At 42.9% G+C, this 72089-nt stretch overlaps 1 protein-coding gene across 5 annotated transcripts; it reads left to right on the top strand.

Moving 5' to 3' along the window:
• Positions 1 to 24201: 24201 nt before the first annotated feature.
• On the top strand, positions 24202 to 59652 carry SOCS6 (suppressor of cytokine signaling 6). Of its 5 annotated transcripts, XM_059881011.1 has the most exons (5): positions 24202 to 24426; positions 29918 to 30108; positions 39857 to 40200; positions 51882 to 52048; positions 54021 to 59652. In XM_059881011.1, exon 5 carries the CDS (start codon positions 54150 to 54152, stop codon positions 55725 to 55727), a length of 1578 nt encoding a protein of 525 aa, XP_059736994.1. In that variant the 5' UTR covers positions 24202 to 24426; positions 29918 to 30108; positions 39857 to 40200; positions 51882 to 52048; positions 54021 to 54149; the 3' UTR covers positions 55728 to 59652. The 5 variants fall into 5 exon arrangements, with proteins under 5 accessions (XP_059736994.1, XP_024840189.1, XP_059736995.1 ...); XM_024984421.2 differs by lacking the exon at positions 39857 to 40200; XM_059881012.1 differs by lacking the exon at positions 51882 to 52048.
• The last annotated feature ends 12437 nt before the right edge of the window (positions 59653 to 72089 follow it).

Genomic DNA, 72089 nt, shown 5'->3' with positions numbered 1-72089 from the left:
GCAAAAAAGTCATCTCCAAGATGTATGCAAGCACCAAGATGTGAAATGTACCAGTCCTCTTGGCTTCTTGATGTTGTCTCCAAATCCTCTTTCTTTTCTCTAGCACCCTGGTGTCAGACGCAGCAGCACAGAGAGCCCTTACCTGGAGCGGCCATTGTGAACCCAGGCTCACTTCCCCCACTTTCTGTCTCATTCACGACCCACAGGATTCAGAACCTAGATCCAGTTCCCATTTTCTCAGTATTCTTCTCCATAAGAATTAATTTTGCTTTACCCTGTGACTCTATGAGACAGAGGTCAAGCCTATTATATGAAAATTTTGTTCTAAATAAAAAACTGGAAGGTAACAATTTGTCTTATAATTTTGACATGGTGGTGGTTCAGTCACTAAGTCGTGTCTGACTCTTGCAACCCCATGGGCTGTAGCCCACCAGGTTTCTCTGTCCATGGGATTTTCCAGGTAAGAATACTGGAGTGGGTTGCCATTTCCTCCTCCAGGGGATCTTCCTGATCTGTACTCAGGTATCGAACCCATGTCACCTGCATTGCAGGCAGATTCTTTAGCTTGCAGGCAGATTCTTTACCATCTGAGCCACCAGGGAAGCCCCAATTTTTATACATGTGTGTGTTAGTCTCTCAGTCATGTCCGACTCTTTGTGACCCCATGAACTGTGGCCCACCAGGCTCCTCTGTCTGGGATTTTCCAGGCAAGAAAACTGGAGTGGGTTGCCATTCCCTTCTCCAGGGGCTCTTGTGGACCCCAGGGATCAAACGCAGGTCTCCCACATTGTGGGCAGATTCTTAACCGTCTGAGCCACCGGGGAATCCCAGAAGTCGTAATAAGGATTAAGAATTGAGAGAGTAGCATCTTCCCAACCTGGATCTTCCTGACCCAGAGATTGAACCTGGCTCTCCCACACTGCAGGCAGATTCTTTACCTTGCAGGCAGATTCTTTACTGTCTGAGCCACCAGGGAAGCCCCACTTTTGATATACTGATCCCCAATTTTCGGGTTTGGGAAATAAGCTGATATTTAAACAGTTTTAGATTTATGTAAATAAAATTACCTTCCTTCCCGTCGGTAGAGAAAATGTAAAAAGAACAATTCAAAGAAAAGCCAAAGTCTAAAAAAAGCAAAGCTCTGGCAGTGCTGAAGAGCTGTAATAAATCACAGGTGACTACAGTGGGATCACAGTTTATCACACTTGGTTCTAAAACTTAAAGAGTAAAATCAGATTTATATAACATAGGCCACGTAACTGACATTTTTCCCTAATGAGTTTATCTTTTTTACTAGTTGAAAAAGAATCTGTCTTATTAAAAACTTGAGATAGCTTTTACCTGAGATGAGCTTCTATGACCGTAGCTTCTCTGACATAGTCTTCTCTAAGCAGTAGGGCAGACTGATGCATTATGGCCGAGACAAGCCTTGCAGGCACAGAGACCTCGCAATGATTCTTTTAGCGTCAAGAGTTTGTGCCAACATATTAGTAGATTTTGCTTTTGTCTTACTTTAACAAATGGTGCCTAAAAGTCTTTGCTTATTTTTTCACACCAATGCTATTGTTCCTCAGAATACCCTTCTTGCCTTATCATCATAGAAAATGTTAGTCGCTCAGTCATGTCTGACTTTCTGTAACCCCACGAACTGTAGCCCACCAGTCTCCTCTGTCCAGGAATACTCCAGGCAAGAATACTGGAGTTGGTAGCCATTCCCTTCTCTGAGGGATCTTCCCAACCCAAGGATCAAACTCACATCCCCTGTGTTGCAGGAGAATTCTTTACTGCCTGAGCCACCAGGGAAGGCTTATCATCATAGGTTTCTCACAAATGAACCATTTCTTTATTTCATGGCCTTCCAATATAATTCCCTGAAACCCATGATTCAATGAAGGGGGCTGTATTTTTGAATATCAGGCACTATAATATTGACTGGACAGCAATTACTTTCATTTTTTTCTAGTAAACAAATTTGAATGTATGTATATATGTCAATAGGGCTTCCCTTGTAGCTCAGTTGGTAAGGAATCTGCCTGCACTGCAGGAGACCCGGGTCAATGCCACTCTCTCTTTTTTTTTTTCTCTCTTTTTTATTTTATTTTATTTTTTTTAACTTTACAATATTGTATTGGTTTTGCCATATATCAACATGAGTCTGTCACAGGTATACATGTGTTCCCCATCCTGAACCCTCCTCCCTCCTCCCTCCCCTTACCATTCCTCTGGGTCGTCCCAGTGCACCAGCCCCAAGCATCCAGTATCGTCCATCGAACCTGGACTGGTGACTCATTTCATATATGATATTATCCTGAAGGAGATCAGCCCTGGCATTTCTTTGGAAGGAATGATGCTAAAGCTGAAACTCCAGTACTTTGGCCACCTCATGCGAAGAGTTGACTCATTGGAAAAGACTCTGATGCTGGGAGGGATTGGGGGCAGGAGGAGAAGGGGACGACAGAGGATGAGATGGCTGGATGGCATCACTGACTCGATGGACGTGAGTCTGAGTGAACTCTGGGAGTTGGTGATGGACAGGGAGGCCTGGCGTGCTGCGATTCATGGGGTCGCAAAGAATTGGACACGACTGAGCGACTGATCTAATCTGATCTGATCTGATACATGTTTCAATGCCATTCTCCCAAATCATCCCACCCTCTCCCTCTCCCAGAGTCCAAAAGACTGTTCTATACATCAGTGTTTCTTTTGCTGTCTCATATACAGGGTTATTGTTACCATTTTTCTAAATTCCATATATATGCGTTAGTATACTGTATAGGTGTTTTTCTTTCTGGCTTACTTCACTCTGTATAATAGGCTCCAGTTTCATCCACCTCATTAGAACGGATTCAAATGTATTCTTTTTAATGGCTGAGTAATACTCCACTATGTAATGCCACTCTCTCAATTCGTCCTGCCCTCTCCTTACTCTGCGGTGTCCACAAGTACATTCTCTGCTGCTGCTGCTGCTGCTAAGTCATTTCAGTCGTGTCCGACTCTGTGCGACCCCATAGATGGCAGCCCACCAGGCTCCCCCGTCCCTGGGATTCTCCAGGCAAGAGTACTGGAGTGGGTTGCCATTGCCTTCTCCGAATACGTTCTCTATGCCTGCACAAAATGTGGTTTTAAAATATGGAGAACAGTGTGGAGATTCCTTAAAAAACTGGAAATAGAACTGCCTTATGATCCAGCAATCCCACTGCTGGGCATTCACACTGAGGAAACCAGAAGGGAAAGAGACACATGTACCCCAATGTTCATCGCAGCACTGTTTATAATAGCCAGGAGATGGAAGCAACCTAGATGTCCATCAGCAGATGAATGGATAAGAAAGCTATGGTACATATACACAATGGAGTATTACTCAGCCATTAAAAAGAATACAATTGAATCAGTTCTAATGAGGTGGATGAAACTGGAGCCTATTATACAGAGTGAAGTAAGCCAGAAGGAAAAACACCAATACAGTATACTAACGCACATATATGGAATTTAGAAAGAGGGTAACAATAACCCTGTGTACGAGACAGCAAAAGAGACACTGATGTATAGAACAGTCTTATGGACTCTGTGGGAGAGGGAGAGGGTGGGAAGATTTGGGAGAATGGCATTGAAACATGTAAAATATCATGTATGAAACGAGATGCCAGTCCAGGTTCGATGCACGATACTGGATGCTTAGGGCTAGTGCACTGGGACGACCCAGAGGGATGGTATGGGGAGGGAGGAGGGAGGAGGGTTCAGGATGGGGAACACATGTATACCTGTGGTGGATTCATTTTGATATTTGGCAAAACTAATACAATTATGTAAAGTTTAAAAATAGAATAAAATTTAAAAAAAATAAAATAAAATAAGTGTGATAGCAGAAAGTAACCTTTTGACACCGTATGAATACCCTATTTCTCACCAACCTTTCTCTTCCTAGTTTTAGTGTCCATTGATTATCCTGGATTGAGGCAGTGATTTCAATCACAGTTGGTGAAGTGCTGACTTGCTAATTCCATCAATCCTTTTACATTTATGGGTTTCCCTGGGTGGCTCAGACTGTAAAGAATCTGCCTGCAATGCGGGAGACCTGGGTTTGATACCTGAGTCCGTGGGTCGGGAAGATCCCCAGGAGAAGGGAACGGCTACCCATTCCAGTATTTCTTGCCTGGAGAATTCCACGGACAGAAGAGCCTGGCGGGTTACAGTCCATGGGATCGCAAAGAGTCGGATATGACTGAGCAACTAACACTTCTTCATGTGTAAGCTAACGTTGATCTTCAGGAAGAGCTTCTCCTCTTCTGTAAGGAGAATCATCCGTGTTTTCCCTTTGGATGAGACAGGAGTCTAATCCTCGTTTTCCTGGCCATCCTTCAAATGCTGTAAAGCCACGATTTTATATTCTCTAGTCTTCTTGTCTCCCAATTCAATGCCCCCATTTCTTTAGCTGTTTCCCAGATCATATGCTTTTGGAATTCCTTTACCATTTTGGTTGCTTTCTTTTGAAGAGGCTCCAATTTGCACACAGAAATTGTAATTCCCAAGTGGGGTCTGATTGAGTGGATTGAAGCAATTGTCTTCTTCACTCTGGATATTACAGTGTCAGTAATATAGCCCAAGGTCAGGGTAGCTTTGCCGACATCCTATCATATGGCTGATTTATATATTCACTAAAATTGCTGAGCTAAATTTCCTCCAACCACACTTGTTCGAAAAAATTTTTTAAAGACCAAGGATTATGAACTTATTGAATTAAATTCCACTTTTGTAAATTCAACCCAATTTTCCAGGTCATTCTATTCAGTTTTTCATACAAGCTGTAAATCTAAAGGGCTCTTTAGCTAAATCACTAATAAACTTGATCAGCAAAGGGCCAAAGACCAAGTTTGCCCTTGATGATGATCATTAATCTAGAGCTCCTTCCAGCAATGTGTCTTTGCCTCCCAGCTAGCATTTCTCTGTTGATCCTAAAAGACGTTATGTGAGAGAACTTGTCAAATGCTTTGCTCAAGTCCAGAAACCCTGGGTCTATAGCATGCCCTTTAATTTCCCCTTTAGTCACGCTGCCTAAAAAAGAAATAAGGTTAGTGCAGCATGACTTGATTTTAGTGAAACCATGCCATAGCCTTATGATCCTGTCTTTTTTCCCGAAGAGTTCACAAACTGCTGGATATCAACAACTCATTCATCAATGTAACAAAAGATCCTTTTAAAAACTAAACACACTTAGAATTATTTTGAAATTCAGATAAAATATTAAGTTGTAATGCTTGATTATTTAGAATTTTATAAATTTCCACTGCACTCTGACCACAGAAGAAATTTGCAAAAGCATCAAAATATAAAAATGGCAAGAAGTATATGATTAATATCAAAAGAAAGCTTTGCATGTATATTTTGATGCACTATATTGTTTAAGTTTAATTTATTTTTAAGAAGTTCTCATTATTTTCAAGGATTTGCGATTTTCTAGGAAAAATAAAAGTGTTAAAGGTGGTCCTACACTCTAAACCTGCTTTTAAATTTTTCACATCATACTTTCTAACACAGTCTGTGCAGCCTCGTTGAGGAACATTTCTACATTACTAGCTTTATGTGATGTCTAATAGGTCTATAAATCTATCTAAAAGAAAGAGAAGTAATCAGTTAACAGGGTCCAACCAAAGGGATCAATCAGTAATTTCATGACAGACAATTCTGCAAATCGATTGGCCTCTACTAAAGGTTTAGCACTGCAGTTATATTCTGGAGTAGAAACCCGTGCAGGAGAGTTGAGGTAACTTATTTCCTAACATTAAAATATGGGTGGGAAAAAGTCCAGTGACTCTTTTTGTATAGACTTAGAACACTAAAGATGTGTTTCTGGCAATAAAATTTCCTAGACTGAAACCTCCATCTTTGTCTTTGAATTCATGTAGGAAAATCAATCCAAATGGCATCATCCAAAATTTCTCTTATAACTTGGTGCTGCTGAAGCCAACAGAGTGAGGGGATCTGGTCAAAATTCCAGACATGTAAACATGCTCATACTGATGCACTTAGATGGTTTTCTGTTCATTTTAATATATTAAGAAAGTTAAAGAGCTACCATTCATGAGTAAGGTACTGGGGATTGAAAGTGAATATATAACGTTAATATGAACTAGAATGCTAGGCATCTAATCCAAGAAAAATAATATGCTTAATAATTATCACACTATGTGAAAGGATCATTTCAATGTTGCAAATTAGAAAATATTGAAATCACCTTAGATCAATGCAAAAGGAATTTTTAAAAAATCAGTCTTATTTAAAAGAAGATAATTTAGTTACTCTGTTTTCCTAAAAAGGAAAGCAGCTCTTTAATTTATCTGTTGGAATTCCACCAGGAATTCTGGATCTAAGATTATGTGGTCATTTTCTTTTGTTGAAATATTAATCTTTTCTTTTTCTTCAAAATGTCCAATAATTGTTCCATTAAGCAAGGAATAAAATGCATAGGGTAAATGTCCCTTCCTTTCTCTCCACATTGAAAACAGAAATTGTCTGCTTCTTTTCCAATGATTTTTTAAAATCTAGGTAATGACTGTTTTTGGTATCATTGTTGATCATACTAGTCTATATTTTAAAGAATTATGGGATATATATCACACAAATAAAATCAATTTGCTAGTGGTAAATTATACAAAATATATTTTACTATGGAAAGTTTAATATTAATTTCAGATGCCATTATTGTGAATTTACTTCTCTGTCCTTCCTTCAGCCCATCAAAACAAACTCTGTGTTAATTACAAACTTAGCTCTCGCTCAGAACTGACCATGCTTCTCATCTCTTTGAAGTGAATATTCCAGGAGTATAAAATTAGTGAGATAGAACACTGGCCAGGTTCTGTGCCAGTCACTTTTAAAATAAACATCTTTTAACTAAAATGAACACTATGCCAATATATCTATTGGATTTAGAAAATGATTTTTAAAATTAGAAGGAAGTCTTGGCTTAGTTTCTGCAATGGTCTACCATTACCAAGCGCAGTATCCTCTTCAGATTGATGAGTTCCACTGTGGATGGCATTTAATTAAATAAGATAATGCATGTCCTTATTAATATGAATGTTCTTACTTGTCTCTTAAGATAGAGTTCACATAGTAAAAAAAAAAGTGGTTACATTAAATAATATTTTTCAGACTGGTGCATATAAAAAGATATTTAAATTATAACTTTTTCCAAATAATGATTGTGCTATACTTAGCTAACCTCACAAATTAACAAGTTAAGATTCAGGTTTTGCTCACTCACTTTCCTTTATGAAATAAAAGATCTTATGATTCTTAGGTATGCTGATCATGTTTATTACACTTATCTTTGAAAAAGTAAAATTTTCCCTTTTCTAATACAATAATATTTGGGTGCAATCCACAACATCACATAATCCATAAAAGCAAAGATGTTCATAAAAAAGTCCCAACTTAATTTGTTCTGAATATTATTACCTAACATTATATCACCTTTTTTTTTTAATCAGATGTGGATATCAGACAATGAATAAACTACGCATCTGAGTCCTAACTTTGAAGGATAAATTCCAAAGTAAGAAAAAAAAATAGGAATGTAGCACATCTAGAATTTATTTTTACGTACGCTAATTAGCATCCTTTGTTTCTTATGCCCACAAAGGGCATGGGTGACATAATAAGGAGTTTCAAATATGTGGAATATGAAAGATGTTTCTGTGATTGCAAAGGATGTCACAATCAGGAACGTGTTTACATGGGTGGATTTGTACTGGTCCAATAACAGAAGGTCTTTACCTTCCACTGGTGAAATACGAATGGAAGGATGCTGCTTACTAGTTTAATAAAAGAATAAATAACACCCCATTTTCTGCCCAAATTAGACATCCATGTGGTGCTAGTGGTAAAGAATTCGTCTGCCAATGCAGGAGACACAAGAGATGCGGATTCAATCCCTGGGTGGGGAAGATCTCCTGGAGGAGGAAACCAGTATTCTTGCCTGGAAAATTCCATGAACAGAGGAGCCTTGCGGGCTGCAGCCATGGTGTCGAAAGAATCAGACAACGCTGAGCGACTAAACCACCATTATGGTGTAATACACTAGTACTTCTGACCGATTTAGGCACCCATAAACAAAAGAGAGACAAGATGAGAAAGAATGGGATTAACACAGCTAAGTGAAATGCACAGAACATTTCAAATTTATATGCCAATGATTTTTAAAATATTTTTTAAAAACCTAATAACTATCATACAACAGTTTGAGAAAAATGAAAAATAGCTAATTTGAATTTTAATGTCCAAATCTTAGCTTCTGTGAGGATGCTAATGGCCTCAAATCAGGCATCCAGACTGATGCTAATTACTTAATTATGTTCTCAGAGAGAATACAGTCTCACAGCGCTATTTCTAAGATATTTTAGAAGGTAATGAGTCTCTGAAATGAGGTGAAATGGCATTAATGAAGAAGAGAGATAAAAATATAACAAAAGGATTTGAACATCTAACGTACATATGGGAAGATAAGAGAATAGTAGTGTCATTGTGTGAGGGATTTAGCAGAGACATAGAACCACTATATATATATTTTCTTTATCATTCATATATGGTTATGTTATGAAGATTGACCTCCCACAATCCTAGCAACTGGTTAGGCAGTGCTTGACCTTCTGCCCACAGGGCCAGGGGCAGAAAGGGAAGAAGGTGAAGGGTTGGAGGACAGGAAAGGGAACTAACTGGGTGCATGAACTTGAAATGGAGCCCACAGAGACACGCGGGGACCTGGCACTTTTCACCTTAGAGCTAAACACACACCCCTGGTCCAGGTATCACAAAAGTGAAAAGCAGGATGTGCGGGTGATGGAGCAGCTGCAGACACCCACGAGGTGGGCTGGAAGGTACACGACACTAGGAATGAACTGCCCCGTAGGCCTCTCCACCGATCTCCCAGGCGTAAGAGTAATATAACTGCAACTTCACTTCCCCTTTTCAAATGTCTTTGTGGCCAGCCCTAACCAGAAATACACAGGGACGAGAATTCCGGGAACTGCTGGTTAGCCTTAGCCAAGTCAGCATATTGCCAGGCCACCAGAGGATGCTTAGAGATTATCCAGAAAATGAAATGACAGAATTTCTAAGATGTATGCTCCAGGAAAACCCCTCCAAACTAGATAGCTGAACTGCAGCCATTTGGACACTGTGTCAATAAGAGGTGCCGTATCACTCAGAGCACTGGCAAAACATAAAGGGCTTCACCAAAGAAAGCTTAAGGAAGGAAGAGTAGCTCCAATACCGTGGCCACCTGATGCCAAGAGCTGACTCTTCCAATGAGAAGAGTCTGATGCTGAGAAAGATCGAAGGCAAGAGGAGAAGGGGGCAACAGAGGATGAGATGGTTGGATGGTATCACTTAATGAACAGACTTGAGTTTGAGCAAACTCCAGGAGATGGTGAAGGACAGGGAAGCCTGGTGTGCTGCAGTCCATGGGGTCACAAAGAGTTGGACATGACTGAGCAACTTGAACAACATCACCAAGGAAGAGTACACAGCGTGGTGAGCACGGTTAAGGACTAACACAGGACAATGACACCAGGAATTGGCAACAGTCGGAAGTCCATTACCACCCAAAATGGCGAGAAGAGGGAACAACCCCCGTGAACCAGGGAGCGGTGGCCAAGAGGCATGTCTAGAAGACCTAAAACCGAGGAAGGCAGCCTCTGCAAGGACCAACCAGGGGAACAAGCTCCCAAATTCTCTCTGTTGCATGTCTCTACTCACATCCTCTTTCCTAACGTTGCTGGACCTACTTGGACACCAGTGGGCAAGGAAGCCCAGAGGAGGGGACCCCAAGAGGACAGCCTCCTGAACACAGCACAGACAGGAGTAGCGTCAGCGTGGATTTGAGCCCAAAACAACTTATACCAAAATGGCCCCCTGACATAAGCAAATGTGTGTGTGCTAAGTCGCTTCACTCATGTCTGACTCTGTGAGACTCTACGGACTGTAGCCTGCCAGGCTCTTCTGTCCATGGGATTCTCCAGGCAAGAATACTGGAGGGGGTTGCTATTTCCTACTCCAGGGGATCTTCCCAATGCAAGAATCGAACCCATGTCTCTCACATCTACCTGCATTGGCAGGCGGGTTCTTTACTACTAGCACCACCTGGGCAGCCCCTCATAAGCAACACCTATACCTACATAGATAGTTGTTTATCCCTGGTGGCTCAGATGGTAAAGCATCGGCCCTCAATGCGGGAGACCCAGGTTCCATCCCTGGGTTGGGAAGATCCCCTGGAGAAGGAAATGGCAACTCACTCCAGTATTCTCGCCTGGAAAGTTCCATGAACAGATGAGCCTGGTAGGCTACCGTCCATGGGGTTGCAAAGAGTCAGACACGACTGAGCGACTTTATTCTTATCCCACTGAAGTTACAAATCAGTAACAGAATTGTGTAAATTTTACTAACGTTGACAAATGTCTCAGAAATACCATTTAGAAGATATTTGTTCCTAAGGGTCTCTCTGCCATATTGGTGTGTTTTAATTTGCTGTTTGATGCCATGCTCCCTTGGGCCCCAGGACACTTGCAGAACTAGTGCAGAACCTCACAGATGCCCCTACCCCAGACTTGGTGTGGGTGCAGGTCATCAACGGTTGGGTCCCCGCTCCCTCTCTGAGCCTCCTGCCCCCTGGCATCAAACCATTACGCCTTGCCTTCATTGCTTGGAAGCAGAGGCGACATCTCTCCTGCCCCTGGGCCAGCTGCCCCCCGCCCAAGGCCAAGGGTGTTGTAACTTCCTCTGAGGGATGCTCTAGGGACCTGGAAGGAAGAGGGCAAGACCCTAGTACTGCACATCATCCGTGAAGAACCAAGGTGCGTCCAGCCCTGGGTGAGTCACGGCCCCCGCCGGGATGTGCTGCGCATGCGCTTCTGGCCCCAGTTCCCACCTGCATCACCGGCCAGGTGGACCTCGGGCAGAGACTAGGCCGGGTGAACAGCAGGGCCTGGGGCCAGGCTCATGGAGCAAGTGACTTAGAACCTGACTAGGAGACAGTGGAAGCTGGAATACGTATGAGCTGAGGCTCCAAGCCCCTAGAGCACGCTTCACTTAAAAAACTCAAATGCTAAAAGAAAGCCATTCTGAATTCCACAGCAGAGCATTAACCGACAGTTGTGGGACCTTCTGACTTGGATGCCAAGCAGCAGAACTGGTCCTAAGACCATGAAATGAGCCCAGAATGGCCTGTACAGTAATTTTTTTTTTTTTCTTTAAGAAATTCTCTCAAGGACTTTAACCATGGTTCAAATGAAGCCAGTTTCCTGAAGCGATCCCTAGTGGCTGGAACATCTCACAGATATTCTTGAAATGAGGCATCTTAGTTGAGCGTTTCAGACCTTGAGATAAAGTTTTTTTTGTTCTTTTTTTTTCTTCTTAATTTAGTGATGGGGTTTTCTATTTGTTAATTATTCATTGATTGATGCTTTCTTAGAATGTGGCTATGTTTTCAGTAACAAGAAATGTTTAATACTGACATAGGATGAGGAAAATTTTATCTTGAGAGACACCCAGGCTTCAAGTTAGCTTTGATAAACAGCTAAAGGTATTTTTACAGAGTTACAGTTTCAATTTTCAGTTAAAAAAAAGCAACAACATTATTCTGCTTCTTTCTGGATGTTAAAAATTTGAATTTTTATTCTGACATTGATAAGAGCATTACTACTCTTGGACAAACATTTGACTCTTTTTTACAGACAAACACTAAAAATAGAAAATCCTATGCAAACATTTCTGAAACCTGAGTTTTAGTTTTAGTTTGAGTTTCTCAAAACTAAGCTACTGGTATCAATTAGTTTAATTAGAACTGAATATCCATTTCAATGTGTCTATTTCCACTGATTTGATGATCTGAAAGGAATTGTCAAATCTTTTCTTTCTGTTCTTTGATATGATATTAGTTTGAGAAATTAACAAGAAAGCTCTGGTCTTGCTTTATAAAGTATGAATTAGAGTAAAATAATTTTAGTTTTTTCCTTCCTTTCTTGTAGTAATTACTTAGGAAACACTTCATTCTTGTAACGTCTTGAATTACAAGATGGAATTAAATATATATATATATATATCATATATATATTAGGTAATTGATTTTAAAGCCTCTGATGCAGGAAAATAAAAGGTATAAATAAGATTAGAGAGGAAATTGCCTTTTAGATTCTTCTATTCACTAGTTTAAAATAAACCAAAATTAATATTCAACCAAAATATTTTGAAACAATGAGTCATTCTAAACGGGAAGCATTCATGTTAAAATATTTAACCAGAGTATTTCTGAAATTTAGGTGTTATTTAAACCTGCATGGGTATTTCTTCATTTTCACTATATGGATTCTCAACTCCTGTTTCAAAATAAGAAGGGACACACAAGGATGTAGTCAACCAGAAGCTTAGGAAATACAAAGAGAATTTATGTCATCCCACAGAAAATGTCTGAGTTTTGTGTTGCTTTATACACGTTTTAGTTGGTAAAAGTTTTTGCTGTGTTAAAGCACGACTTTGAACTCTGGGACTTCATTGCCTGTCAGAATGACGGAGCAGGGGTAAAATTAAAGGGTGTTTTCGGCCAGCCCTCAGGAAGGCCCTGGAACAACCTGGGGGCCAATGTACGAAGAATCTTAAATTCAGATCTATCATTGTGTGCTTTCTCAACCTTCCCTGTGTGTGTCTGGCCTACCCTCAACCTGTCCCAAATTTAAGCCGACTTCTCTGCACTGGCCGGAAATAAAGACTTAAATACTCTCCAGCCATTTGTCGGGAATAAAGTGTTTATACTTCTGCCTCTCAAGCTTAGCAGTGACTGAGCTGAGGCATGTTTCTGTGGTGGTGACCTGTCAGGGCTCCAGCGAGTCCTCTGAAAAGGAACGGCTAAGTGCTGGGACGGCTATTGTTTGCTCCCCATCCCAGGAGAATTGTTTTCAAACAAAACTCAACCTGAAAATAGTCAGTGACAGAAGGAAGTCTGAATCACACTGATGTTTCCTTAATAGCTCCCCAGGTCTTTTGCTGCTTTCTCTTTTCAAGTTAAATCCTGGAGGTGCCAGATTTTTCCTGAGTTTACGCACACTCAGCAGTTATTTTAAAGGGCGAATCTGTGAGAAGACTATTTCTGAAGATCTGGGTCCAAATTATTCATCGACTATTTTTAACTGGCATTAGTTTGCTACCGTACTAAAGTACGCACTGTGTGCTAATGAAAATGTAATAGTCAAATAGGTATTTATTGCTAGACATTTCCTTAGTTCCTTGCATAATGAAGAATTCTTTGCAAAGTGTTATTCTTAAGTGACTGTAAGGCCTTTTCTACTTCTGAGTTTCATTTGAAGTCATACTTTTTCATGAGGACCACCACGGGATGAGAAAAGGAGAGAGGAAAGAGGTGCCTAGGTGGCTGACTCAGCATTTACCGAGTTGTGATCATTATTAAAATACAACCAAAAGTTAACTCTACTTTCGAGTTACTCCCAATGCCGCCGGAGCAAAAGTTTTAGCAATAAGATGATGCTGAAAACTGGTTTGCCCCCCCCCTTTTCATATAATTATTGCATCATTTCTTCCCTGCAAAACATGATTACCATGGGCACAGCAGGGGGTTAATCTTGACGTCAAGAGTAAAGAGAAACTAGGGAGAGAGATTAAAAAAGAATGAGGTGAGGGTGTGGGGGGGTTTTTGGTGGTGGTAGGGGTGTTGGTTGGTTTTTTAACGAGAACATGGAGTTAAGAAAGTAAGCAATTTCTATATTTTGAACTCTCACGAGCAGATGTTGAGGGTTATTTTCTTAATATGTTTATATTTCATTGGGTTATTTAAATTAAACATTCAGTCTATCACAAACTAAATTTTATAATCCAGGCTCATATGAATGGAGAAGGGAGGTTAATCAGGGTAAAAGAAACATATTCCCTCCACTCACCCACACACACACAAAAGTTAATGAAAAAAGCACAGAAAATCTTTATTATAGGAACTTCCCTGGTGGCCCAGTGGTTAAAACTCCACACTTTTAACACAAAGGGTGTGAGTTCAATCCCTGGTCAGAGATCCGACCCCCCAAAAAATATCCGTATTATAAAACATTTAATCAAGCATTGTCAGCTTTTGAGTACGTTCAAATATCTGCAAAGCCGTGATGATTAAAAAAATAATCAGCTATTTTTCTCTAAAGTTTATTTAAAATTCTGAAAAAAAAAATCATAAAATACAATAGTGTCATTGGGATACTCAGATAGCTATTGGCTAGTTAGAAATCCTATTTGTCCCCAGGCTGCACATTGCACTTCCCATTCTTTCAGTGGCAGAGATATAGTATGTGATGATTAAAGCAGGATATGAACTCTATTATATCAATTTCTTTGGGTCAAAAATTCAGAAACAGCTTAGCTGTGTGACTCTGGTTTAGGGTCTCACGAAGTTGCAGGCAAGGTGTGGGCTGCAGTCATTCCAAGGCTTGTCTGCAGCTAGGGTTCCCACTAACCTTCACCTGTGCGGTGCGGGTTTTGGGTTTTGGGTAGAGGGCCTCTGTTCCCGTACACGTGGGCTTCTTCCCCTTGGGCTGCTTGAGTCCCCTCACAAGATGGGGGTGGTTTAGCAAGAACCCTCCTTCCTGCCTCCTCTTAATAATTTTCCGTGCGCTGACTCCCTTCACCCTGCTCACTGACTGTAAATCGCTGTCTTTACTGTTCCCAGAGTTAAAGCCCAATCACTTTGCCCTATTGCTGTAGTCTTGACACCTATGAAAATAAAGCCCTCCTTACCGTTTTAACAAGTGTCAGAGTACGGTAAGTCCCCTAGACACAAACCTTCAGGTTTAGAACTTTCAAAGATGCAAACAGGTGTCCACATGTCCAATCACATCAGTTCGTTCATGTGTTTGGTGTGCGTGGGCATACGCATGCATTCTCTGCAAGTGGTTGTGGTGCGTGTAATCTACTGTACGGTACTGTATAGACTATAGTAGTGTACAGTATCTTTATATCAAGCCCAGGATAGCCAGAAGCAAGCACAAAAGCAGCAGTGGTATAGTTGGTATGCTTGCTTGCTCAGTTGTGTCTGACTCTTTGCCACCCCACGGACCGTAGCCCGACAGGTTCCTCTGTCTATTGGATTCTCTGAGCAAGAATACTGGAGTGGGTAGCCATGCCCTCTTCCAGGGGATCTTCTCAACCCAGAGATCAAACTCAGGTCTCCCATGTATTGCAGGCAGATTCTTTACTGACTGAGCCACCAGGGAAGTAGCTGGTACTACTGTACTTTTCAAGGTACCACACTGTAAGATTAAAAATGTTTTGTTTTGTTTTTGCATTTTTATGTACTACTTTCTGCTTTATTTAAAACATCTATTTTATTTAAAACATCTATTTCTGCTTTATTGATTATGCCAAAGGCTTTGACTGTGTGGATCACAATAAACTGTGGAAAATTCTGAAAGAGATGGGAATACCAGACCACCTGACCTGCCTCTTGAGAAACCTGTATGCAGGGCAGGAAGCAACAGTTAGAACTGGACATGGAACAACAGACTGGTTCCAAATAGGAAAAGGAGTATGTCAAGTCTGTATACTGTCACCCTGCTTATTTAACTTCTATGCAGAGTACATCATGAGAAACGCTGGGCTGGAGGAAGCACAGGCTGGAATCAAGATTGCTGGGAGAAATATCAATAACCTCAGATATGCAGATGACACCACCCTAATGGCAGAAAGTGAAGAAGAACTAAAGAGCCTCTTAATGAAGGTGAAAGAGGAGAGTGAAAAAGTTGGCTTAAAGCTCAACATTCAGAAAACTAAGATCATGGCATCCGGTCCCATCACCTCATGGCCAATAGATGGGGAAACAGTGGAAATAGTGGCTGACTTAATTTTTCTGGGCTCCCAAATCACTGTAGATGGTGATTGCAGCCATGACATTAAAAGACGCTTACTCCTTGGAAGGAACGTTATAACCAACCTAGACAGCATATTAAAAAGCAGAGACATTACTTTGCCAACAAAGGTCCGTCTAGTCAAGGCTATGGTTTTTCCAGTGGTCATGTATGGATGTGAGAGTTGGACTATAAAGAAAGCTGAGTGCAGAAGAATTGATGCTTTTGAACTGTGGTGTTGGAGAAAACTCTTGAGAGTCCCTTGGACTGCAAGGAGATCCAACCAGTCCATCCTAAAGGAAATCAGTCCTGAATATTCATTGGAAGGACTAAGGCTAAAGCTGAAACTCCAGTACTTTGGCCACCTGATGCGAAGAGCTGACTCATTTGAAAAGACCCTGATGCTGGGAAAGACTGAAGGCAGGAGGAGAAGAGGATGATAGAGGATGAGATGGTTGGCATCACCGACTCAATGGACATGGGTTTGGGTGAACTCCTGGAGTTGCTGATGCACAGGGAGGCCTGGCGTGCTGCAGTTCATGGGGTCGCAAAGAGTCGGACATGACTGAGCAACTGAACTGAACTGAACTGAACTGATGTACTACATTCTGTGAAAAGTATTATAAACTTATTACAATACTATACAGCCAATTGTGTTAGTTGGGTACCTAAGCTAACTTTGTTGGACTTATGAACAAAGCGGACTTACAAAGGCACTCTCAGAATGTTTGTATGTAGGGGACTTACTGTATTTCCTTCTTCAGCACCCTTTTAGGACAGAAAGAAGTCCTCTGTGATTTCCTGCCTCCAGCTCATATCTCTATTTCTCTATGCTCAGTTCTGTCTGACTCTTTGCAACCCCTTGGACGGTAAAGCCTGCCAGTCTCATCTGTCCGTGGGATTTTCCAGGCAAGAATCCTGCCTGGAATACTCCAGGCAATACTGGAGTTGGTTACCATTTCCTTTTCCAAGAGATCTTCCCGACCCAGGGATCCACCCATTTCTGGTGGATTCTTTACCAACTGAGCCACCAGGGTAGCCTACACAGCCCAAGGGTGCCTCCTTGGCTTGCCACGCCTGGGGATGTGGGCCGGTCTCCTCTTTCTCTTGCTGGGGGAGGGCAGCTCAGGTCAGGCTATATTCTCAGCATTTTCCTGTCCTACAGCACGTCCTCCAAGGGCATAGGTCCAGAGCTCTGGTTTTCTTGAAGCTTTCCCTTACATGGTTTCAAATAGGGAGGAGACAGCCCCTTCCCTCCCTCATTGGAGGATGGGATGTGTACAGCCTCTTCTGCACCCCGAAGCTATGTAGGTGGGCTAATTCAGGCAAAACAGGTTTTGAAGTCATTCCTTTTGCGATTAGATTAGCACTTAACATCAGGGTACTTAACACCTATGATTCCCAGTCCCCAGCAAAACTCAAGTCCAGGGGGACATTCAAATGGATCCTGTTGGAAAGTCATGCACAGGAAATTCTATGGCAGGTATTGTTTCAAAGAGAGTGCCTTTTGATCTCAAGTTCTCTGTCAGCCACTAACATGTGACTCAGGATGGAAAATGTGTGCATGCCAATTCCAGGTGTGTTCATTATTGTTATGTGACAAGACATTTGAATGACCAATATTTCTTCTTGCCCTAGGAGAAATCTCACACTTTTTAAATGTCTGCTGTTAATTAAAAAGAGCAAAATGAATTTCATATAAACTATAGGTGAATGGGGAAACAGAGATATGAAAAGTTAAAAATGATGCAAAAATCAAATAACAATGTGATAGTAATATTTAGGTTACAGAATATAAACAATTGATGATGTCTAAAAGTCATATTGCTTCTAGGGAGAAATTTTTACTTTAATGACTCCAAATATAATGGAACAATGCTCTAATAGAGAATTTTAATCCATCCATAGAAGGTACAGTATTATTTCTCTTTTTTTATGGATCGTTAGGTCTTCCTGATGCTTTAAAATTACGAACATTGAACATATGTAGAAGTTTACTTTTCTATAAAATGCTGATCCTACTTTGGATTTCTAGCTTTTGAATTCAGTGAGTTATCTTGCTGTAAAGAAGAGTTCTTTAACAAATGGAATTCTCTGGTACAGAAGTGGCTGGACCTAGAGACTGCCATACAGAGTGAAGTAAGACAGAAAAATAACACACATGTGGAATCTAGAAAATGAAGAATAAACAGGAAACTAAGCCTACAAGGGACAGTCACCATGTAGGGATGATAATTTGAGGAAGTGCCACCTTTCTGAGCAAACAAATAGGTTCCCACATACCTCCTGCCAGGTCTTAAAAACCCTCAGATTCCATCATTTGGGAGGTAGGCACCATTCCTTTACAGTCAGCATATCCCCACTGAGCAGAATCTAGCTACTGATTGAAATAGCCCAGGAAAATTATTCAGTTCAGTTCAGTGGCTCAGTCGTGTCCGACTCTTTGCGACCCCATGGACTGCAGCACTTCCTCTTAATAATTGCCAACTGAAAAAAATTGCACAAGCTAGAAGTCGAGAATTATCTTTTATTCAGTGGCTTTCTGAGGACAATAGCCTGAACTTCAGCCTCTTGGAGAGCTCTGAGGAAGTGTTCCAAAGAGTTAGAGGAGGAGTAAGGATATACTGAAGCTTCACGGGTAAAGAACCCGCCTATCAATGCAGGAGACATATGAGACGCAGGTTTGATCCCTGGGTCAGGAAGATCCCCTGGAGAAGGAATTGGCAACCCCCTTGAATATTCTTGCCTGGGAAATCCCATGGACATAGGAGCCTGGCAGGCTACAGTTCATGGAGTCAGTGAGAGTTGGACATGACTGAATGCACGTGCACGCACGCACACACACACACACACACACACACACACAAGGATATACAGCAGTTTTTGCTTCAAACATACATAGTTGAACATCAAAAACCTACTGCTAATCACACTGAAACATCCAGGCATCCCAAGATAATGATCCAGTGCCTTTCCATGTATGGGAAGATGCAAGTGTCTGGCTTCACTGCGATGATTCCTTTGATAAGCATCTCAACTATCCAGTGGCAGTTATCTTGTTTTCTCATCCTGAATCCCCCTCAGGGTGCACCTTCAGAGCTGCTAATGTGGCTGAAGGCTTGACAGTGGGCAACTTGTTGGATGTTTACTGACGTGGCAGGCAATATTTTGGGGGGGTCCACATAATTAGGCTCTGGAGATCAGGTACCTGTCACTTCCTGAAGGACAAATTAGCCACTCTTCTATATTAACGTGGATCTTTAAAAGGGTTTTGAAAACTCATTTATCACCAGGCTATTCTCAAATAGATGGAAAGAGGAATGAAATATTCAAATTTATTCATCAAAGATTTCCTGAGGCCCTACTGTGTGAACATTTTTCATTTTAGGTACTAGAAGCATAATAGAAAGATGAATAAGACAACGTATCTGCACTCAAAGGAGAACTGCTAAAATTCAGGGTAGAGCATAGGATGTGCTGTAAAACCCAACGTGGGCTTTCTCGATAGCATGACGTCTTTTCTGATGGGGTGGATCTGAGCCTTGACAGATGATGAGTAAGGTTTTCAATGTATAGAAGTAATCAGAGGGTGTGTTTGTTGGCAGGGTGGTGGTGTGGTGAGATGGAAGAACATTCTAGGCGAAGAGAAAAGCACAGGGCGGGACTGCTTGCAGATGGAGCTACACGGCTTGGCTGGGCAAAGTGTAATATGAGGAAACAGTGGACGGCGGGGCTGGAGAAGTGGGTTGGGTCCACCTCTCTCTTTGAATGCCAAGTAACTGAGTCACTCTTCTGTGCTTTACGGAGAACGCAGGGTGAACACAGAATTTATTTTCCAAACAGGAACAACTTCGCGATGAAAGGTGGCACTGTTCACATTTGTGCCAGACTGATAGTTATAACCTGGTGCCGTCCTGGGCAAACTGGGACGTTTGGAGACTCTAGTAATTGGGAAGCTCTACAAGGAGAAGCTTTGCCTGGGAGGCGATTGCAATGACTTCATTCCAGAGAACAGGCCTTCAGGGTGGAAGGGGTTAGGGGAAGGGCAGAGGGGTGGGCAGGCCTAGGACTCCCTGTGGCTATCACAACAAAGCATCACAAACTGGGTTGTTGTTGTTTAATTGCTCAGTCATGTCCACCTCTTTTTGCGACCCCATGGACTGTAGCCCGCCAGGTTCCTCTGTCTAAGGAATTCTCCAGGCAAGAATACTGGAGTGGGTTGCCATTTTCTTCTCCAGGGGCTCTTCTCAACCTAAGGATTGAATCTGAGTCTCCTGCCTTGCAGGCAGATTCTTTACCACTGAGCCACTGGGTAAGCTCTACAAACTGGGTGCTTTAACACCACAGAAGTAGTTCCTCTCCTGGTCCTGGAGGATAAAGCAGCAGAAAATCAGGCTGCCTGTAGGGTCATGCTCTCCCTGAAGCTGTAGGGAAGCATCCTTCCTTGCCTTTTCCAGCTCCAGGTGTTGGCAGCAGTTCTGGCAGTCCTTGGCTTGTGGGCACATCACTGCCCTCTCTGCCTTCCTGGGATTCTCCCTGAGCATCTCTGCATGCCTGTCCCTGTGTCTCTTTTCCTCTTATGAAGTCAACAATCAAATGGGATGAACGGCCCTCTCTACTCCAGTATGACCAAGTACCAACTTCATGACATCTGCAAAGACCCCACTTTCAAACAAGGTCACACTCAGAGGTTCTGCTAAGGACATGTATCTTTGGGGACACTCTTCCATCCAGTACAAATCCCGATCAGGGGACTCTGCACGAGTGGAAGACCTCTCATGAGCCTCAAAGACAGAAGGAGAGAGGCAGCAGAATAGCCGTGGAAAGCAAGAGGGATGTAGAAAGTGTGCAGTGTTGCTTACTTGGGCCAATTTCCCCCAGGACTTTTAGCACCGAGGATGGACTTGCAATGTCAGGATGAGTTTGTAAGGCTACCCACCATGTCCCATCCTACTTCTTCTATCCAGTTTTTTCCAGTCCAAGGTCCACATTTTTTCTCTTCTGGAGGAAAGAAGATCTTTAATACTAGAAATCAAGCCAGACTTGAAACTGGGAGAGGGCAGTTGAAGTCATGACTCGGCTACTTTTAACTCTGTCACTTGGGCAAGTCATATGATATCTTAGAATCTCTTTCCTCCTCCATACTATGAGGATGCCGATCATGGTCCGGAAGGTTCTTTGTGGCTCTACAAGCTGTGATTTCAGGAGGAAGAGGAAGAACTGAGCTCCTTCCAAAGGGCAAAGGGCCCTTTGCCAGGACCGCCTTTTTAGCAAGTGTGTCTATCAGACAGGGGCCTCCTCAATGGATGGCTCAGTGGTAAAGAAACCACCTGCAATTCAGGACACACAGGTTCAATCCCTGGGTCAGGAAGATCCCCTGGAGGAGGAAATGGCAACCCACTCTAGTACTTTAGCCTGAAAAACCCCATGGCCAGAGGAGCCTGGTGGACTACAGTCCATGGGGTCTCAAAGAGTCAGACACGACTAAGCATATGATGTATCAGACAGTGCTGACTAAAGCCAAAATGTTGGAATTCAGCCAAACATGGAGATTTTCTTTATAAAAATTTTATTAGTAATTAGTGTGTTATTTCTTATCTACAGCACTATTTCCATTTTTAAATTTTTTAAATTGGATAATTGCTATACAAAGTTGCGTTAGTGTCTGCTACACAACAAAGTGAATCAGCTATGTCTACATATATCCCCTCTTTCTTGAACCTTCCTCCCACCCCGCTCCCTCCCACCTCTCTCTCATCACACAGCACCAAGCTGAACTCCCAGTGTAACACAGCAGCTTGCCACTAGCTATCTATTTAATATATGTCAATGCTATTCTCTCAGCTGGTCCCACCTTCTCCTTCCCCTACGGTGTCCACAAGTCAGTATTCTACGTCTGCATCTCTATTCCTGCCCTGCAAATACGTTCATCAGTACCATTTTTCTAGATTAGCATGGAGATTTTAATTTATCCACTGGGGTATCTCTACCCTAAAGTTGTTGTTGTATTATTCATACTGTTATATCACTATTATTTTAATGGTTAAGAGCTCATATTTTGGAGTCAGAGAGACCTAAGTCTGAATTCCAACTCTGCCTTCTAGCAGGGTGTGACTTGGGAAAGTTACTTACTACTTATAATCAAGAAGGCACAGTTTTCTCACCTGTAATGTGAGGATGATGATAATACAGATCTTACAAACTCACTGTTAAAATAAAGTAGATAATATATGCCCCAAAATAGTTGCATACCTTGCTTGTAAAATACATATTACCTAGTAACAGCAATCATTATGGACCAGGTACCAAGTTAAACGGTTTTGAGCATTATCTCAAGCAATTGCCACCACTGTTTAATATAGAGTCAAGAAGATCCCCAGGAGGAGGAAATGGCAACCCACTCCAACGTACTTGCCTGGAGATCCCCATGGACAGAGGAGCCTGGGCTATAGTCCATGGGGTCTCAAAGAGTTGGGAATGAACTGATTTAACAGAGTTAATACAAAAATATAAAAACACCTCCCCCGTTCTCACCCCTCTTCTTCTAAGAAACCGAGGTTACAACTGAGAAGCTTGGTTAAGCTCACACCTCTGTATGAATTGTCAAGGCTGAGACGCCACACCAGCTCTGCCAGACTCAGAAGCCGGGGTCTTGATCCTGTCTCCTGGATCACGCTTATCGTGCTGATCAGCCAGCCCACTGCCACCTTCATGCTTATCAGCCCTGCTCCCCAGCCTCCAACTACTGGCCTTCTTCAGATCAGGTAAGGAAACACCAGTCCGATTTCCAGTCTGTCCCGCGTCTTCTTCTGAATGGGCTTACCACAAGAGGGGTGGGTTGAAAAGTTTGTTTCACCTCTGTTGTTGGGGTTGTTCAGTGGCTCAGTCGTGTCTGACTCTTTTAGACCTCGTGGACTGCAGCAGGCTTCCCTGTCCTTCACTCTCTCTCAGGGTTTGTTCAAACTCATGTCCATTGAGTCAGTGATGCCATCCAACCATCTCATCCTCTGTCCTGTTTCATCTCTAATTAATAAGTACTATTTTTACTAACCTGACTGGTCTATTTCAGTCAACATTCACTGTGATTGGACATCTGAGAACTGAGTTGCATTTAAATCAGATTAACACTAATAATAGGAGTTTATTTTTACTTATTTTTCGGCCTCTCTCCAGGCATGTGGGCTATTAGTTCCCAGATCACGGATGAAATCTGCATCCCTTGCAATGGAAGCAGGGAGTCTTAACCAGTGGACCACCAGGGAAGTCCCTGTAGGAATTTAATAACAAATTGAAATAAGAACTAAAGATGACAGAGGTCTGGTGAATCACATGTACCAGATGACATCAACCTTATATATATACTATTCAGTCATACAAACCAGCTGAATCACCTGACAATGCAACTTTTAAATTATTAATCTGGGTTTGGTGTTTAGATGAGAATTGTATATCGAACATTCATAAGAATTAAGATCAATTACTTAAACTTTTAAAAAACTAACAGCTTTAATGAGGTATAACTCAGATATACATTCACTTTGGAAAAACTTTAAGACTTTTTTCCCCCTAGCCTTGTTTCCTTTTTAAAAGCTCCATGCTATTCAAGAAATACAACTTTCAAAGCCAACACTAATTCTCGTTAGACTTTAATGATACTTATCTTGAACCACTTTTCTTCGGATGAAAAGAGAAATAAATGTTCCTGTAGCTTCTCGCTGACAAAAGTCCAATTTGCTGTTAATTCTATATGCAGGTAGCAAAGAATCCACAGAGTTTGAGTCAAGTTACCAACAGGCAACTTGACATCACACTGCCTCGGAACTCGGCGGCACAAACAATAAACTATTTCTGCATTAAAAAAAAAAAAAAAAAAAACCATGCATAAAAAAAAAAACCCACTAACAAGGACTAAAGAGAAAAGCAGATGGGCTGAAACAAGGAGTAAGTTTTTCTTTTAATCAGCACATCTTACGGTTAAGCTAGAGAAAGGTGTGGGAAGGGCCCGGCTCGGGCGCGCGCGCTCGGCCACTCCGTCCCGCTGCCCGCGGGGGCCGGGTGGTCCCGGTCACCGCGCCAGGTGAGCGGACCCCCGACCGCAGGGGACGAGGCCGGGGCCGGCGCCCGAGGGCCGTGGAATTGGTCCTTCCCGCGTCCGCCCGGCCGCCCCGGAGGCGAGGCTGCAAAGGCGGCGGACGAGGGGGCGGGCCAGCGCGCAGGGGCCGGGGGCGCCCGGAGGGCGGGTGCGGGCGCCGGGACCCCGGCGCGCACCGGCCCCGGCCCCGCCCCGCCCCGCCGGCCCGCCCCCCGCGCCGACGCCCGCCTGCGCCGCGGGCCGAGAGGTGGGCGCGGGGCAGCCCGCTCGGCTCCTCCGCGGCGGCTCCGCTCGGGCCGGCGGCCGGCGCGCCGCTCCTGGAGGAGGCGGCGAGGCGGGAGGAAGAGGAGGAGGAAGGCGGCGGGAGGCGGAGTTGCGGGCGAGCAGGGCCGAGCGCGGCAGTCGCGCCGGCGCGGGGCGAGGACGCGGAGCGGCCGCCGCCGGGTGAGCGTCTGCGGCGCGGGGCTGGGCCGTCCGCCCGCTCCCCTCGGGCGCAGGGGGCGCCGCGGCTCCGCGGGCCGGCGCGGGGCGGCTCCGGCGCGGGCGGGCCGGGGAGCGGCCAGGGCCTCGGCGGGTCCGCGGGCGGGCGCCGGGCCGGCGGGGAGCGGCGTCCGGGAAGCCGGGCCGGGGCTCCGGGCCGGGGAGGCCCGAGGCCTGCTTCCGCCGCGCGCGCCGGCCCGACCCCGCGGCCTCCGGCCCTTCGCCGCGCGCGCCGGGCCCGGGCCGCCGCCTTTGTTGCCCGCAGCCCGGCGGGGAGAGGCCGGGGCTCGGCGAGGCCTGGGGCGGCGGCGCGGGGCCTGCGCGCTCGGACCCCGGGGCCGGCGGCTGGCGGGCGCGCGCGGGAGGCCCGGGCCGCGGCGTGGCCGGGACCCCGGTGGGCTCCGCGCGGGGACGCGCCGCCGGACCCTCGTGGCCGTGGGGACGGGGGTACGTGAGCCCGCCCCCGGGGCCGGGCCGGGTCGCGGCGCTCGGTTCGCTTCGCGGACACCTTGGTGCCTCCCTTCTGGGTCACATCTATTGACATTTGTCCCGGGGCAGGTCCCGGCCCAGAACTTGGAACGTGTGCGGTCGTCTGCAGGCCAACTTCACGTTTAGTCGGCATGTGGAATTCGGGGTTCCCAGCCCCACTTTTTGGAACTCAGGGCCAGGTGGGAATATGGGGGCAGACCTTAGGCTTCCGGTAGATAATAATGTTGGATTCAGTTCCACGAATGTTGTCTTGAAACGTCTGCCCTGGAAAAGGCGACCTGCCACTTTACTGTGGATGAGGATGGAGAACGTAGTAATCACGGTTAGATGTGAATGAGACACAAAACGTTGCCCAAATACGTTCTTCATGGACTGCGGTCCTTGGCTGCACACATGTCTGTCATCAAACAAAAGTAAACTGCCCTCTCCTTTAAGATGAAACGGCGAGGTGTTCCCAGTCGCAGTAGGTGTGCAGTGATCTTGACTTTTTTTTTTTTTTTTTCTTCTTTTTCTGGTTAACGCAACAAATATCACAACATGAAATCTACTTAGCTTACTTGAATGAATGAATGTTCAGTGGAATATGTAGTGCTGTGGGGAATGTTTTATTTAAAAACATGAATGGCGCTGTTTATCAAGTTTCACAGAGAAAACCTGGAAACAGCCTATGATCTGCTTCCGGTGCTGTCTTATTTCTCAGTATTTCTGCATCAGGTAGCATGGATATGGTTAAGTTTCAGAGGCCACGCCTGCTCCAAGCAGAATATGTGACCAACCCTTTGGTTCTGACACTGTCTCTCATGGTTTCTTGTTGCCTTTGGGGAAGCTGTCAGACTGGCCTTGGACTTAACTGGGATTCTTAGAAGAGCTCAGCTCACCTGTGACCTGGCAAGTACTTTCTACTGGTCTGGGTAGGATCCCCCACCTTATTCACCGGAACCTTGACCTTTTCGGGGCCTCCCTTCAGCATCTCTTTTGAAGCACTTTTTCCCCTTATGATCTTTAAATACCTCCTGAATTGGTGGGAAGTACCTGGCACTGCCCCTTTCCCTTCTCTTAGTGGGAAGGTGGGCAAGCCTTAGACATGGCCTCCCCAGGACCCAGGGGCACACTCTTGGGTGTCACCTGACACCCTCCCCTGTAGCACCTTGCAGGGGAGTGGCCAAGCAGGGGTTGGGGTGCCATTGACCTGGGCTACAGCCAACCTGGGCTGGGCAGTGCCCTGGGAAGAAAACTCAGCTGTGCTGACTGGATTCCTAATCATCTCAGGTTCCTTTAAATGGCCCTCTTTTTAGGGAACAGAAGCAAGCATCTTCTTAAAGCCTGTCTTGTTAGGTAACCGTCACTCTTTAGAGAAAATTCTGGTAATTTTCTCCCTTGTGATCAGTTTTCAAGAAGCTGATTTTTTTTTACTAGTATTTTCTTTTATTTGTCTCATGGAAGTAATCGTGTGATCTTATTTCAGAGTTATTACGTAGCTTCCCTGGTGGCTCAGGTGGTAAAGACTGCCTGCAATGTGGGAGATCCTGGTTTGATCCCTGGGTCGGGAAGATCCCCTGTAGAAGAAAATGGCAACCCACTCCAGTGTTCTTGGCTGGGAAGTCCCATGGACAGAGGAGTCTGGTGGGCTACCATCCATGGGATCGCAAAGAGTTGGGCACAACCGAGCGACTAATGCAGTACTCCAAAAAAAAGGAAACTGTCAGGATCATTTCTGAGTTTGTGGCAATTACTGTTGTTATTCACTCATAAATATGCAGTCATGCAAAATGGGTCATGCACACACACAAGATACACACAAATATGTTGAAGTATGAGGTCAGGTATTCAACAAATATGTTGAAGTGTGAGGCCTCCCTGGTGGCTCAGATGGTAAAGAATCTGCCCACAATGCAGGAGACCTAGGTTTAATCCCTGAGTTGGGGAGATTCCCTGGAAAAGGGAATGTCTACCCACTCCAGTATTCTTGCCTGCAGAATCCCATGGACAGAGGAGACTGGCAGGCTGTAATCCATGGGGTTGCAAAGAGTTGGACATGGCTGAGCAACTAACACACACACACATGAGGTCAGATTCCCCATGTTAGTTATAATCTGGTGTAGCTAATGGATGTGTATGCATCTATTTTAATACTTAAAAAGGGCAGGTAGGTAAATGACCTAGAGGTAAAAAGATCGCCTTTTGCTGTTTTCTGCTTGTTGCATCTTTTATGGGAAATGAAGATTGTCTATTTCAGTTCTCCGCCCTCATTCCAAACCTCTTCCACTTCTGGACATGGCACATCTGTGGTGTCCGGTTACTTTCATAAAATTGTGAAAGTCGTTTTGTAAGGGAGACATTTATAATATTAGTGTGTCATGATAAGGGGAAACTTTCTTGTATGACTAGCTTGATTGAAAGAGTTATCCAGGTAGTAAAAGAGAAACAACACTGGGACATGTTCTAAAGTGTACCGAGAGTGAAATTGTCATTAGTGTTTTTATGGTTAATTTATTATGCTGCATAACATGTTGCTTTATGTGCTAAGTAGGGAAGACTTTTAGACTAAGGGCACATTTCACGTTAAACCGGCGTCAGGGTCGTCTTTGATGATTCATACAGACTTACATTTACTTTGTTGTGACATTTGTTTTGGGTGACTGTCAGCCTTGTTGATGTTTGAAGAATAGATGTAGAATAGTCTGAGATAAGTCATTGAGGATTTCCACTCTCCCTTTGAACATGGAGGACGTTTTGGAGGTGTTAAGTCTTTAGTGTGGCGTGTAGGTTGCTAGCTTGTGACCTTGAATACACTGTACATCCCCTCGGAGTTTTATTCCTCATTTGGGGATAAGATGGGGGTAATAATCCATCTGACAGAGTTACTGTGAGTACGCAGGTGTTTTGTGTAAAGTGACATCCAAACTGTTTACCGTTGTTACAAATGTGACTTCTGCCTGACTCCTCAGTTGGTCTTGAAGAATCTTCCCTCTGCCTCAGCGCGGTCATGGTCCAGCCCTTCTCTTCCTCGGCATTCCAGGCTGCGTCTCAGTCCTCACCTTGAACAGGGCTGCTCTTCAGTGGCTCCTCCTGGGGTTGGTTCTTCCTCGGATCGTAATGCCAGGGTCACCGTCTCAGGGAAGCCTTCCCTGGCTCCGCTTCCTCATAGCTCCTTCAGGAACCCCATTTATCAGTTCGTGTGTTTCTGATCTAAGGGTCATCACTGAATTCCTTGGGGAGTGCCGGGCCTGTTGTCTTTCTCCTCTGCCCTCCTCACACTCCTTATGCTTCCTGTCCACTGAGTGGGGCCGTGGGGTGCAGAAAGCTCCTGTGGTTTCTACGTGGTTGTCCACACAGTAAAGGCAGAGGTGTGCTGCCTGGGTCTTGGACGTCTGTTGGTTTTTGTGTTTCTCTTCTTTACCCCTGGCTGCGCTGATCTGCTCAGCTGGATAAATCATAGCACTAATAAGGCCTGAGTTCTTGAAACTCCATGGCCTACATAGCTGCACGTAGGGAGAGTCACCTCTACCTGTTGGGCTGAGGTGTTTGAATTCACTCACACACCTGGCTGGCTGATCCATCTCATCTGGAATCACAGTTGCCTGGAGTGCGAGGAGAGGATCCGCCCCAGGGCACGTTTCCCTTGAAGTTGCCTTACAGAACTTGGTGGGATGAGACTTCAGTTGTCTGGAACCTCTGGCACCCTCAGGATGCGGCAAGAAGGAAGAACTCATTTGGAATTAGACCAGCCAGAGACCTAGGTGACTCTTAGCATAGCTGGTGAAGGCACGCTCTCATAGGGCTGCAGATCGAGGCCTGAATTTCAGCCCTGTGATTTTATAGGGCAGTGATTTTTGAAATAAAATAACAATCTTATTTATCTTCTTGTAAAATAATAATAGTGTGCCTTCCTCCACATCGGTGTAAAAATTAAGTGAGATAACGCATGTAAGGGGCCCTGGTGGCTCAGATGGTCCACCAGCAATGCAGGAGACTTGGGTTTGATCCCTGGGTTGGGCAGATCCCCTGAAGAAGGGCATGGCAACTACTCCAGTACTCTTGCCTGGAGAATCCCATGGGTGGAGGAGACTGGTGGGCTCAGTCCATGGGATCACTGAGTCGGACACCACTTAGCCACTGAGCACGCACAATAGTAATAATTAGTTTAAGCTATACCATGATTGGTGGCTTCCCTGGTGGCTCAGATGGTAAAGCATCCTCCTGCAATGCGGGAGACCCATGTTCGATCCCTGGATTGGGAAGATCCCCTGGAGAAGGAAATGGAAACCCACTCCAGCACTTTTTCCTGGAAAATTCCATGGACGGAGGAGCCTGGTAGGCTACAGTCCATGGGGTTGCAAAGAGTCGGACATGACTGAGCGACTTCACTTATATCGTGATTAGTTAAAAGAAGTATTCTGATTAACCTGCAGTATCTGCATAAGACTTCGTTTTTCTTGCTGGAGAAGCCTTCTGTGGGGAAAGGGTGTGAAACGAAGAAGAGAAAAATGGACATAAAAGAGGAAGGAGAATGGGAGTCTACAAAAGTACTGCTGGTGCAGCTACTAGAATTTGAGAATTACACATGGCTACAGTGGGGCTTCCCTAGTGGCTCAGGTGGTAAAGAATCTGCCTGCAATGCAGGAGACCTGGGTTCGATCCCTGGGTCGGGAAGATCCCACGGAGAGAGGAATGGCAACCCACTCCAGTATTCTTGCCTGGAGAATTCCATGGACAGAGGCTACAGTCCATGGGGTCGCAAAGAGTCAGACACGACTGGGCAACTGACACTTTGACAGTGTGAGCAGTGGTGGGCTAACTGGCCCCAGGTCATCGTGGTCGGTTGGTGGGAAATCTTGAGCAGGAACATACCGCACAAGGCCGCCCGCAAGGTCCCTGGCACTTGTTCTCCTACTGTGTGTTTTAATATTGTGTTATCACTCTTAACAGCCATCCCACTGAAATGTTTTCTTAAAATTATTAAAAGGACATCACACTTGGAGACTATGTTTGGGGAGCGGTGGCTATTCCATTGTCCCGGGGAGCCGACTCTTGCGTAGTAGAGAACAAGAAACGCAGAAGACGAGACCAGATCTCTGCAGGCCTGGAAGCCGAAGCCGTCTGAGCGTCAGAAAACCCCTGCCGGCGTCACCATGCCATCCTGAAGTCTGCCACGAGGTGAGTCTGGTTGTGTGAAGAGACGTCTGTCTGTCTGGAGTGGTTTAGTGGCAGCGTGAGATTATGTACCCGCTTGTTTGTAAAGTGTCTCTTCCAAGAAGGCAATGGAATATATAGCTGCTCTTAGATAACAGTTCTGGCAAAACCAGTTGAATGTTACTCTTTAGAGCTATTTGGAAAAGGTGTATGCAGCAGGTGCTGCAGATTGTCATTTGGTGCTGCCTGCTCTTGTTCTTATGTGGTGGTATTCTGGCCACATCAGCAGCACGCTGGGTGGTGGGGACAGCAGGGTTAATAAATACTCTTAAAAAACGGAAGATGAAGTTTTTACTCGTAGACTTGTCACTTCATGTGATTTTCCTTTTGTTTTGATGTTTATAATAATAATGAAAGTGTTTTTGGTTTTAAAGAAGGTATCGTCCCTCTGATTAAAGTCATTTCTGTCTATTTACATTGCTTTTAACGTAAAAATATACGTATATATATTTAGGGAATAACATTACTAGCAAGTATCGCTGACTGTCAGAGTGCATAAACGTATACCAAACAAAAGAATTGTATTAGGATTTTAGTGCTTTTATTCATTTGAAGAATTACTGCCTTTCTCGAATGAGAGGGCACCTTCTGATAACCTTATCCTCATGCAGATGACGAGGAGGCAGGTAAGAGTGGTTACCTAACGTGCCTGAGTCACGTACCACGTTGCTGGCAGATTTCAGAATGCAGCTTCCCTGGCTGTCGATGCAGGGTCAGGGTGTATTACTTCTGGTAGCCAGGGAACGTGGACTGTGTCTTCAGGGAGGATGTCACAGTTGCGCTGACTCTGGGACAGCAGTCGGCAGGGCTGTCGGTGCAAGGACAATATCGAAGACAGGCCGAGTGGCGGGAGCTGCCAACCTAGAGGCTGCTTTCTCCTCTCTCTAGGTGACGTTGCCTGGTCTCTGTTTCCTGGTTTGCCTCCTTGATTTGATGGAGCCCATCTTCATAACTTCCTAGAAAGGTGATGGAGTGTGAGATCTTATATGTCAGAAAATGTCCGTGTTCTAAATATTTGATTTGTTGTCTGGCTGTGTTCAGGCTTTCTAGGTGGCTCAGACAGTAAAGAATCTGCCAGCAGTGCAGGAGACCAGGGTCTCTGGGTCTGGAAGATCCCCGGGAGGAGGGCACAGCAACCCACTCCAGTGTTCTTGCCTGGAGAATCACAAGGTCCCTGTGTTAGTCGGCACATGATAGGTTATGCTGCAATGGCAGATAAATGTCTGAAACCTCAGTGTGTAAATGATGCTTCTTGCTCTCTTTCACCAAGTCCATTGCCGGGGGCTCCCCTGGCGTCTTCCTGCAGTTCCCCGTCGCATCACCTGGTGGCCCCAGGTTACCCCAGCAGGTACGCTGATAAGTTAGCACGAGATGTCCCGCCCAGAAGTGACTCGTGTCCTTGTTGCTGGAAGTCCGTTGGCCGGAAGCCGTCACATGGCGGTGCGGGGGCGGTGCGGGGGCGGTGCAGGGCTGTGCTCAGGCAGGGTTGTTGATGTGCAAGTGGGCCGCGCTGGAGGCGGGTTTCCTCCTGAAGTTGAAGGCTGACTTCCCGCTTTCAGTGTTACCACTGTGTCAGCTGCCATCTCTTTCCCTGTCGTGTGTGCGTGATTTTTTTTTTCCTTCTCTTTCTGGAAGCTTTATAATATCTTTCTATTATCACCTAAATTTTAAAATTTCACCATGATGTGCCTGATTATTATTTATTTTCTTGGGTGTGTGTACTGAGCATTCCATGGTCTTTGAGTGTGTAAACTGCGTTCTTCAGTTTGGGGAAAAGTTTAAAATTTTCTTTGACAATTTCTTTTCCCCCGTTCATTTGCTTTCTTTTCCTGATTAAACCTCTTCTTTGTTGAGTGTTGGGTCTCCTAGATTGATGTGTTAATTTTTTTTTTTTTTTAGCTTTTTCTCAAATATTTAAGTCGGTTTATTTTGGGGTTTTTTTGGGGGGGTGGATTTTCTCAGTTTTTCTTCTATTGAATTTTAATTTTGGCTGTAAGAGTTTTTGTTTTATGTTTTGTACTCCCACTTTTTAATGGCTAGCATCTGACTCTTGTTTTAGATTTGTGATATTTTTTCTTAGGTTTGTTTTTGTTGCCTGCCCTTGTAGCAGGCTTAAATTTCAGCTTTCTTTCATTTGTCTGAGCTGGTTAACACTGTTGTCATCTGCTGTTGTTTGCATTCCAGTTTTCATTGTCCTCGTGTTTTTTTAATTTATTTTATTTTTTAATTTTTTAATGTTTTGGCTGAGTGGCTGGTGGGATTGAACCAAGGCCCCCTGCAGTGGAAGTTCAGGGTCCTAACCACTGGACTGCCAGGAAATTCCACATTCCTTGTGGGTTTTTTTGTGGTGATAAAGCAGTGTATGTTTCATCAGAAGCTTGTCCAAAGTGTTTGTTTTGCCAGCATCAGGGAATAATAAAGTCTTTTACTTTGGGGGAAACCCGAGTCTGATTTTTCTTTAAATAAAGATTTTCATTGTGTTTTCAGTTAGTGCTGTCATGAAGCCACACCCATACCACTGAACTTTGTGGAACTTAATTTACGAAATACCTGCTGATCTGCAGTGGGCAACATGAATTATTTTCACTTGCATCATTTTAAAAGTATTAGAGGTCCCCTGTTTGGCAGCCTTGAATTAGTGATTACTTTTGACAATTAAGTTATCATTTTACAATGTGTATGACCTTTTCCATTTTGTAAGATATTTATATTTGCTTAATAGGGCTGTATCATTCATTTGAATAATTATTGCTCTACGGGATCTCCTTTATTGCTAATTATCAATGAATCAAGTTTGCATTCACTCTTAATATACATCTAGTAAATCTTACATGGATTACTTTTTGTATCCCAAATGTGCTATTCTTTATTTGTGTGTACTTACATAAAATGAGGAAAAGATTGTTACAGCTAAAACTCTTATACTTTAATGCAAATCAAATGAAAAACTTAAATGTTCTGTGCAAAAGCATTTGCACAGATAATTTGCACACATAATTGACAAATTGCCTTTTAAATTGGAGCTTTGTCTTAAGACCTAAGGGCTGAAAGCAGTCAAAGCAGTTGCTTTACTTTTCAGTTACTTTTATGTGCATGTTGCCACTAGGAGTTAAAAATTTTTGCTTTAGTAGTTCAGTATATTTAAGAGACCTTGTGTATAAACAAATCTTGAAGAAGGAAAAGTAGTGAAAGAACTTCATCATTACACTGTTTGGTACAGCACCCCTGCCCCTGAATAAAAGTAAATGACAGACAGATACTTGGGCCCTGCTTAATTGTCAACAGTTGGTCAAAAATTCTCAAAGGATCTTACCTACTTGGTAGTTTAACCAGTAGTTTAATACTTCCTTGTAGGCAGTGAAAGTGGTGAGAGTATTTGGGAAGTTGCTGTTTTTTAGCTAAAACATTGGTAAGTGCCTGGAAAGGTGTAAACATTTAGAAAATGATCAGCCTCCTCTGGTGGCTCAGTTGTAAAGAATCTGCCTTCCAGTGCAGGACACAGGCTCGATCCCTGGTTCGGGAAGATCCCACGTGCCGTGGAGCAGTTAAGCCCACGCGCCCCAGCTCCTGAGCTTGTGCTATAGAGCGACAGGAGACACCACCACAGCGAGAGGCCCACACACCACAGCTGGGAGGAGCCCTGTCCTCAGCTAGCGAGAAAGCCCGAGCAGCAACGGAGAATCAGCGCCATAAACAGTTTAAAAATAAATGGTATATCATTAATTTGAAAATAAATGATAAAAATAAATAATTTAAAAATTAGCCTGCATATACATAGAGACAGTAATGAATTGGTAATAGGTATACTACTTTTTAATGGGTAACTGGTGGTGCAGTGGTAAAGAATCTGCCTGTCAGTGCAGGAGATATGGGTTTAATCCTTGGGTTCTGAAGATCCCCTGGAATAGGAAATGGCAACCCACTCCAGTATTCTTGCCTGGAAAATGCCATGGACAGAGAAGCTTGGCAGGCTACAATCCATGGGGTTGCTAAGAGTTGGACACAACTGAGCAACTTAGCGCGCACACACTTTTCAAATCCAACGTGTTAAAATCTCAGTTAAAAAATCGAGGAGCGAGTTTATTTCAGTAATCAAATCTTATAAACTAGCTCCACTGATGGTTTAAATGACTGAATTTATGACTTTTTCTATATTCAATTTAATAGGAATGTTTTGGACACAGTAATAGGAAAATGTATTTAGAAATGCTCACATAAAAGTTCTCTACAGGTTAAATTTCTAAGTCTCTGCATATTTTTGTTCTCATTGAATCAGATAATTTTAGAGCTTCATGTGTTTTAGAGATCAGCGTCTTCATTTTATATGGGGAATTTGAGACTCTGGAGATTCGCTGTGTCACACAGAAAACTGAGTGCCGTGGTATGGTTTTGTATCTAGCCCACAAAGTGGGAGTTGGAACTTGAAAATTTATTAGAGCTTTTGTTGTACTCATAAACATCATTCTTAATTTTAAATTATATGGCACCTTAAGTCCATTCGTCTTAACTTGATTGTCCGATATCGCTGAGCGACTTAAGTCAACACAGTGTGTGCGTGCTCAATTGTATCTGACTCTGCAACTCCATGGACGGTAGCCTGCCAGGCTCCTCTATCCATGGGATTCTCCGGGCAAGAATACTGGAGTGCATTGCCATTTCCTTCTCCAGGGGATGTTCCGGACCCAGGGATTGAACCCCCATCTCCTCTGTTAGCGGTGATTCTTTTCCACTGAGCCACCTGGGAAACCCACTTATCTACCTTTATAGCCATGCAAATATTCATATGACTTCTAAAAGCTTATTGTGCAAAGATCAGAGACTCTAAAAGAAGTCAAAGCGATTCTATTACGTTTACTACATTTCACTTATTTAGTAAGTCAGAGATTTTATGCTACTTGCAAGCTACCAAGTTAACCAAAAACATTTCCATTGCTGCTGCCAGAAGACATGAGACTCCTGGGTCAGAGATAAAGGACTTTATTACTCAGGATAGTAACAGGCATCTGTTGCCAGTTCCCTGAGCACCTGTGCCATATTGAGAGAAGATGTGGGGGTGGGGGGTGGAGATGGAGCAGGAAAGCAGTGAGGAGGCTGCGGCAGGGATGCCGATGGCCAGTGTGTTGATTGGACCCACAGGTGAGAGGGCTCTGCCTATGGTTTGAAGATAGGGATTGAGATTGGATGTGGAGTGAGAGAAAGAGGAGAGCCCTGGATGGTGCTGAAGGTTTTGATCTGAGCAGCTGGAATAATGGAGTAGCCATGAATGAAAGTGGGAAAGAGTGCAGCTTGAGCAGGTTTAGGGCTGGGATGGGGAGGAAAAAAAAATCCAGATTTTCATTTTGAAAGAGCTTGAGTCTCAGGTATCCATAAGACAGCGCAGCGGCAGAATCCAGAGAGGAACTGGCTGGAACTGGACTGCAAAGAGGTACGGTTCGGGAGGGGGCTGCACGTCAGTGTTATCTCCTGCGTGAGAATGAGGGACGTGAGTGCGGACGGAGGAGAAGTGACTGGAGTCTGAGTGCCTGGCCGAGCGTGCCTGGGGGCGCTGCTGGTCCGCGGGAGGTCAGCGCAGCGCAGCACATCCAGCCTTAGTGACCTTGGCAAGAGCGGTCCCCGTAACCGCGGGGGAGAAGGTCTCCGGTGGGAGTTTAAGAAAAATGGGGGCAAGGGGGTCCTCACATATACGCGTGGTTCCCCCAAGGTGTTAGGCTGTAAGGGAGAGAAGCATAGGTGGGGGTGGGGGAGGTTGGTTTGTATCTTTGAGGAGTGACCCAGCAGAGGGGACTCGTTGGCAGGTGGAGGAGACGGGCGCACAAGCGGAGCGGCCCGTGGAAAGGTCGGTGGGTTTATGGTAGCCGGGTGGGCGTGGGCTGCCGCGGCGCTGCGGTGTCACGTTTGCTTCTGAAGGTCTCGATTGTCTCCGGTAAGTAGGGAGCCCGGCCTTCAGCTGAGATTGAAGGTAGGGGAGATGTAGGAGGTCTGAGGGAAGACAAGACGTGCTCGGCGAGGAAGGGGAGAGCTCAGTGGACCAGGGGATGGAACGTGACTTCCAGGCTGCGTTCAGGCTGCCCCTGCGGCTCGCGGAGACGACTGCAGACTGAGACCAGCCAGACGGCTGGTGTTTCTCCAGCCACGTTCCCGGGGAGGGTGCAGGCAGAGTCGGTGTCCCCAGGGTTGTGGTTCCGCCAGGAGAGTTTTTCCGAGTGAGAATGGGGAAAGGGAATTGAAGGAATGTTCTATGGAATGACGGTGATTAACCGTGGAATACAAGCCACTGAAGAGCTGGTGGGGTTATTACTCTTAACGTTTAAACTTTGAATATTTCAGTCCAGACTACATATACACTAAATAAAATGTAATGTCAGATTGGCAAAAAGTTATTTTAAGTGGACTGAGGAGAAGGAGGAGGCTGTATAGGTTCTTAATACAGCAAAAATAATAAGTGTTTTTACCTGTTGACCTGCTTTTTTGTTTGGTGGTCATGCTGTGCCTGAAAAGCGAGGAAAGGCTTTGCACTCTGCTTTGACTTGATGGATTTACTCAGCCATCCCCTTCTAAACAGTGCCTTACCAACAAACAAGCCTACAGACCTTGTTCTGAAGAAAACACTCCATGTTTTTTGTAGAATATTTTGAAAATAAGGTACTGGAAATAATACTTACAAAGTCTTCTGTGATCCAGTTGACAGTTATGTTGTATTTCTTTCTGGTCTGATTTTCCTCCCTATTCTTTCTACATAATTGAGGCCACACTTTACATAAGATTTCATTTCCTGTGTTTTTGCACATAACAAATGAACAATATGAACTTTTCCCCCATGTTATTTATAACTCTGTATAAATATCAGTTTTAGTGTTTCCCTAAAGTTCCATTGTGTAGATGTGCAAGAATTTTGTTTACAGTTCTCATAATGTTGGAAATTAGAATGTTTCTGATTTTTAAAATTTAAATTTATCTTTTCACTACATTATAAATGCAGAGGATGTTATTATGCTTTGTTTTCATATTCAGGATTTATAAAAATAGCATTATTGGGTCAAAGAGTATGTTTTTAAGAGTTGCATATATCCAAGTGATGTTTTACAACTATATTAAGATGTTTTCAACTAATGAATATCATTATTTAGAAGAATCTTTGCTGATTTGGCTTGTGAAAGATCACTGCTATTTTAATTTGCATTTCTTTGGATTCTTAGAGGGTCAATATTTTTCTCTGAATATGTCGAGCCAATTGGTTATCCCTGTGCAAAAATGCGAATTAATCCCTTCCTCACACATGAGTCAGTACTAACCAAGTATTAACCAAGGACTTACCTGTGAGAGGCAAACCCTTTAATACTTTTCTATAGGAAATAACAGGAGATACCATGCTTTCTGTGTTGAAAGTGTTTCTTAAGACAATAGGAGCAGCGGACAATAAAAGAAAACTTACAGATTCGACTGAAATACGTTGAGAAACTTCAGCTCCTCAGGACACCACAAGAAGAGGAGAAAGTCAAGACACAAGTGCTATACAGTGTAGAAAAAAGAAAGGAGATGATCTGTGTAAACGGACACGGGGTGATTCCTAGGGGTCTGAAACGCACCCGCCTTGTCATAAGTCTTTGTGGTGTGCACATCTAGTTATGCATTTTAATCATTTTCCATATAATAAGGAGAAAAAGAAGAATGTTTAAAAGCCAGCCCATTTTACGTTGCCACCAGCAATGTGGGAGGGTTCCACTTTGTCTCCCTTCTTGCTGACTCTAGGTCTTGCCCGTCTTGGGGTGGGTGTGGTCCCTCATTGAGGTTTTCATTTACATTTTCCTCACCACCAGTAGTGTCAAGCACCTTTTCATGTGCTTACTAGCCAGTTGTATGTCTTTGGTAAAAGGTCTTATTTAAATCTTTTGCCCACTTAAGAACAGGTGGTTTTATCATTCAGTTTTAAGAGTTCTTTATATATTTGTTGTGGCTACAAATCCTTTATCAAACACACAGTAAGCAAATATTTCCTCCCAATCTGTAGCTTCTCTTTTCTCTTAATGATGCATTTTGGAGCACGGAAATTTTTAATTTTCATGAAGTCCCAATGCTTAGTGGTTTTTATGAATAAGTTCTCAGTTGTACGCAGTTAGTTTATCTCTAAAGTGCTGAAATGGTTGCTGTTGACAGTTTTGCCCAGCTTTATAGTTTTTACAGAGGAAAAACTTTATAGATTTTGTAGAGTTTTTCTCTGCTTTTTACAGAGAAGATTTGTCAGTCTCCCTTTCCATCATGCCAGAAGTGGATCCCCCTTGGTACATACTTTTAAATTCTCATTTTCAGATGAGGAAACTGAGGCATAGTGCCCAGGGTCATTAGGCAGTGGTGACTGCAGAGTCTTGCTCAGAACCACAAGGCTTTGTCCTCCCAGCTCCATACAGTGTTAACGCAGTCAGATAAAATGACATGTCATCGGAAACCGGCAACGGTCTGCTCTTGTGTCTGTCGCTTGGCAAATTCCTTTGCAACTTCAGGACAACTGTTAAACATTCTAAGGTTTAGTTTACTCTTCTATAAAATAGAAGTAAAGCTGGAACCTTGAAAATAGGGTTATTGTGACGATTCAGGAAGATTAGTGTGCATTTTTTTATGCACAGTAATCCCCCTGGGGTTGGTGGTTGTAGTGGCGGTGGAAGTAAGTCTACCAGCAGAAGTGATCGCAGTGGGTGACAAGAAGCCTCTGCCTCCTGGAGTGAGCAAGGTCTCTCCTCTCAAGGATGAGCGTGTCATTTGGGCTGTAAATGTGTGTCTTTTACAACCCTTTTGTACATGTTTGCTTACTTACATTCTGCACTAGGATCGAAGGCCCTGGAGGGTCAGGACTTTATCTTTCAACTCTGGTTTGCAGCTCTCTCCTCACACTGGTGGAGGAGTGCAGTGTTTTATCAGTGTGAAGACACGTGTGTGAGCTGGAGTGATAATACCGTAGGAGAGGGAGGCAAAGAGGTGAGCGCAGTTAAGGAGCTTACAGAAACAGTAGTGAGTGGTGAGGACGCCTTGTCTGGGGTGAGCTCAGGTCCTGGGGTTGTTAGGCGCCAGGGCTTTCCTCGGTCGGGTGTTTATAGGAGCGGAGCCCTGGGTGAGTCTCAGTGGGAAGCGGAAGACTGAAATGAGAGAGTGAGGTACCGGGGGCAAGACCAGGCCAGGCCTGGGGTGGGGGGGCAGGTGCATCAGGAGTTTGGAAGCTGGGGAGGATTGGAAGCAGTTCAAGAGGGTCCACAGAGATGGGTGATTCAGGAAAGCTGTTGAGACCTTTGACCCCGAGGGCATCAGCGTCCTGCTTTTGTGATCCCAGGTGGCGAAAACACACAGACAAACACTTGTTTACCTAGCCCGTGGGGAGGAGGGAGTGGTGGTGGCTCTGTGTAAAGTAAAACCTGCTCAGTGGTCATCGCAAGGTCCTCTGTGGGAAACGTATGTCTCCTTGCAGGTGTGGCTTCCTGATCCCATGTCCTCTGCCTGGATGTGTGGTCACTGATAACCTGGAGAGTTTTACTGTATATATTTAGCCATATAAATACACACATGGGATCATATTTGCCTTTTCTTTTGTAGCTTGCCTTTTCCAGTGTCTCCTGGACCCCTTTCTTTATGCATATAATACCCCATCATGTGGATGGACTGTAACTTACTGAACTAGTTCACTAGCTTTTGGCATGTGTTTTCACTGTTGCTCCCTGATATCCAGATCCATTCTACATTTTGACCAGAATGCATTATGCAGCAGAAGTCTCGCGAAGTTTAGATTAAGCGGATCATCCTGCAGAATCAGGGTGTGATTAGAGGCCAGTGCTGTGATTTCTGCCTCAGCTTCCCCACTCGTACAGAGCGGGTGTTACTTTTATTCTTGCTGCCTTTAGCCTCAAGCACCTGTATAGCTTAATCTGTGGGCGGCATTTTTAAGGACATCACATTTATGAGCACTTTGAAACCTCACCGCTAACTTGTGTGATGGGCACCAATACCTCTAAGATGACACAGCTGATGAAGCTGGAGCTGGGATGCAGATGACCCGGAGCAGTCTCGCTCCAGGTGAGTGCTTCCTGCTGTGTCAGACTCGGTACTCCTTATGCCTAGAACTAAACTCGCTGGGTTATGAGGATTAAATGAGACGCAGTATATTCCAAGGCTTGGCACATAGTAGGCCAATATGTGGCCTATATTTGCTAATAGTAGGTCATTGGAGATGGAAATGGAAACCCACTCCAGTATTCTCACTTGAAGAATCCCATGGACACAGGAGCCTGGCAGGCCATGGTTCATGGGGTCACAGAGAGTCAGACATGACTGAAGCGACTAAGCACGCCCACGTGTAGGTCATTAATAGGTAAATGATTAAGTAGTATTAGTTTCTGTTGTTTCTTTTTTTTAATTCTCTTCAGCACATCATTTTTCATATGTCCCTGTTTTTGGCATGTGTATATATCTAAAAGACAAATTCCTAATAACATAATTACTTGGCTCAAGCATATGTGAATTCTAAAATTTTGATAAATATTTTCAAGTAATCCTCCACAAGTTGTACCAGTGTACACTTGAGCAGTTAGTTAATGGTCAGGGCTAGTTCCCCATGGAGAAGGCAATGGCACCCCACTCTAGTACTCTTGCCTGGAAAACCCCATGGGCGGAGGAGCCTGGTAGGCTGCAGTCCATGGGGTCTCGAAGAGTCAGACACGACTGAGCGACTTCACTTTCACTTTTCACTTTCATGCATTGGAGAAGGAAATGGCAACCCACTCCAGCATTCTTGCCTGGAGAATCCCAGGGGTGGGGGAGCCTGGTAGGTTGCCGTCTATGGGGTCGCACAGAATCGGACACGATTGAAGTGACTTAGCAGCAGCAGTTCCCCATACCCTTGCCAGCGTTGTTTTTGATTTAGTTTTTTCAAACTCACCAGTGAAGGATATTATCTTGTTTTGTTTTGAATTTTCTTGTTAGTGAATTTTTAAAGTTAACATATAGTTTCAATCAGTCTGACTCTGCGACCCTATGGACTGCAGCACGCCAGGCTTCCCTGTCCATCACCAACTCCCAGAGCTTGCTCAAACTCATGTCCATCGAGTTGGTAATGCCATCCAACCATCTCATCCTCAGTCATCCCCTTCTACTCCTGCCCTCAGTCTTTCCCAGCATCAGGGTCTTTTTAAATGAGTCAGTTCTTCGCATCAGGTGGCCAAAGTATTGGAGCTTCAGCATCTGTCCTTCCAATGCATATTCAGGACTGATTTCTTTTAGGACTGACTGGTTTTTCTCCTTGCTGTCCAAGAACTCTCAAGAGTCGTCTCTAGCACCACAGTTCAAAAGAATCAATTCTTCTACGCTCAGCTTTCTTCGTAGTCCAACTCTTACATCCATACATGACTACTGGAAAAACCATAGCCTTGACTAAATGGACCTTTGTTGGCAAAGTAATGTCTTTGCTTTTTAATATCCTGTCTAGGTTGGTCATAGCTTTTCTTTCAAGGAGCCAAGCGTCTTTTAATTTCATGGCTGCAGTCACCATCTGCAGTGATTTTGGAGCCCAAGAAAATAAAGTCTCTTACTGTTTCCCCATCTTATTTGCCATGAAGTGATGGGACTGGATGCTGTGATCTTCGTTTTTTGAATGTTGAGTTTTAAGCCAGCTTTTTCACTCTCCTCTTTTACTTTCATCAAGAGGCTCTTTAGTTCTTCTTCACTTTCTGCCATAAGGGTGGCATCATCTGCCTATCTGAGGTTATTGATATTTCTCCCGGCAGTCTTGATTTCAGCTTGTGCTTCATCCAGCCCAGTATTTCGCATGATGTACTCTGCATTATAAGTTAAATAAGCAGGGTGTCAAGATGTAGCCTTGACATACTCCTTTTCTGATTTGGAACCAGTCCGTTGTTCCACGTCCATTTCTAACTGTTGCTTCTTGACCTGCATAAAGATTTCTCAGGAGGCAGGTAAGGTGGTCTGGTATTCCCATCTCTTTAATAGTTTACATTCAGTGAAACTCATCCTTTATAGTGTACAATCTGTTGAGTTTATACAAATACATTCAGTCATGTAGCTACCACCACAGTCTCAGTGTATCAGTAGAGTTCCATCTTGCCCAAATTCGTTTAATGTCTTTGTGGTAGATGAGTTGAGAATCTTCTAGGATGTTAACTGGCCACTTGAATTTGTCTCCTTCTCTTGCTTGCTTGATTTCTCTCTTGCTTGTTTTTTTTACTTTCCTTCGGTCCTTTCTGTGTCAGTTTTTCATTTTCATTTATATTTTGCTCATTTGCTTCTAGAACTGTATACCTTTCTCTTGCTGATTGCTAAGAGCATGGTCTATGTGACAGAAATTCATCCTTGGTCATGTGTGTTTACAGGCTTCTCTGATAGCTCAGCGTGTTTTATAAAGAAAAAAACCAAAAAACCTGCCTGCCAACTCAAGTTTGATCCCTGGGTCAGGAAGATCCCCTGGAGAAGGGAATGGCAACCCACTCCAGTATTCTTGCCTGGGAAATCCCATGGACAGAGGAGCCTGGTGGCCTTCAGTCCACGGAGGTCACAAAAAAGTCAGGTATGACTTAGAGACTAAACGACAGCAACATATGTGTTCGCAGTTTTCCTCCAGCTTGTTTTTTGGGTTTATTTGTGCCGTACATTTTCATTGTTAATGTTTGTTTATCTTTTCCTTTATGGAGTCAAGGTTTTATGTTATGCATAGAAACTTGCCATCTTAAGTTTTTTAAGGATTCTTTCAACTTTCATTCATTTATCTATTTTGTTTGCAAATCTGATCCTTCTGAAATTTATAGTTGCATAAGGAATGAAGTCAAAGTCTTGCTTTCCCCACCATGCTCAAGTGGTTTTCCAGCCTTCTCTCATCGCTTCCTTAGTAACCTGCCTTCCGTCCAGTAGTTCAAGCTGTCTTCCTCGTCACAGACTCCTTCCATGTGCCATGTCTGTCTCTTGACTTTGCAGTCCTCCTTCGGGTCTGAGCCCCGGCAGTGCATGGTGATCCTGTGCAGCTCATCCCTTTCATTTGTCCTGTAGTATCTGTCTTGGTTCTCTTTTCATCATTTGTGCGTCTGAGCTCAACATCATCTTGTCAGGTTTCTTGCAAAAACATCATTGATGTTTTCATGGGGTCTTGAACCTAGTATTTTGACAGGATTTAACTGTTTTATTGAAGAACATAATGTGTCTTTAGGTCTTTTATGCTCCCTTCTGAGGAGTTTGAGAATTTTTTTCATAAAGTTTGGGACATTTAAAAAATTAATTTCATCTTTTTTTTTTTCCCATGGGTGTACATGTGTTCCCCATCCTGACCCTCCATCTTTTAAAAACCATTATAAGTAGAATCTAGTCTTTTATTATATTTTCTTATCAGCTTTTTAAAAAATATAGAATTACTAGTGATTTTTATGTGTACATTTTTTAAGTAGTTACTTGACTGAATTTTCTTCCCCCCCAGTAGTTTTTCAGCTGCATCTGTTGTGTTTCCAAGTATTCATTCAATCATGTCATTTGTAAATAATGAAAACTTGTTTCCTCCTTTCCAATATTTATGCTTCTTACTGTTGACAGATTAACTGGCTACTCAGTTAAAATAATGCTAATTAATTGTATTGATAATTGGCGTCCTTGTTGTCGCCTGTCAGCATTTATTCATTATGGTTCATAATTTTGTTATAGTTATTGTGTTAAATGTCCATCTGTTTCTATTCTGCAAAGACTACTTTTGAGGCAAATCAAGAATTAATGTTATTTTTTTCAAATCTTTCTTGTTATTTACAGCTGTGATCATATTTTTTCTTGATCTATGGTAGATTAAGTTAGTAGATTTACAAATACACAGTCATACCAGCAAACCTCGGATGTATCTTACTGAGTTGTTCCCCCCACCACTCTCAATGTTTGCTGATATTTAAGAGTTCTATTTTGGTATTCATAAGTTAGATTTGGTGTTTTTTTTTTTTTTAATTTGTTGTCTTCGTCCAGTTGTGGTATCAATGTTCTTTTGACTTCAAAAATAAATTTGGGAGCCATTCTTTTCCCTCTCTGCCCTGAAGTAGTTGAGTGAGTATTGGACGTGGGTTAGTATTGGAATACTGGACGTATGTCTTCAGTGACTTGTCACTTTTTCTCCTCAGGGGAAGAGAAGGCCTTGGTAGTTCATGGGTACTTTCTCAAGTTCTTTGACAGCTGTCAGCCTCTTTTGGGTTCCTGCCTCCTCTGATAGAATTTTGGTGTAATAATATATATTAGCCATAAAATTTTCCATTTCATCTGAGTTTCAGCTTAATTTTCATAGCATCTCCACATACTTTTACATATTTTGATTTCTTATAGATTTATTGTTAACTGCTCTTTCCATTCGGAGAAGGCAATGGCAACCTACTCCAGTACTCTTGCCTGGAGAATCCCATGGACGGAGGAGCCTGGTGGGCTGCAGTCCATGGGTCCGCTAAGAGTCTAACACGACTGAGTGACTTCACTTTCACACATTGGAGAAGGAAATGGCAACCCACTCCAGTGTTCTTGCCTGGAGAATCCCAGGGACGGGGGAGCCTGGTGGGCTGCCGTCTATGGGGTCGCACAGAGTCCGACACGACTGAAGCGACTTAGCAGCAGCAGCAGCAGCAGCAGCTCTTTGCATTTCTATTTTGTGTAAATCCATTTTCCCCTTTTTCCTGATTCTCACAGTCAGTTGTTATTACCATATGCCTTTTTTCAAAAGTTCTTTTCTGTTAGAGGATCTTTTCTGAAAATAATTAGTATTGATATTTACTAGTTCATTGAAAAACTGCATGAAAGTATGTACTCTTGTACTTTTGAACATTTTATTTTAAATTAAAAGAAGTAAATATGCACTCTTTGTTTCCAAGTGTAGGACCAATGTCTTTCTTTAAATATTCAGTGACTAAAGTTGGTTTGAATTATGTCATCTCTGGCTTTACATAATGCGTCATCTATGATTTTCCAGTTTGGCACTTAACTTTTAAGTAAAATTAGAAGTTAATCACATTTGCAAAGCAGTCTTCATACGAAGGCCTAGATTTTTTTTTTCTTTTTTTTTAAGGTACTGTTTTCATAGTTCTTTAGAGTGGTTTTGTTTACATCTAATTCCACAGAAAAAAATTTTAGCTGTCTGCATTTATTTAGTGTTTACAAATCAATTAACTTTTTTTTTTTAATAAAAAGAACTTAAAAAAAAAAAGAATCTTAAGTTTAGCAAAGTTTGGATGAATGTCAGCAGTGCCCAGGAGGTTTTTCAGGTATTGGGGTCCAACTAGTGACCAAGTGATGGTGCTCGCGATGTAAAGCAGTAAATGAGCAGATATAATGCAACTGGTTAAAAATATAACATACGACTGGAGTTTTAAAAACCAGCTCTGAAAGTCGTTTTCTTCTTATAGTTGGGTGTATCCCCTTCATATTTACTGTTGCAACAAGCACTGGGCCCTAAATTCCGTGGCATCTCATTTACATTGGCCATTACCCTTCTTTTCTTTTTTATTGGTCTGTTCCTTTCTCTCATTTCTGATTCTCCGTTCATGGAAAGGCTTTAGTATCTGGTGTTTATTTTCCCTTGTTTTAGATAAAGGTGATGACAGGTAGCGAGCTGACAGGTTCAGGAGCAGGGAGTGGGATCCAGGGCACTGACCTGGACGGGCATGAGCCATAGCATGCGGGAAGACTGGCTGGGTGTTGACCTGCAGAGAGAGATTTACAACGGTGAACCAGCCTCCTGTCTTGCTGACTTTTTATGTGGATGCTTTGCCTACATTTAAAGTCTTTCTCTTTTAAACTGTCTTCACAGATAGTTTTAACTTATCAATCCTCAAAATATGGTCTGTGGATCTCCTTTCATCATAATGCTAAAACATTATTTGCCTTTTCCACTGTTTCTGCCATTTCTGCTGAGGGTGCAAAAGTGCCGTGAATAAAAATGATGGTGCCTGTTCACAAACAAGGCTGGGGCACCAACTGTGATAGTATTAAACTTTCATGATGGCCATATGTTCTTCACCTCCAAGCACTTGTAAGAAGATTCCAGTTACATTTAAGAATGTCATTGATGTAGCTATAAAAATTATTAATTTTATCAAATTTTGACCCTGAATACACATCTTTTTAAAATGCTTATGATGAATTGGAAGTGTGTAGAAAGCACTTTTACCACATACTAAAGAAGGCGTCCACAGGGAAGCCTTGTGTGAGCAATTGACTTAACTAGCTGCTTTGTCATGATGCACTGCTTTTACCTAAAAGAACAATCGACAGATATGCTTAATCATCTTGAGTGTTTAGTAGACGGTTTCTCATAAATGGTTAAAGTACAGCCTTTCACTTCACTGACAGTGTTGTTGCCCACGTTAAATTCAAGCTTTCAAGCAAAAATCAACTGCAAAACTTCTTCTACCTACCACTCTTGGCTTCGCAGCTTCACAATACTTAAAGACTTTGCTTATGAGATCAGTGGTGATAGTAATTTTTTCATATTGTATGATGAAATAACTAATACATGATGTTAAAAACTCAGGAATGTATAAAAGAGTCATTCAAAGTATAACCTAGACCAAAAGATTTAAATGTAATAGAGTAAAAAAAGTGATATGGCTGTAGATTTCTCAGCAATCAGATCAGATCAGATCAGTCACTCAGTCGTGTCCGACTCTTTGCGACCCCGTGAGTCGCAGTACGCCAGGCCTCCCTGTCCATCACCAGCTCCCGGAGTTTACTCAGACTCACGTCCATCAAGTCAGTGATGCCATCCAGCCATCTCGTCCTCTGTCATCCCCTTCTCCTCTTGCCCCCAATCCCTCCCAGCATCAGAGTCTTTTCCTATGAGTCAACTCTTCGCGTGAGGTGGCCAAAGTACTGGAGTTTCAGCTTTAGCATCATTCCTTCCAAAGAAATCCCAAGGCTGATCTTCAGAATGGACTGGTTGTATCTCCTTGCAGTCCAAGGGACTCTCAAGAGTCTTTTCCAACACCACAGTTCAAAAGCATCAATTCTTCGGCGCTCAGCCTTCTTCACAGTCCAACTCTCACATCCATACATGACCACAGGAAAAACCATAGCCTTGACTAGACGGACCTTTGTTGGCAAAGTAATGTCTCTGCTTTTGAATATGCTATCTAGGTTGGTCATAACTTTCCTTCCAAGGAGTAGGCGTCTTTTAATTCATGGCTGCAGTCACCATCTGCACTGATTTTGGAGCCCAGAAAAATAAAGTCTGACACTGTTTCCACTGTTTCCCCATCTATTTCCCGTGAAGTGATGGGACCGGATGCCATGATCTTCGTTTTCTGAATGTTGAGCTTTAAGCCAACTTTTTCACTCTCCACTTTCACTTTCATCAAGAGGCTTTTTAGATCCTCTTCACTTTCTGCCATAAGGGTGGTGTCATCTGCATATCTGAGGTGATTGATATTTCTCCTGGCAATCTTGATTCCAGCTTGTGTTTCTTCCAGTAGCGCGTTTCTCATGATGTACTCTGCATAGAAGTTAAATAAGCAGGGTGACAATATACAGCCTTGACGAACTCCTTTTCCTATTTGGAACCAGTCTGTTGTTCCATGTCCAGTTCTAACTGTTGCTTCCTGACCTGCATACAAATTTCTCAAGAGGCAGATCAGGTGGTCTGGTATTCCCATCTCTTTCAGAATTTTCCAAAGTTTATTGTGATCCACACAGTCAAAGGCTTTGGCATAGTCCATAAAGCAGAAATAGATGCTTTTCTGGAACTCTCTTGCTTTTTCCATGATCCAGCGGATGTTGGCAATTTGATCTCTGGTTCCTCTGCCTTTTCTAAAACCAGCTTGAACATCAGGAAGTTCACAGTTCACATATTGCTGAAGCCTGGCTTGGAGAATTTTGAGCATTACCTTACTAGCGTGTGAGATGAGTGCAGTTGTGCGGTAGTTTGAGCATTGTTTGGCATTGCCTTTCTTTGGGATTGGAATGAAAACTGACCTTTTCCAGTCCTGTGGCCACTGCTGAGTTTTCCAAATTTGCTGGCATATTGAGTGCAGCACATTCACAGCATCATCTTTGAGGATTTGGAATAGCTCAACTGGAATTCCATCACCTCCACTAGCTTTGTTTGTAGTGATGCTTTCTAAGGCCCACTTGACTTCACATTCCAGTATGTCTGGCTCTAGGTCAGTGATCACACCATCGTGATTATCTGGGTTGTGAAGATCTTTTTTGTACAGTTCTTCTGTGTATTCTTGCCATCTCTTCTTAATATCTTCTGCTTCTGTTAGGTCCATACCATTTCTGTCCTTTATCGAGCCCATCTTTGCATGAAATGTTCCTTTGGTATCTCTGATTTTCTTGAAGAGATCCCTAGTCTTTCCCATTCTGTTGTTTTCTCAGCAATACTGACTTTTAAGAAACTATCCCTTGACTTTGTTCTGTTAGCGCAAGAAGACCACCCACAGTTACACGGAAGGTTATTAAAGTACCCTGCCTTTTCCAGTTCTGCTTCTATCAGAGGTTGGGTTTTCTTCTTCTACTTTAAGACAACATATTGTAACACATTCAGTGCAAACACCGATGAGAGTCCAGTTGTCTTAATATAGTCGGATGGGAAAAGATTTACAATCATGTAAAACAGTGCCTCTTCTCTCTGAATTTTAGTTCTTTGGGAAAACGTATCTATTTTTCTTGAAAAGTGGTTTATGTTATCGTGTAATGAGTACATTGTCATTTTAAATGAATTAATATTTTTAAATCTCAGTTTTAATTTCTAATGTAATAGGGTTTAAAAAAAAGCTTTCATATTTCCCAGAGCAACTGACTATTAAGAAATGATTTCTGTATAATCTACATAGACAAGAGCTTTTTGTAATCTTCAGTTATGTTTAAGAGGGCAGAGAGGTCCCGAGACCCGAAAGTTTGGGAACCACTGACTTAAGCGCTAGCACGACCAGCAGGGCCGCTGTCAGAGGAGAAAATGTGTGTTTTGGCGCCAGCAGCTGGCTTTAAGGTCTGGATCTGCTGTTTTTCCTAGAGGCAAGTTATCTAATCTGTTGGGGCAAATTTTATCTCTCTAGTTTCCTTACTTGTAAAAATTGACAGCAATAAAGCTGTTTTGTTCGTTGAAGGTTTAGGTAGTTGTTTTGATGTTGTCTTTTAAAAGTTTTTTCATTAGGTGTTAAAATGCCAAGCATGACTACCACCACTCATTTCTTTAAAAAGAGACTGTGAAATTATTTGAAGATATTATCTTCTGCCTGGGTGGCGTATTCACATCTAAAACTTCCCCTTGAACCTTTATGCACATTTTCAATGTGAACCTTTATTCACATTTTGGGTTGGCCAAAAAGTTTGTTCAGGTTTTCTTGAGAGCGCTTATGGAAAAACCCGAGTGAACTTTTTGGCCAAGCCAATACATGTGTAAACTCAAAATTTTACAATTAGAAAAGCAGTGAAACTAATTCAGAACATTTACTTAGGCATGATGAGACAGATGGTAGTCCTATAAAAAGATGGCATATATTTTTGGAAGTGCAAACAGAAAAACAGATACTCTTAAAAATTCCAGAGTAATCTTTGCCTAGAAAATGAAAGGAAAAGATAAAAGACCATATGGCCTGATAGAACTTTGTGTAGTTTCTCATGTTTGGGATTGAATTTTGTTTATTGAATGTTATTATTAAGTTGCATATGGATTTATAGTTGAAAAAAGGAATTGTCATCAAGTGGATAATTACCAAGTAATTTTACTGTAGTTATCAGTCTTGTTTTCTGTGAAATGGATGCGACAGTGGGAAGCAGAGACATTTGAACCACAGACCTGGTAGTTAGTGTTAGTCGCTCAGTTGTACCTGACTATTTTCGACCCCATGGACCGCAGCCCACCAGGCTCTTCTGTCCGTGGGATTTTCCAGGCAGGGATACTGGAGTGGGTTGCCATTTCCTTCTCCAGGGGAACTTCCTGACTCAGGGATCGAACCCGGGTTTCCTACACTGTAGGCAGATTGTTTACCATCTGAGCTACGAGGGAAGCCAGACCTAGTGAGGGTGAGTTAAAAACGATACTTGCACATCCGAGTCAGTTACTGATTCTGCTGCTGAGGCAGTTGAATACATCAGCATCAAGTCGTCTGTCACTGTGGACCTTTCCTTTGAGGGTTCTCGCTCATTTTACTTTGTTGTTTATTCAGCAGTTATCTGTGGCGTGCCTTCTTTGGGCTAGATCCATGATGGGTGCTGGGATAACACGCTGAGAAAAAAATGGACACTAGTCTCTGCTTTTGTGTCAGTTATAGCCTTCTGGGGTCATAGGTATTAATCAAGTAATTATACAAATAGATGTAAGCATACATCCCAGATGGAAATTCGAAGCTGGAGAGGTGTGCAGTGTCCTCAGATCCCCTAATTGGAGGATTTCACCTAATCAGGAAGAGCAGTTCATACTCCCTGAGGAATTGACAGATGAGCTGAGGTTCAAAGGAATTAGTCAAAGAGGAGAAGGAAAACAGAAACAGTTCAGGTCCAAGGAGCAGTATGTTAAAAAGTTCTGTGTTGAGTGAGAATATGGTGAATATGAATGGAGCAGAAATCACCCAGGACAGCCAGACAGTGTAGAACTTTATTGACTGTGTTAAGGAGCTGTGTAACCTTTCCCTATGATGATGAATTACCTCTTGAGGTGAGGTGAGAGGGAAGTGGAGGTGGGCGGGGTGTCTGATCACCATACCTCCTGGGCTCCTGCCACAGTCCTGGATGCCTGGGACACGTCAGTGAGTGGAAGAGGAGAGAGTAACAGAGAGCCTGTTAAAGCAAGACACTTCTGTTGTCCTGGGTAAGAAGGTTTGTGGTGTAGCCTGAATGGCATGATCAGGGCAGGTCTCATCGAGACAGTGACATTGGGAAGACTTGACCGAAGCTGGGGGCGGGGGTGGTTGTATGACGTTTGCAGCCAGCTCCCAGGCCCTCAGTGGCAGCGTGTTTACAGTGTTCTCAGAGCACCGGGAGGTGAGTGAAGAGAGCCTGGGAGGAACGGGGTGAGGACAGGAGCCTCAGCCCCTGTTGTCCTTCACTGAGGGAGCTGAGAAGCTGGTTCAGATTGTCGTTGTCCTGCAGCAGGGCAGGCAGGATATGGGGAGACCGGGGTGCCTGTGGGCAGGATCAGGCAGTCCAGATCCTGCTGCAGATTCTCTCCTAGTCAGGCCTCCTTTCTGCATCGTGTTCTGGATCTTTCTTCATCTTCTGGACTTGCTCTTCAGGACTTAACCTCCTTGTTCATCTCTGAAGCTTGGACTTACAGCATGTGGCACGTGCCATGGGTGTTTTCCCTCCAGCCCTGGGACGAGTCTGTGTGTGTTCCTCGCTGCATTAACTGTGTCTGCACACACACGTTTCTAGTGATTAGTATGTCTGTAACTGGTGGACCTAGAAGGGTTGCAACTGCAGCTGTTTCCTGCCAGAACTGAGGCTGATTAATGTCAGTAAAATTATGTCACAAAATTGGGACGTTATGAAGAATTACTTGCAAATGGAAGTTAGCTGTGAATAAAACCTCTACATGCAATTGACTCACATTTGAGTCTCTCCAGTGCTTATATGTTGAACTTGAGCTCTCCCTGCCCATCCATTGTTAGAAAATTTTAGAGGCAACATGGCCTGCTGGGGAAGCTTGGATAGCCCTCCCTGAGAGCTCCAAATGACTCCAGGCGATTGTTTTTAACATTTTAATATCTTACATTTTATTCAGAAATGGTTTATCTGTTTTTCAGATGAGTCAGTTTTCCATTACGGCTTGGCAGAGGATATTGACTGGTTCCCTGTGCTCTGTGCCACACAGTAGGGCCTTGTTTATCCGTTATGTATGTAACGATTGACATCTGCCAACTCCAGCCTCCCAGTCTGTGCCTGCCCACCCTCCACCCACAGGCAACCACAGGTCTGTTCTCTGTGTCTGTGAGTCTTTCTGTTCCACAGATAGGTTCATTTCTGTCATATTTTAGATTCCATGTATGTGTGATATCATACGGTATTTGTCTTTCTACTTCTGGTTTACTTCACTTAGTATGATAATCTCCAGTTGCATTCACGTTGCCACAGATGGTGTTATTTTGTTCTTCTTTAATGGCTGAGTAGTATTCCATTGTGTTTATAAACCTCATCTTCTTCACCCATTCATCTATTGATGAACATTTAGGTTATTTCTATGTCTTGGCTGTTGTGAATAGTGCTGCTATCAACATAGGGTGCATGTATCTTTTTGAATTAGAGTTTTCTCTGGATATGTGCCCAGGAGTGGGATTGCTGGATCATATGGTAATTCTATTTTTAGTTTTCTAAGGAACCTCCATACTGTTTGCCATAGTGGCTGTACCAATTTGCATTCCCACCAGTGGTGTAGGAGAGGGTTCCCTTTTCTTTGCATCCTTTCTGCTGCTGCTGCTGCTGCTAAGTCACTTCAGTCATGTCCGACACTGTGCGACCCCCAAGACAGCAGCCCACCAGGCTCCCCCGTCCCTGGGATTCTCCAGGCAAGAACACTGGAGTGGGTTACCATTTCCTTCTCCAATGAATGAAAGTGAAAAGTGAAAGTGAAGTTGCTCAGTCGTGTCTGACTCTTGGCGACCCCGTGGACTGCAGCCTACCAGGCTCCTCCGTCCATGGGATTTTCCAGGCAAGAGTACTGGAGTGGGGTGCCATTGCCTTCTCCGCACATCCTCTCTAGCACCTGTTATTTGTAGAGGTTTTAATGATGGCCAGTCTGAGAAGTATGACCTGGTACCTCGTTGTAGTTTTGATTTGCTTTTTTTTAATAATAGAGAGCTGAACTAACGTTTTATACCATTCATAGAAAGCCGATGGGGCCTGACCCACTAGGTCAAGCTTTAAGTGTAGTGGGTTTACCTGCTTGGGTTTGGGAGATGTTAGGGTAACACTCCAGACACACCAGACATAATCCATTTTGGATACTGAGTCATTGATCTAGTTTATCAAGAATTTGCTGGTTTTCAGTTATTATTATAAACGGTACTTTCTTTACAGCATTCCTGTTTTGGGGGCTAAACATGTTTGTTTTCTCCTTGTATTCACGGCCTCTAGTTTTATGGATATTGGTAATTAAGTTTTCTTAATCTCTGTAAATTGATGGTCGGTTTTTTTGGTGGACAAAATTGGATTTGTTGCTAGTGAGCCAGAAAATGATCACTTAACACAGGGAGGTTTTTGTTAGTCTTCACATCACCATTTTCTGCCTGTTAAGACTAATAATGCAGTTTCTCCTACTGTGAAGAACTGTACTTGTTGTTACAGGTGTCCCCTGCAGGTGAAAGTGCCTGTCTTGGGAGGTCTGGGCTGGCGGGGCTCTGGGATCATGCAGGTGGACAGACCCTGTTCTCAGTAGACTCGTGGCCATGGAGGGCATGTCTAGGCTTTCCCCAGATAACTTGTCACAGATTATGGACTTCCTTTAATTCATTTTTACAGCTGTTTAAAGATTTAAAAATACACCTAGGTTGTTGAAGAATCGGTTGGGCTTGTTATGGATGTGGTGCCTTGTTTGCTGAGTGTTGGATGTCTGCAGGACACAGGCTGGTGGCTGGGACGGTGTGGGTCGTTGTGAAAAGGGCGACTGACTCAGGAAGGACAGGCACGTGGACCATAATTAGGGTTAAATCAAAGCGAGGTGCAGGGAGAAAAGGATTAGGGTTTGTTCCTGAAGCACTATCACATGTTGGTCAAATAGGCAGTGTTCTACTGTGCTGCGTTAAATGGGGAAAAAAAATCTGTCCAAATGGAGCTTGCCTTCTTATACTTAGGCATCCTTGTTCAGAAGCTGAAGAATTAAAACTAAGACTTGTTGTGGAGACCTTATTTAATGTGACCTTTTAAATTTTTTTTTTTTTTTTTTTTAGACAGTGACTCTAGAGGGGTAATGAAGCTGGGAAAACGCATGGATGCAGCCTCGCCTGCAGCCTGCCCAGATGTTCGCGGATAATCTCCCCGAGAGAAATTGAGCCCCTCGGATCAGGTAGCTCGTCAGAATGAAGAAGATCAGCCTTAAGACCTTCCGGAAATCTTTCAATTTGAGTAAGAGCAAAGAAGACGCAGAATTCATGGTCGTACAACAGCCAGCACTAGCCGGCGACTTTGGCAAAGAGGAGTCCTTGTTCGGGAGCTGCTACGGGAAGGAGATGGCCGGCTGCGAGCTGCACGGCGAGGACGAAAAGGGCGGCGGCGGCAAGAACCGGGCCAAGAGCGAGAGCCTCATGGGCACGCTGAAGAGGCGGCTGAGCGCCAAGCAGAAGGCCAAGGGCAAGGGGGGCGCGGCGGCGGGGGGCGCGGCGGATGAGGACACCTTCTCGTCGTCGTCGGCGCCGCTGGTGTTCAAGGATGCGCGGGCGCCGCGGCCCATGCGCTCCACGTCACTGCGCAGCCACCACTACAGCCCCACGCCCTGGCCGCTGCGGCCCACCGCCTCGGAGGAGACGTGCATCCGGATGGAGGTGCGGGTCAAGGCGCTGGTGCACTCGCCCGGCACGGGCCCGGCTCTCAACGGCGTGCGCAAGGACTTCGGTGAGCTCCGCCCGGCGGCCGAGCCCGCCTGCCCGTGCCCGGAGCCACCCGCCGCGCCCGGGAGCCCGGCGCCTGTGGCTGGGGACCTGCGCCTGCGTCTGGGCGAGCACGTGCCTGTGGTCCTGGGCCTGCTGCCTCAGGACTACCTCCCGTACACCGTGCCTTTGGACGGCTCCTCCCCGATGGAGGTCTCGGCCGTCCCGCCGCCCCCGGCCGCCGGGGGCCCCTGCCCCGCCCGCCGCGACGAGGACGCCGGGCGCCCAGCGCCCGAGCTCTTCGGCGACCCGCCGGTGGGCGGCCTGCTGGCGGGCCCCGCGGCGGGGGTGCTGCCGAGCCCTCGGGCGGGCCCTGACGACGGGCCCCCCCTCTCCCCGCTGCTACCTCCGCTGCAGACCGATCCGAGCCAAAGGACCTTCACCGGGCTGGCCGGCCCGGATGCCCACGCGGCCGACAGCGTGCGCTGCCACTTGAATTTTGACCCCACCTCAGCTCCCGGGGTGGCCAGGGTGTACGACTCGGTGCAGAGCAGCGGCCCCCTGGCGGTGACCAGCCTGACGGAGGAGCTCAAGAAGCTGGCCAAGCAGGGCTGGTACTGGGGGCCCATCACGCGCTGGGAGGCAGAGGGCAAGCTGGCCAACGTGCCCGACGGCTCCTTCCTGGTGCGGGACAGCTCGGACGACCGCTACCTGCTCAGCCTGAGCTTCCGCTCGCACGGCAAGACCCTGCACACCCGGATCGAGCACTCGAACGGCCGGTTCAGCTTCTACGAGCAGCCGGACGTAGAGGGGCACACGTCCATCGTGGACCTAATCGAGCACTCCATCAGGGACTCGGAGAACGGCGCCTTCTGCTACTCGCGCTCGCGCCTGCCGGGCTCCGCCACCTACCCGGTGCGGCTCACCAACCCGGTGTCGCGCTTCATGCAGGTGCGCTCGCTGCAGTACCTGTGCCGCTTCGTCATCCGCCAGTACACCCGGATAGACCTGATCCAGAAGCTGCCCCTGCCCAACAAAATGAAGGATTACCTACAGGAGAAGCACTACTGACAGGACCGCAGCCCGGCATCGTGCACTTTGGGAGTGAGAGAGAGAGACTGAGATACAGTTTACAGACTCTTCATCGCCATCAGAATCTTTTGCTGCCATATTCTTTATTTCAGTTTTATGTGTAAAAGAGTGTCCAGTCCATTTAGGGGTGGGGAACCGTCCGCGAGGTGTCTTGGGTTCATTTTCGTTCTTTACAAAAGGGAAGTCTGGAGGTTTGAGGAGGTGTGAAGTCTCTTCCATCAGCGCGCAGAATAATCACAATGTGAATGATCAGATTCTCCTTACCACCCACCCCCAGTCCTTTGCTGCTATCCACTGTGATTTTATGCATTAAAAGCACATTTCATGTGTATCCAATCCTGAGTAAAGTTGAATGAAACTTGCAGAATGAACCTGTTATGTCTCTCTTTCAATGGCCCATCTTCAAAGATAGTGTTGAGTCAGCATAGCTATGTGATTAATCACAAGAGTTTACACCGACACTGAAAATGATTTTTAATTTCATGCTCTACAAAGGTTTATTTACAATTGTGAACTGACATAACCTTGGGTAATGGAAGGCAGGTCTGCGACATATCTTTCTGCCACATTTGTTTCTAAATTATGTTTGAGGTTGTGCTGTCTTTTGGTTCTGAGAAGCTGGATTTTTCTGTTGCCTTCATTTTCATCTTGTGGTTTGTCTGTTTTTAATAAATGGCCTTACATTAAAAAGTTGTAAAGAAATGTATACCACCAATTTAAAAATTGTTGCCTTTTCTGTCATTAAACTCTGGTACAAATTGGCATAACGTATAAAGACCTATGGAACTAGAACTATTAAAGAAATTATTAGATGACCTTAGTTTCCTGTGATAAGCAATTGTTTGTTATCTATACTTTGCTCTGGTAAAATGTTTTATCTGTAATTTCTTTAGCTTAGACAACATTTTCTTGGGTGAACTTGATGTAGAAATGCTTTTCATAAATGGACTAGATCCTCTTGCAACATTAAAGTCTATATAGAGTTTTAAATTGATCTGAATAGAAAGAAAATGTTTTAAAGTTAGGTTTATATTTTTCTTTTATGTATTCACCATTAAAACGTGCTAGATTTAACACTTCCTTCCCCCACCAAAAAAAAGCAACAAAACCAAAAAATCCCAGTGACTTTAGTTTAAAAATTGTGGAAATTGTGGCGCACCGTGTAACAGAAGTGTTAATACCGAATCAGGTGTGTGCATTTGCCTACCATATATACTGCCATTTATCCATAGGGTTTCTATTTTTTATTTAGCCAAGTCTTAAGTAAATTAGCATCACTAATTTTTTCATCTCTTTTGATTCAGTCCTTTGCGGGGTGAGGGTAGTATGTTATATCCAATACTTTTTAGTTATTTTGAAATGCAGTGCTTATTCACTGCAGATTCTTTAGTGTTTTGAAATTGTTCCATCCAGAAGATGTTTCTAGCTACATAACTTTAAAGGAAATGTTTCCCCTTCCAATGAAACATGTAATTTAAGACATTTCTTCCTTTTCCTATCTCTTATCCTCATTAAAAAAAACAAACAGAGTAAAGGTCTTAGGTCAAATTTAATAGCTTTGTCATCCAGACATATCAGTATCCCCATTTTTTTTCCTGTTTTTTTTTTTTTTTAGAGTCAGCTGAGAATTACCAAGAAAAGGCCCAGTGTATTAATACCTGTGTTATGGTATTTGACTTAAAGGGGAAAAGGTACTTAATTTTGGTGGAATGTTTGATTGTACCTTGTTGCAAAGACTCCTCTTTCATTTTCTGATATGTTTTCACCTAATAAGATTGAATATGGAGTATACTGTAATAATATAATTTAAGTGTTCATTATAAGCTATTTGGATTAAGAACTATTACAGAGTTGTAAACTTGTTATCAAATTAATGCAAGACATTTAAACTATTTTTTTGCAAAACTATTTATTTTTAAACAATTTAAAATATATCTAGGGTGAGTTAAAAGTCCCTGTGCATCTATATTAGATGGCAGGTATTGTCACAGAGTCACTGTGTGTTAATAATAAGTGTTGAGATGGCTTCTCCGTGTTTCTAGAAGCATTGACATGTACTCTTTGTGAGACCGTGGTGCACAGAGGTCTTTGGACTGCCCTGAACCCTGTCTTATGTGGGCATAGCCTGTTCCCCACACCTTCTTCATGATAACCATGTTTTTAAGATTGAGCCATTTGGTTTCAAGTTAAGATCATTCTGATTTCCATATAAATGTCTTGAAAATTGTATTTTGTGTTTTTATGGAGGGCAAGTCTTGATACTGTTCTAATTCAGAAAGCCAATTCGTAGTGTGCTTCTGTATGTTCATAATATAAAATTCCTTTAAGTAAAATGCCCTATTCTAATCCAGTTTCAGATTTCTAGGGTCTGATAGTGTATCAATAAAAATAAAAGTGTTTGCAAAGAAATCATTTACAAACAGAGAGGAATATCACAATGTTTTTTGCTTTTGTTTAGGGAACCATTTGGCCGAGGCAGCACAACATAATGTGAACAATTGGCTTTATAGGCTAGTAAAACGGTCTGGTTAAAAATGGAAAGGAGAAAAAGAGAAGTCTTCATCCTGTAGTTTTTGTGCAGGTAGCATTTGGGTGAATTTCTGGATTCTGCTGAATGGTGGCTTAGATGACATGGATGCTGCTTGTAAGTGATTTCTTCAATGTTTGCTTCTGAAAATCTGAGCTCAAGGCAAGAGAAAGAACACAGGAAAGCTGTATCCTTCTGCCGTATGAAATGAATCAGAGTTGCTTTTTATCAAATATCTCATCCCAGAAACATGATGGAAGCCAGAAGCTATTTCCAGGCTTCCTAGGACACTATTGTGCTTTTTTTTATTTTTATTTTTTACAAATAATAAGAAAGCATAGAAAGTACTTGAAAAAGTCTCCTTTCTCTAAGGAAAACTGTGCCCCATTTTGGTGCAATAATCTGAAAATTTTAGAAGGTCAAAAAATGTCACAGGAAACGATCATAGAATTTAAAATAGTTTTTAAGGAAACCAGCTACACAGGGCAACCATCTTGCTGTTAAAAGAAATCATGCCAAAAGGCTAAACCATTGGAATATAGGAAATATAACCCAAGTACAATATACAGGATAATTTCTGAGCCAGTATTACTAAAACAGGATAAAAGTTACTGACATCTTCAGTAGGTTATATTCAGTGTCCCTGCTAGTGCTACCAGTCCGAATCTCTTTCTTAACAATGCTTTCAGAAATGCCAATTTTGATCATTGTACAGTTCCCATTGTATATGAGAGAGATTTGCTTTATGAATGATTCAAAATAATCCGTTTTAAATCTTCATGGCTTTTCATCCAATGTGAAGTCTTAATTTGAAATCACACTACCAGCAATAGACAGTTACGTTGAAAACTCTAATAAGGAACACTTGCCAGTTCCATAAGTAACTTTAAAATTCTAAAACAAAGATTGGTACGCTAGTGATCACAAATTCGGTTTAATACTTTTTTAATCCTGTAAAGATTTTTTATAAACATCCTTTTTATTAATCAGTCATAACATGGCAAATGTGTAGTTGCTGTTTCTGAAAAGTGATCCAAGCTCTACTTCCAGAGATGATGAAAAATTCTTATAGAATTTTGTACTAAGTATACGTGTTGGGTTAAAGAAATTTTATAGTCGTCAGAGTGCCATGGAATTAATACCTGCAATCCAGATTGCTGTAGTTTACACTTTTTCTGTATGTTTCGAATCAGGTGTGTTCCATTTGTACTGAGAACACCACAGAATGAATTATCCAAAGTCCATTGATTTTAATACGTGTTTTGGTTTGTAAACAAACTATAGTAATTTCTTGCACATTTTTGGAGATTAATCGTATAAAGAATTTATGTATCTGCTTCTAGATACAACATGTAAATAAAAATTTCGTTCACAAGATCTGCCTTGTGGTCTATTTAATAATCAGATGCAGAGTTTGACTTGTAATTGGTATAGGGCTAACTAGATTATTTCTGGATGTCCCATAAACTGGGCAGAGACTGGAGGTAGGGACCAACAAGTTTTAGTAAAACAGGAAAAGTGAAATGGTGACGGGGAGACAGCCAGTGTTGCTAATATCCTAAAGCCTTCAGCACAAAGGCTGGAGCCAGTTGGCAGAACATTGCAAAACAAAGACTAATTAAAATGAACACAGTAATAATAAAACTTCTCTTAACAGAATGTTAGGCCAAATGATAAAAAATGTTTGGATTTTGACATTTAAAAAATATGCCCCTTATTACTTCATGGTATTCAATAGAATCAGCTGATTTTTCTGTAGGAGTTACTTAAAAATCCTTTCATAGACAATGATATCTAATAGCCACTGAGTTGCCTTATATGTTTTGAAGTTCTTAAAATACCACATCGGGTTGAACGTTCACTTGAAAATTTGTCGTTCAGTTACGTTTTAACAGGTCTTTTATCCTGGCTAATACAAAGATAAAGTTTTAAATGACCTGGTTGAGAATATATCACAAATTTTGACTTTCATAGAATGCAAATAATGTCTTGTTCTAACATTTTCTAGAACTGGTATCAATTGACAGCATTGATTCCAGTGTCAGACTTTGCTGATGGTGGTGCTAATGAAATGGGAAATTAAGGAAAAGAGATGGTCAGGCCTCAAGGACTCTGCAGAAGTTTAGACTTTACAGACTTAACACCCTAGCCAAAAAGACTCTTACTCATTCAAACAGCAGACCTGTTACTACAGTAGAGAGAGTCGCTCAGTCGCGTCCGACTCTGCGACCCTGTGGACTGTAGCTGCCAATCTCCTTTATCCATGGGATTCTCCAGGCAAAAATGCTAGAGTGGGTTGTCCTTTCCTTCTCCAGGGGATCTTTCTGAGCCATGGATAGAAGAACATGGGTCTCTTGCATTGCAAGCAGATCCTTCACCATCTGAGCCACCAGGGAAGCTTACTATTAAGAGACATTTCTAAGTATAAAGACAGGTCAACTTAAAAAGTATCAGAAGATACATGCTTGATTTTATCTTATAATCTATAGACAATACATTAGAATATGTAATGAATCCGTACACCTTTTCCAAAAGAATACCCGAGACAGAAGTATCTATAAAGTGATAAATGACAGTCATCAATCAGATGAAATAATACAGATGAAGCTCCTCCTACTTGATGGTCACGCAGACAGTACTCACTGCCACCTCATCTTTAAATTCTTTTTTTTTTTACAGGTTTTACTTACGCTTTTCAGCTTTTCTGAATCAAAAATATTTTAACTTTTATTTCACTTGAATTTAGTCCTTATTGTCTGCTATTTTAATCTCCAATCTTTTTTCAACTCTTTAGTTTCATTTAAACTTCATTTAAAAAAAAATCCTTTAATTCTTTTAGTGTATTTGTATTCCAATTTCCAGTTTTAAGGGCTTCCTAACCTGTAACATCTTAAAAAATTTTTTTTGACTTCTGTTTTTCCTGCTGTTTTTGCATGACTTGTTTTATGAATGGATGTTTTTGCCTCATCTGCCTTGCCCATCCCCCTTCCCCAAGCTACCTCCCCTGAATCCAGGGCCTCCTGATAGCACCAGAGCCTGACACTGACAGAGCCCAGTAGCAGCGGCATCTCCATTAAATCTGTATCTGAGCACAGCTGAATTTTGTAGTCATTAGACTCCTGGAGTTTTGTTTTGAATTGCATTTTGCCTACTTCATACCAGGTAGCCTCCCACCTCTTCCAAAAGAGTTAGAGGAGTCTCCTCTTAGGAGAGGCTCCTTCAGATTGTAAAAGCTCAGGAGAGGCTGACCAGAGCAGGGATTATCAATATTTTTACAGGGTTTATGAACAGGGCCAGTTGCCTTTGCGTAGAGGTCATTTGGGGCTGTCAAATGCCGTCCTTGGTAACTGGCTTGCAAATAAGGGTACATCTCAAGCTGGAAAGAGACTCCGATCACGAGCCATGGATTTCACACCAAGGAAGTTTTTAGGAAGCACAGATTCTTTTAGGAAGCTAGCCTTTTCTGGTCTCTGTTCTGTAAGTCTAATGTATGTGTGTGTGTTAAGTCGCTTCAGTCGTGTCCAGCTCTCTGCAACCCTATGGAAGTCTAATACACACTAGATTTTGATAACACCTTAGGTCATAAGTCGTGTGTGTGTGTGTGCTCAGTCGTGTCCGACTCTGCAACCCTATGGACTGTAGCTTGCTAAGCTCCTCTGTCCATAGAATTTTCCAGGCAAGGATACTGGAGTGGGTGGCCATTTCCCACTCCAGAGGCTCTTCCCGACCCAGAGATCGAACCCTTGCTTCTCCTGCCATTGGCTTGCGTCTCCTTGCTTTGTCTCTTGCATCCCCTGCACTGGCAGGCAGTTTCTTTTTCTTTACCACTGGTGCCACCTGGGAAGCCCATAAAATGTTCTTTTAAGTATATGGGATTCCATCCTAGAGTCTCATTAAAGAGAACCTCTCCTCTGTGTAAATAATCCGCCCTCTGTCTCCAGTGCACGTCTAACAGCTTCAGGACGCAGAGTCTCTGGTCCTCTCCGCTGAGAAGTGTACTGTGAAGCCTCCTGCTCACCTAAATGGGCTTTACTGCAGCCCATGTCTCACTGTAGTCTTTCGCACCTTTTTTCTTGTGGCTGGCAAATTGTTAGCCCCATTTGGCACTGACTGAGAATTACAAGCCTAACTGTGACTATGGGGTGTGACACTTGCCTAGAAAATCAATACATGCATTGATATGTCTTTAAAGACAGAAGAATCCATTACTCTGCAAAAAAAAAAAAAAAATTGGAGTTCTCCCAGAATGCAGTTAATGGAATCAGTGGATGAAACGAGAGCTGGATTTTACACCATTTCTCAATTATAATAGCAAATGAATTGGGCTTCAGTGTTGTTCAGTCGCTAAGTCATGTCTGCTAAGTCATACTTCTAATACCTAATACTTCTAATGCTTAACGTTTATTTCGCATTTCCTAAGCCCTATGCAAGGCAGACACCTGAGGGTTATCAAAAATGAAAGTGAAGCACAGAGGTGAACCTTCCCATAGCCACACACACATACCAAAAAAAAAAAAACCAAACCACAAAAACACCAGTTTTAAAGTCACACAGTCTGGCTCCAAAAATCTATGTTCGAAGCCAGTAGGATATACTTCCTTCCTTTTTTCAGGCTTTCTATTATTTGGAGCATTTCTATCTGTGATTGTCTGGGAAAGAACTGTAGCATAAGTAAATGAATGACCTACTATCTTCTCTAGGGGATTACTCTGTCGCTTAAACAAAAAATACTCTTGTCTAAGCCATGGCAGAAAAACTCTGACAGAGGCCTGGCTGGTGGTGTATCTGGGGGACTTTATCTTCTATTACTGGGGGAGGTGACCACTGCTGTCCTTTGTATGGCCTCATCAAGTTTTCTTTTAACTAATATACTAACATAGGAACAAGATTCAGTGAAGTTGAACTCTTGGGAGGACTTCTCCACATGTTTGGTGCATAAGGAAAAGCGTTAATTCTGATTTTTTTTTGCTAATGAATAATGAGATTGCCCTATTGTACTAGTAGCCATGGTTGTCCGCCTTTTTCATTTCCTTTACCCGTGCTCAGCCAATTCTCTTTCCACACCCTGAGCAAGAACTTCCTTACAGAAGAAGTTCTAGCTATACTTAAACCCTGTCTTTAGCTTCTCTGCTTGCACTTAAATGGGTAGAAAAATGTACCACCTGTTCATATGATAAATGCTGTGATCAATCTAAGGGACATTCCCCTCCACATTTCTGGGAAATAACAATTTATACCTGCTTTATGGGCTCCCCAGTGGCTTAGAGGTAAAGAACCTGCCTAGAATGCAGGAGATGCAGCTTCTATCCCTGGGTCAGGAAGATCCCCTGGAGAAGGGAATGGCTACCCACCCCACTATTCTTGCCTGGAGAATTCTGTGGACAGAGGAGCCTGGTGGGCTACAGTCTACAGGGTCGCAAAGAGTTGGACACGACTGAGCAACTAACACCTTCACACTTTTCATGTTTCACTGCTAATGAATTCCTTTAGTCATTGGTTCACTCATTGATTCCGAAAGTATTTCTTGAGCTTCTATTATGTGTCCAAACTGCAAAAGTAATTATAAGTGAGATGAGTTGTCTTAGAAAGGTAGGGTTCAGTAAGACCTAATGTAATCTTGCGAGAGATGATTATCAAGGAACTGAAGATGGTTTATTCCATCTTTAAATAGGCAATGCCTTTACTCCCCCAAACCATAGATGATAACTTCATGGTTTGGTGGCTGGCTCGCTCCCAGAACTTGAACCAGGGATTCCATGCCATCCTGACCTTTTCATTTCGCCTGTCGTCTCTGGCTGTCAGCTCTGTTCTCAAGCTTTCCATGTGATGAGGGGCTTGATTGCTGGTAGCCCTCGAGACACATTGTTGTAGTTTTGTAATCAGTGGAGAAAAGGTGTTTCTTTCCTCTCAGGTACAGCAGAGACATGCTAGCCAAGACTCCACATTGCTTAAACTGGATCATATATTCCTTCTTGAACCAATCTCTGTGGCCAGAATAATAAAATTCTCAGATGCGTCCAGTGGGGTCGCATGGCTACTCCACGATGGGAAGACAGGAGTCTGTTCCAATAGGACCTGCCTCTTCTTGCTTATAGAGGGGAAGGTGGTACCTAATGTTTCACTATGTTAATGAACCAAAAAATGTGCTAATGAAATCAAAATAGTTCAATATGTATAAAAATGTGAGCACTTTCCCATGAATCAGTTCAGTTCAGTCACTCAGTCGTGTCCGACTCTTTGTGACCCCATGAATCGCAGCATGCCAGGCCTCCCTGTCTGTCCATCACCAGCTCCCGGAGTCCACTCAAACTCACGTCCATCGAGTCAGTGATGCCATCCAGCTATCTCATCCTCTGTCGTCCCCTTCTCCTCCTGCCCCCAATCCCTCCCAGCATCAGAGTCTTTTCCAATGAGTCAACTCTTCGCATGAGGTGGCCAAAGTACTGGAGTTTCAGCTTTAGCATCATTCCTTCCAAAGAAATCCCAGGGCTGATCTCCTTCAGAATGGACTGGTTGGATCTCCTTGCAGTCCAAGGGACTCTCAAGAGTCTTCTCCAACACCACAGTTCAAAAGCATCAATTCTTCAGCACTCAGCCTTCTTCACAGTCCAACTCTCACATCCATACATGACCACTGGAAAAACCATAGCCTTGACTAGACAAACCTTTGTTGGCAAAGTAATGTCTCTGCTTTTGAATATGCTATCTAGGTTGGTCATAACTTTCCTTCCAAGGAGTAAGCGTCTTAATTTCATGGCTGCAGTCACCATCTGCAGTGATTTTGGAGCCCCCCAAAATAAAGTCTGACACTGTTCCCACTGTTTCCCCATCTATTTCCCATGAAGTGATGGGACCGGATGCCATGATCTTCATTTTCTGAATGTTGAGCTTTAAGCCAACTTTTTCACTCTCCACTTTCACTTTCATCAAGAGGCTTTTGAGTTCCTCTTCACTTTCTGCCATAAGGATGTTAGCTGTGTGTTAAATATGATCACTTTTAATTAAGCACATTTAAATGTAGATCTTTCACATTCTATTTTATGAGGTAATCAAGTAGTATTACCTACTGTAGGCATGATTAGATTTATTTATTTATTTTGTAGAATAGTGAGATTACCTGGATAACTCATCCCCATCACATAATAAAGTATCTAGAAGGCATAGATGTGGGACAGTATACCGGTGTTGACCATTTCTTGGAAAATTATGTGAAAACATTTGAAATCTTTTCAGTGCCTTGTATTATAATTAAAAATAAACAGCCTCTAATAGGTTTCATTGGAGAAGGAAATGGCAACCCACACCAGTAATCTTGCCTGGAGAATTCCATGGACAGAGGAGCATGGCAGGCTACAGTCCATGGGATTACAAAGAGTCAGGCATGACTGAGCAACTGTCACTCAATAAATTTCACTAGTGAAGAACCCGTCTGCCAATGGAGGAGACATAAGAGACATGGGTTTGATCCTAGGGTCAGGAAGATCCCCTGGAGAAAGAAATGGCAACCCACTCCAGTATTCTTGCCTGGAGAATCCCACAGACAGTGGAGCCTGGAGGGCTACAGTCCATGGGGTCACAAAGAGTCGGACATGACTGAAATGACTAAGTGCACACAATTATTGACCCATTAGTGGCAGATGAACTTCATTGACTGAAAAGTTTCTGCTCACTCTGAGAGATTCCCTCCGCTAGTCAGAAATTCTTTTGTTAATTTTCTCCAGCTACCATTTATGAACCTTGTAAGTCTACCGACATCAGTCAGTTTATGTTGAGTTTTGATAGAGATCAAAGAAAAGTGAAAATCCTCTTAGAATAAAGTCATCTTATTAAAATGAGGAACAGAGAGGAGGTTATTTGAATTTCACTTCTGATTTTTCTATATTTTAACTTTAATAAATATTGCCTAAACTAAAACACTTAAAAAATTTGAAGTATCTTAATTAAAAATAATTAATCAAAGACGCTTACTCCTTGGAAGAAAAGTTATGACCAACTACACAGCATATTAAAAAGCAGAGACATTACTTTGCCAACAAAGGTCCGTCTGGTCAAAGCTAAGGTTTTTCCAGTAGTCAGGTATGGATGTGATGTTTGGACTATAAAGAAAGCTGAGTGCAGAAGAATTGATGCTTTTGAACTGTGGTGTTGGAGGAGACTCTTTAGAGTCCCTTGGACTGCAAGGAGATCCAACAAGTCCATCCTAAAGGGAATCAGTCCTGAATATTCATTGGAAGGACTGATGCTGAAGCTGAAACTCCAGTACTTTGGCCGCCTGATGTGAAGATCTGACTCATTTGAAAAGACCCTGATGCTGGGAAAAATTGAAGGCAGGAGGAGGAGGGGACAATAGAGGATGAGATGGTTGGATGGCATCACCGACTCAAGGGACATGAGTTTGAGCAAGCCCCAGGAGTTGGTGATGAACAGGGAAGCCTGACATGCTGCAGTCCATGGGGTCGCAAAGAGTTGGACATGACTGAGCGACTGAACTGAACTGAATTAAAAATAATTCTGATTGACAATCATTTGATAACTAATAATTCTTAGGTATATTAGCTACAGAATAGATACAAGATTCCCTTAGAATGAAATTTTCTACGTTATTTCTATTTTTTGTTTTCTTTTTTTCCCCTAAAAGAATTGTTTGCAGGGGTATGAAGACTCTGCTGTGCTCAGAGCGTTTACTCTATATATAGAGCGTTATCAGTTCCTGCATATACCTTTGACCCATTTATGGAAATAAAGAAAAGCTTTTGTTTTATTGAATTATTTAAAGGGACAACTTTTATCATAACAAGGTTAAGAACTTAGCATTGCCTAAAGGGCAGAACTTTTTTTCCATTTAGTTAAATGTTTAGTTGTAGCAGTGTTTCTCGTGGCGCATATGATTTGTAGCAGTGTTCTTGGTTGTTTAAAAGTTCTGGGCCAACCCAATCCATAACCAAGAGAACTTTTTCCAACCCTTTCATTGTCAGTAGATGAATTAGCTCTGGATGGAAAACATCCTGTTATTAATTTGCTTTTATTTTGTTCTTGCCACCTCCCGTCCAGAAGTCTTCCAACTGTAACTCAGCCTTTTTTTTTTCCTTCTTTCCAGAAATAACATTTTAATTCATTCTATATTGATTTGTGCAAGATGAGCAATATCTAACAAAATTCCCTGTTCAAAAACAAGAATTGATTTTTGGGGAGAGGTAGAGATTCATTTCCAGAATATTTCTTCCACATGAATAGATTAAAGGTAAAAAAGGAAATCTAAATGATTCCATGAAAGGTTAAAATCTACAGCCTCTTTGCCTTCTTTTGGTACAGCACTGCCTTTCCCTATAGGTCTCCAAACGAAGCCGTTTCAATGAAAATGATGAAGCACAAGGCAAAATATACTTCAATACTTTTCTCTGCTGTAACCTTGGAACTCTCAATAGAGTGTGTTTGCATGCCCCTCAATAATTTACAAAATGACTTTTTCACGACTTTGATCGCTTTCTGAGCTGGTGTCTTGATTTACCTGGTGATGACCTCACTTTTGCATGAGAATGCCACTTCAGGAAGCAACAAGGTTGCTTAAAGAACCCAAACTTTGATCTGTATCCTTTGATTATGGAAAAAATACAAATTTATTTCACTTATTGTTGTTGAGCCGCTAACATACCTGATTCTTTTGTGACCCCGTGGACTGTAGTCCCCCAGGCTCCTCTGTCCATGGGGTTTTCCACGCAAGAATACTGGAGTGGGTTGCAATTTCCTTCTCCAGGGAATATTCCCAACCCAGAGGCTGAACCCAGGTCTCCTGAGTTTCAGGCAGATTCTTTACCACTGAGCCACCAGGGAAGCCCAATTCACTTATTAGAAACCATGTAATTTTTGGAGCCTTCGGTAGAGAAGTACAGCTAAGGTTTGGTATGCAGAAGTTTATATTTAGGTCTCACTGAAACCCTGACTACTTATTTCCCCAGTAATGATGGTTAGTGGTTGGGTTTCATTGCTTTAAAGGTGATTTCATTTTCTTTCTTTTCTTGGTCTACTTCTGAAGAAGCAGTTTTTCACTGCTTACACCTTAGAGACAATTGGTGGAATACAGATGTGTGGCAAATGCTGACTGAAAAGGGAAGTCTGAACTTGAGTTTTTAGAAAAACATGAACCAGATACTGATTTTTTTTCTTTTCTATATACTGAAATAGCTACATACATATCTAATCATTTGTGGCTTTTCAAGCTATCGGCATTTGCCATGTGATGAAAAGACAAGTTTGCCATGGAACAAGAAGATTAAATGTTAATTTTACATTTAACTAAATTAATAATTTAATTAATATGCATTATTAGCTCAAGGGCATGAAAAAATTATGTAACATTTATCAATACTAAATTGCTAAACTTCATTAATTGATAGAATCTTGGATTTTAACCTTTTTGTAAACTGTTTCAGTTGAAAGGATTTCTCTATAGGAACTGGGAGATAAAATTGTAACAGGGTGGGAATATATGTCTATTGTTTTCAGAGGAAGTTAAAATGTAAGAAGTTTGAATGTTCAAATAGCTTCAAACTCTTCATAAAACTCTGAATAAAAGAAATAAATATATCATATTGTGCTGTAGTTTTTCAGTTTTAATTTCTGTGTTGGCATTAGACTAAAATTCAATTTTAGTATCATGATGTTTGTTTCTATTCAGAACTTGTGGTATAAATGAATATGCTTAGACCCAGAGGTTGAAAATATATTAAGGTAATCTGTTTGAATTTTAGTATGAACTTTTCAGTTGCATTTCTCAGCAATTCACAGCTTAGTGAAATTTATTTTTCATCTAAATAAATGACAAGATAAGGTTCTAGAGCAAATTTCCTAATAGTCTAAGTCTTTAATGATACTGAATCAGATATTTTCTTTTTTTTTTAGATATTATATTTTCATAGCTCTCATTTCAGCAATTATTCATACACTGTTCGACTGATTAACTGTCTGGTTTCCACAAAGAGATGATAAGAACCTGGAAAGTACAGTTATAATGTTTCCATAATATTCAGCATCTAGGGTTTGGTGACTTTCTTAAAATTTTACTAAAATTAATATAATTTTCTTTAGCAGGCACATATGCCAAAATTGTTCACAATAAAGATAAGGGTGATTATAGAATTATTGAAGTATTTCTTTTCTTCATCTTGAATTCTTAAAATCATCTTTATCTTAAAATCCTTAAATATCATGAATCTCTTTTTTTAAATCTGTAACGTACATATACATCTTAAAATGTTCGCATCTTGCCAACAGGACCATAGATGTTTCCAGTTAAAATTTTAAAATGAGAAAAAAAGAAAATTGTCATTATTGATGATTCTATTTGCGTAGTCTAGACTCTAGAGAAATATAGGTTATTGAACATCAGGATCACATAGAAGCTGCTTAGCCACTTTCCCCACTGTTCTGTTAGGTGAGGAGGAAGTGTTTCAGAAGAACAGAGTAACTAAAGCTCTTTGTTTCTGTAAAAAAAAAAAAAAAAAGTAAAGGTGACAAGTGAAAAATAAGGAGAGAGTAAGAAAGTTAGTGTTTTTATTTCTCTCTGCCTTTTGAATCCCACGTTACCAGAAAGACTTGTTTTAAAACAGTAGTCCTCAAACTGTGTTAAGCGTATGGATTAAGTCTAGAGGTAAAGTACGTGAAAACTGTTCTAAACTATGGAGGCATGGATATTTTAAGAGAATCATTTCCCAGATTGTCAAGTGCTGTGTCTGCTGTTGTTTCCTAATATCTGCTTGAGAACCTGCCATGATGGAGGTGCTGTTCTGGGCAACGCCTTCACAGCTGTTCTCTGCTACTCCACGGCTACAGGCTGCGGTAGAGACCATTCTCCACATTGTGCTCAGTCGCTCAGTTGTGTCCGACTCTTTGCGATGCTGTGGACTGTAGCCCGCCAGGCTCCTCTGTCCATGGGATTCTCCAGGCAAGGTACAGGAGTGGGTTGCCATTTCCTTCTCCAGGGAATTATCCTTACCCAGGGATAGAATCTGTGTCTCCTATGTCTTCTGCATTGGAGGTGGATTCTTTACCGATATGAGCCATCGGGGAAGCCTAAAAATGTTTACATGCGTATAATAATGTAAACACCTGGATAATGATTTCACCAAAAAGTGGATATAATTTTTGGTTAAATCATTGATAAATTGGTAGAATGGGGAAAGAGGAGTGGGTAGGACTTGAATGTGTGGGCACATAGAAGAGTTAAATCTTTGTCTTAATCTTAAGGCTTAAACAAGAAATTCAGAAATAGGGTATACTCATAAAATACTTTAAAACAGACGTTGGCATTCAGATTGGGGGTTGAGTTGTTGTTCAGTTGACTCTTCAAGACCGCATGGACTGCAGCTCTCCAGGCTTCCCTGTCCTTCACCATCTCCTTGAGTTTGCTCAAACTCCTGTCCGTTGAGTCAGTGGTGCCATCCAACAGTTTCATCCTCTGTCGTCCCCTTCTCTTCCTGCCTTCAATCTTTCCCAGCATTAAGGTCTTTTCAAAGGAGTCAGTTCTTCTCATGAGCTCCCTGACAGGAGATTGAACGTGGGCGCCTTGCTCTGGAAACGTGGAGTCTTAACTATTGGGCCACCAGGGAAGTCCCTGGCTGTTTATGTGGGGCTGAATGTTGACTATGATGTATAAGTGATCACTTAATCTCATGTTCTTTGTATTTTTTCCCCTATAAAATGGCAGTGATTATTCTTTATCCCACCCCACCTGGGATATTGCCAAGACTGTGTGCCTAGTCCCTCAGTTGTGTCTGACTCTTGCGACCGCGTACACTGTAGCTTGCCAGGTTCCTCTGTCCATGGAATTTTTCAGGCAAGAAAACGGGGGTGGGTTGCCATTTCCTCCTCCAGGGAATCTTTGTGACCCAGGGATTGAACCCAAGTCTCCTGTGTCTCCTTCATTGCAGGCAGACCATTTCCCTGATGAGCCATCAGGGAAGTCCAATGAGTTGCTATTAAAAGCAAAATTGCCAATCTTTCTGGAGGTGTTTCTTATATAAGAAACAATTCTCATTATTTCTTTGGTCTTTTTTTAAAAGAATATATCTTTATTTTAAATATTTATTTGGCTGCGCCAAGTGTCAGCTGCAAGCATGCGAGCTGTTTTAGTTGTGGCATGTGGGATCTAGTTCCCCGGCCAGGGATGGAACCTGGGCCCCCTGCATTGGGAGAGTGGGGTCTTAGCCACTGGCCCACCAGGGAAGGCCCTCCTTGGTCTTTACAGCTGTGTCTGTAGGGTAAGTCAGCATGTTCTCAATGAAGAGGGTGTTGTGAAATTCCTTCCAGAGAAGGCTGGCATTCATTCTAAATTGACCTGGAGGCTGAGGAACTCTGGAACTGTTCCAGCAGGTTATTATTCTTGCCAGGTAAATATTTCCATGAACTACAAGCTGTTGAAACTGGTTGTTCATGGATTTGGCCATTACTGTTGCCAAGTCTTGAGTTATTTTTGTGTTATATTTTTAGAACCTCTATGATTTGCTAGGTCCCAATGCTAAAACTGTGGAGAAGGCAATGGCACCCCACTCAGGTACTCTTGCCTGGAAAATCCCATGGATGTAGAAGCCTGGTGGGCTGCAGTCCATGAGGTCGCGAAGGGTCCGACACGACTGAACGACTTCACTTTCACTTTTCACTTTCCTGCATTGGAGAAGGAAATGGCAACCCACTCCAGTGTTCTTGCCTGGAGAATTCCAGGGATGGCGGAGCCTGGTGGGCTGCCATCTATGGGGTCGCACAGAGTCGGACACGACTGAAGTGACTTAGCAGCAGCAGCAATGCTAAAACTGAGTCAC

The sequence above is a fragment of the Bos taurus genome, chromosome 24, assembly GCF_002263795.3.
Source record: "Bos taurus isolate L1 Dominette 01449 registration number 42190680 breed Hereford chromosome 24, ARS-UCD2.0, whole genome shotgun sequence".
NCBI classification, from domain to species: domain Eukaryota; kingdom Metazoa; phylum Chordata; class Mammalia; order Artiodactyla; family Bovidae; genus Bos; species Bos taurus.
The sequence above is the reverse complement of the archived record's forward strand: the minus strand, read 5'-3'. Positions and strand labels throughout refer to the sequence as shown.

Excerpts from the sequence above, each read along its gene's own strand:
- SOCS6 (XM_024984416.2), top strand. The coding sequence starts at position 54,150 with ATGAAGAAGATCAGCCTTAAGACCTTCCGGAAATCTTTCAATTTGAGT.